Source organism: Lepisosteus platostomus, chromosome 15, assembly GCF_059453375.1.
Source record: "Lepisosteus platostomus isolate fLepPlt1 chromosome 15, fLepPlt1.hap1, whole genome shotgun sequence".
Taxonomy (NCBI): Eukaryota; Metazoa; Chordata; class Actinopteri; order Semionotiformes; family Lepisosteidae; genus Lepisosteus; species Lepisosteus platostomus.
In genome coordinates, this window is record NC_142625.1 from 6,519,958 (window position 1) to 6,591,136 (window position 71,179).

The 71,179-nt window shown below is 51.3% G+C and overlaps 6 non-coding genes and 2 pseudogenes across 6 annotated transcripts; all 8 read right to left on the reverse strand.

The window, feature by feature from the left end:
* Window positions 1-12,128: 12,128 nt before the first annotated feature.
* On the reverse strand, window positions 12,129-12,308 carry LOC148647783 (U2 spliceosomal RNA; annotated as a pseudogene).
* A 10,571-nt stretch (window positions 12,309-22,879) lies between these two features.
* LOC148647784 (U2 spliceosomal RNA) lies at window positions 22,880-23,072 on the reverse strand. Its single transcript, XR_015926882.1, has one exon. It is a non-coding gene; the product is annotated as a U2 spliceosomal RNA (small nuclear RNA).
* Window positions 23,073-30,894: 7,822 nt separating this feature from the next.
* On the reverse strand, window positions 30,895-31,077 carry LOC148647785 (U2 spliceosomal RNA). Its single transcript, XR_015926872.1, has one exon. It is a non-coding gene; the product is annotated as a U2 spliceosomal RNA (small nuclear RNA).
* A 3,365-nt stretch (window positions 31,078-34,442) lies between these two features.
* On the reverse strand, window positions 34,443-34,625 carry LOC148647786 (U2 spliceosomal RNA). The gene has a single exon (XR_015927134.1). It is a non-coding gene; the product is annotated as a U2 spliceosomal RNA (small nuclear RNA).
* A 2,582-nt stretch (window positions 34,626-37,207) lies between these two features.
* LOC148647787 (U2 spliceosomal RNA) lies at window positions 37,208-37,386 on the reverse strand (annotated as a pseudogene).
* An 8,164-nt stretch (window positions 37,387-45,550) lies between these two features.
* Window positions 45,551-45,737, reverse strand: LOC148647788 (U2 spliceosomal RNA). Its single transcript, XR_015927170.1, has one exon. It is a non-coding gene; the product is annotated as a U2 spliceosomal RNA (small nuclear RNA).
* Window positions 45,738-58,104: 12,367 nt separating this feature from the next.
* On the reverse strand, window positions 58,105-58,295 carry LOC148647789 (U2 spliceosomal RNA). The gene has a single exon (XR_015927500.1). It is a non-coding gene; the product is annotated as a U2 spliceosomal RNA (small nuclear RNA).
* Window positions 58,296-61,690: 3,395 nt separating this feature from the next.
* On the reverse strand, window positions 61,691-61,885 carry LOC148647790 (U2 spliceosomal RNA). Its single transcript, XR_015927142.1, has one exon. It is a non-coding gene; the product is annotated as a U2 spliceosomal RNA (small nuclear RNA).
* Between the last annotated feature and the right edge of the window lie 9,294 nt (window positions 61,886-71,179).

The window sequence follows — 71,179 nt, forward strand, 5'->3', positions numbered from 1 at the left end:
CGCCCCAGCTCGCGTAGTCTTTCCGGAACAGTGCCCTGAAGTCGTCTTCCTCCAGTATCTCCCGGTTCAGCTTCCAGTACCCACGACCGAATGCCGGCAGGCTGGTGTTAGCCACCACCGTCAAGCGCTCGTGGTCGGAATACCACGCCGGGGACACCGTCGCCGACTCCAGGGAGCAGGTCGTGTGCAGGAAGATGTAGTCCAGGCGGCTGCACACTCCCCGGGAGTTTTTCCAGGTCGTTCCGGCATCGTTAGGGCGGCACCGTCTGAAGCCGTCTACTAGGGAGAACTGCTTGAGTAGCGACTCCAGCTCTGCCGAGCTAGCGTCGCTCCCCTTCTCCCGGTCGACGTTGAAGTCCCCGCCGAGCACCATCTGTCTGTTGGTGGTGCAGCAGCTGGCCAGGTCAGCAAACACTTCCTTCCGGATAGAGGGTTCCGTCGGAGCATAGACGTTAATCGCTCTCAACTTCTGCCCCCTCCAGTCGATGTCTGCGACCAGGATCCGGCCCTGCACCACCGAGAAGGAGGAAACCAGCGTCATCTCTGTGTTTCCGAGGAGGATTCCCACTCCGGAAGAGTGGACCCCTCCTACGCTCCAGCATGATTCTCCCTTCGTCCATTCCCTGGTGAATGTCAGCTTGTCGCTTTCATCCTTCAGGTGGACCTCCTGTAAGAAACAAACTGAGAAAGACTTTGAGGCCAGATCATGAAAGACTCCCCGTCTTTTCACCGGGTCTCTCAGCCCTCTCACGTTGGTTGTTAGGAAGGTTAGTTTCACAGTCAAGATTAAACTAGTGAAAGTTAATCCTCCTCTCTGTACTTACAGTAGAAAATTGGGAGTCTACATCTGGGCACTGTTTAGCCCAGATGTAACTCCTCTCGTTCGGGTCCTGGGGGGAATATGCTGGGCTCCCTCCAGGTTTCGCTGGGGACTGAAAAGTAAACATGCTGGACAGGTCCAGCCCTACCATCAGTCCGGGCTCCAGGGCGGCTTCGAAATAATCCTCGTCGTCCTCGAGGATACTCTCCGCCACTGCTTCGGGGAGGCTCCTTTCTTACCTCTCTCGGGGAGTTTCGGGGGCCTCCAGTTTCTCCTGGGCCTCGGGGGAAGGGGGCTCCAATTCCTGGGCTGCCTCTTCCTGTTGTTCCTGGGCCTAGGGGGAGAGGGTTCCGACTTCCTGTGATGCCTCTTCCTGTTGTCCCTGGGCCTCGGGGGAGGGGGTTACCTCTTCCTGGGCTTCCTCCTCCTTTTGTCCGTGGGACTCCGTTTCCTGGGCCTCGGGGGGGAGGGTTTCCATTTCCTGAAGCACCTCCTCCGGTTGTTCCTGGGCCTGTAGGGAAGAAAGTTCCGTTTCCTCTAGGACGAGGAAACGGTTTTCCCTTACCACTCTCTTTTTTTGTCCTTCCGAAGGTGGGTCCGCTCTGGGTCTCTTCTCCCGCTTGCGCTTTTCCTTTTTGCTGGGAGTTATCCAGGGCCCTTCCTCCGGTCGCCCATCTTGTCCCTCTTCCTGGCGGCCAACTTGTGGCACCAATGCGGCTGGGGGTGTGGCCTCGGCAGTTTCGGGTCTCAGCGGGGGAGGTGCGGGTTCTTTGTTCTCAGCCCTCTCCCTTTGTCTGGAGACCGGTTTCTGCCTGCCGGCTTCCACCACCTGCGCAAACGAAGGTTTGCTTACCTTGCATTGGCGAAGGAGGTGTCCCTCGGCGCCGCATCCGTCACACTTTTTGGCTGCCCGGCCGGTTTTTGCCAGGTGCCTGTCCTCATTGCAGTTGTGACATCTGACGATGTCACATGTGTTTGTCTTGTGGCCGGACCGTCTGCACTTGCTGCAGAAATCCGGCATCCTGGGGTAGTAGAGGTAGAGGAAACTGATAAGAACAGATTTTTTTTTATTACAAAATGACAAAAAAAAACATCCTACTTACAGAAGAAAAACATATCTAATATCAAGGAAAACAACACAATCCAAAATAAGCAAAAAACCGAAACCAACAGCAAACCCCAAACTAAGACATACTATATGGCAATAACCCCTTCCACCTTTCTTTGGCAGCGTGGTATCCTCTTTTCCTTATATCTATGACAATTTCACACTTAATTCTGTACTCCAATCTGCGAAACACACCCACCACGCTTACCTGGACCCCGTTTTTTGCCACACCGTTCCGCGCCCTCCATAGCTCGGATTTTGCATAACTTATTATTAACCAAAGAACCCACGCTGTCTCTTTAGAGTACAAACCTTTTTTCAAGCCATACATAACTATATTTACAGTGATGACAAAGTTCAACACAAACATGTCAAAAAGTACATTACACTTTTTCCACAAACATTTGGCAAAATCACAATCCCAAAAAACATGACGTATCGATTCTTGCTCCTTGCATTGAATCCTCGGGCAAAATTTTTGTCGAGATAGTTTGTGTCTATACAAAATCTCCCTCACTGGGAGCCTTTGCCAGGCGATTAACCATTTGAGGTCCATCAGGTCATGCTGCAATCCTTTTGGTTGAATCCGGCTCCAGATGTCTTTGGGTAGTCCACCCACCAGGCTTGCTTCATCCTTACCCATTACTTCCACAAACAGCGTCCTGTGATTGGAAAGCACCTCACCCTCCAGTCCCTGTGCATTTTTGCTAATCCACCGGCTGGCGTGCCTATAATGCCAGGGCATGTCGGCACCATGAGGAACTGAATTGTCCCAACAAAACAGTCCTTTTAACGATCTTGCAAACCACAACCAAACAAAATAATGAGTCAGATGTCCAAAGAGCCTTTTTGAAGCCTCAATTTACTGGGTAAAGACGGGACCCCTCTTCCCCCCTCCTCAACAGGTCTGTACATATCTGCCCGTCTAACGTATTCATACTTTTTACCCCAAATAAAACCAAAAACCTCTTTAGTCAGGTACCTGTTTAAACTCAAAGGCATGGGATACACTGAAGCCAAATATCCCAACAAAGACAATATCTCTATCTTTATTATAAGGACTTTACCTATATGTGTCAGCCCCTTACTTTTCCACAAACCCAAACGTAATCTGGCTTTTTCTAACTTTTCAAGCCAATTATACTTAGCTGCTTCTTCTTCCTGGAAATAAACGCCGAGAATCTTCAGAGGGTCTTTACACACCTGCAAGCCACACACACAGTCCTCCCGATCCCTCCACCTCCCAAAAAATTTAATTTTACTTTTCCCCATGTTGAGTTTAGCCCCAGATGCCCTGGTAAAGGTTGCGAAATGATCCAGCGCCCCCTGCAGGTCCACGTCAGAATTCATGAACAAAGAAATATCGTCTGCATATAAAGCAATCTTGGCTCTCTGCCCTCCACTACCAGGCACCAAAACACCTTCCACCTTAGGGTCGGCACAAACAAGACGAGCATATGCTTCAATATACAACACAAAGAGTAATGGAGAAAGTGGACATCCCTGTCTCACCCCTGAATCCTGCCATACCATTCGCCCTACATGTCCATTTATTAAAACTTTGCTCCCCACTTCTCTATAGAGGGTCTGAATCCAACCTATAAAAAGAGAGCCAAAGCCCATACGCTCCATAACCTTCCATAGGAAGTCATGAGACACTCGGTCGAAGGCTTTTTCCAGATCTAAATTAGCCAGCAAGAAGGGCACATCTCTTTGTCTTGACCAAGCAACTAAGTCCCTTATTAACTGCAGAGTCCAACAAATCTTTCTCCACGTTTGAACTTGAACTCCACGTTTGCTCTTTACCCACAACTTTAGGAAGCACTCGTTTTAGCCTATTCGTAAGAACTTTTGCCAAAATCTTGTAATCGGTGCCCAATAACGTCAAAGGCCTCCAATTACTCAAATCTGTAGGTCTTCCCTTCTTATACAACAAAATCAAAATCCCTGTACTCATAGATGTACTCAAGCGCCCTTTCACAAATACCTCCTTCACCACAGATAACAATATATCTTTCAATATGTCCCAAAAGGTGTAATAGAATTCTACAGGGAGGCCATCTGCGCCCGGCACTCTACCTTTTTTCAACTCTCTCATGGCGGTAGTTAACTCTTCCACCGTAAAAGGACCTTCCATACTCGATTGTTCCTCCTCTGTGATTAATGTTGCCACTGGCTTTAAAAGACATCTAACAGCTGCTTCTTCTATCTCTCGCTTCGCAAAAAGCTCCTGATAAAAATCCGTTGCAACCGATAACAACCCTTCCCTATCTGATACCAATTTACCTGCACTATCAAACAGGCCTTCCACTACTCTCCTGCGTAACCTGTCCCTCATGCCACGGAACTGGAAAGTAGAGCAGGACTCTGAGAACTGTAGTTTATCAATGTGTGTCTTAAAGAGGTACCTACGAGCCTTCTTCTCATAGAAACTTTTCAACTTCTCCTTCTGTTTACAAATCTCCTCTAAATCCAGTGATAACCTTCTGTTACTGTCCTCATATAAAAGAGTTAGATGCTCCTGCAATCTACCCTCTCTCTTTTCCTGCACTTGCTTTTCCCTACAGTAACTTCTCGTTATTTGTTGGATCCTTTTCTTAACTACGTCCCACCACTTTAGGGCGGAGGACCATTTAGTTCTTTCATCTACCCACTCTATCAGTTTACTCCTTATCAATTTTCTGTAAACTGCATCTTCTAAAACACTTCAAGCTTGTTGTCTTCAATCTCCAGGTCCCCTTACCAAAGTTAACACCTGCCCCAGCAATTTCAATCAACACCAGATCATGATCTGAGTGCCAAAAGGGCTGCACAGATGCACTTACTACCATAAGGTCCCTGGAGGAAAGGATGTAATCCAGCCTTTTGGACACTCCTTGCGGGTTTCTCCACGTAGGCTTGACCTTCCCTTTTGCAAACCTGGCAACACAATCAAACAAACCGTATTGCACTAGCATTCTACTCACGAACTTTACGTCGGGGTTATCTTTATCATTGAAGTCAAGATTGAAATCTCCCCCTAAGACAATCTTTCTATTGGTTAAACAAAAAGGAGCTAAGTTTGCATAAAAGGTAAGTCTCTGAGAAACTACAGCTGGAGCGTACACTCCTATAAACCTAAAATTAAAACCACCCACAACCACATCCACACTCATTAGCCTACCAGCCACGCCCACCTCACATCCTTCCACCACTAAATCGTAGGTCCCAAATAAAACTCCAATGCCTGAAGAATGAACCCCGCCCACACTCCATCTGGAAGGGCCTCTATCCCATTCATTAGTAAAGGCAGCCGCATCCCTTCGATCTCTGAGATGCACTTCCTGTAAAAAACACACAGTAAAATCCAAAGTCCTCAAATAACTAAACACTGCCGTTCTTTTAGTTTTATCTCTCAATCCTCTGACATTGATTGTTAAAACTTTCAACATAGTAAATTAAAAGGATTTAACAAAAGCCCTTCTGAGTCCATTCCCTCATTAAACAAGAAAAACATACATAGACTTCTTTAACTTCTTTCTCAAATGTACCACACACTAATAAACCACCCACTTTCTCCCTAGATTTTTCTACCTCTACTCTCACTCTCTTAAAACCTTTCAACATATTACAAATACCCTCCGTACCAGGAGGATAAACAACATTTCCCTCCATTAATTTGCATGCTTGCAAAAATTCCCTAGGAGCCGCTAGTTTTGCTCTTAGCATTTCCTTTTTCTTAACCTTCTTCTGCTCAAAATTGACCTCGTCTTTTTCTACACCTTCTACCCACTTTCTTACTAGGTCTGTAATTCGATATCTCTGCTGTGCAACATCCCTAATGTCCTCCGTGTACAAATGGAAAGTGGATACTTCCCCGTCGGTAACCACTGGCCTCAATCTGATCCCTCTTTTCTCAAAAATGGATCCTTCAAAGGATTCAGGCCACTTAACTGAAGTCGTCTTCTCGTCCCATCTGCACAGTCTCAAAAATTTGCTGGGCAGTCCTGCATCAAACCATACCTCTGTTCTTTCTTCAGGCATTCCACCGGGCAAACTGCTCCCTTCTTCTAGAGGCGTTTCCTCGACGGTCAGATTTGGTCCTGGAGAACAAGAAGACTCCAACAACACATCCTAAAAATTAGGCATGGAAATTGAAAAGCTCCTTTGTGTTTCCATCCCAGCAAGCGCCAGGTAATCCTTTGCGGCTTCTATCTCCATGTTATCTGCGCTTCTACCCGCCTTTCTAATTGGGTCATCACCAGTCTCTATGTTCTTCCTCTTGCTTTGATGTTTAGTTGGGACCTGTTCCGACTCCGTCTCCTCCGCCATGTCTCCCCAACTTATTTTCCCAACAACCTCTTTCATTACTTCCAGTCCCGATGAAACTTCTTTTGACTCACCTCCGGTAAGTTCACACCCCCGTGCTGCTTCTCCAGTATCAGCCATTGAGGCTTCTCCTGTTTCCTCCATGTCCACACTGCCCGTCTCCTCCTCACCTCCGCGCTCTTCTGTACTGGTGCCTGGGGCTGGTCTCGAACCCTGCACAATCTCAGCAAAGCTCTTTTTCCGTTGTTCACAATCCTTAAATATGTGCCCCTCACCCCCACACAGATTGCATCTAGTTTCTTCAGTGCAGTTAGCGGTGGAATGCCCCACACCTTCACATTTCCGGCAGATCACCTCACGACAATCAGCAGCGTTGTGCTCCGGCTTCCCACATCTCCTACAAACTGCGGGCTGCCCATAATAATAACAATAACCGTTATTTGCGCCAATGAAGAAAGATGCTGGGGGATGCAAAAGGCCGTCAGGCGCTTGTGCGTTAGGCGGAAGACGCACCCTATAGCGCCTCTTCCCTGTCCAATACCCCTTCCTGTCCATAAGTTTTTCACCCACTCCTTGTATGTCCACAAAACGCTTTAAAAAGCAGACAATATCTCCTTCTGGTACATATGGATTGAACATCACCACAGTTAATGTTCTCAATTCACGGGCAAACAAAGGTTCCATGATATAGTCCGAGAAAGGTTTATCAGCCTTTTTCTCATTAGCAGTAGACCAGACTCTTCTGACTAGAGCCTCCGAAATAAGCGATAAATCAAAAATCTTCTTACCCGGAAAATCTTGGAGACAAAAGACGTCTTCTGGTCTTAACTGCAAGGCTGTCTGCATCACTTCGTCCTCAAAAGTGTCCCGAGAATCCAACTCCGTCTTCGATCCTCCCATCCGTAGCACAAACCGCACTGCATTCCGCACTCGTCCCTCACGGGTCCTTGAAGCTCCATCCATCTCGAAGAAAAATTTTTGGCCGGAAAGCTCCGCCACAAAAAAACCCAGAAAAAAACTCCTGGCGTCGATCCCTCCTCTCTTTCTCTTGACTAAGAAGCAAGCTGCGGTCAGGCCACACACTTGATCTTAGCCAAAAGGCAGAGAAGCGATGCCCACAAAGGCGCGGACCGACGTGCGGGCGTTCCGCTGGCGCACAGTGGCGCAGGCCGACTCCTCTGGAGCCCGGGACCCGCGCAGCTGCCGGCCTCCCTGCAGCCAAAGGCCTGCCGCCGGACTCCGCTCCCCCTCTCTCTTGCCTGCCTGCCTGCCTGCCTGCCTGCCTGCCTGCCTGCCTTCCTGCCAGTCCCGGGCGGGGGCCCTACTCTTTGATCTTCCGTCAACGGCCCGACAACGACCGCAGCCGCAGGGGGCGCCAGCCGCCCGGCCTCCTTAGCTTAGGCCCCTCCCACCGTTTTTTTGTACTATAAAATAGTACAAAAAACAGTCAAAAAATACTACCCGCCAATGTCCTCACACCCATGTGATCAAACCCTTCCACCTTTCCTTCGAGGCTGCGAACCCCCATCTGATGATGTCCCATCTGATCCGACGAATTATATCCGTCTTCACCCTTCTGTGGATGCCGGCGACCGACACCTCCACCCCGTGCCTGATCAGTTCGGTTCGGGCATCCCACACAAAGATCTTGGTGATACTGATCAGGAGCCACAGGAGGAAGCTCGTATTCCAGTTGCGGGAACTGGGTACACCCTTCATCACTGTGCGCAGTGACAGTGGACCATCCAGACCAACCTGTGCAAAAAGTCGTTTGCTGGAGCTCCAGACTCTCTGCGCAAACCCGCACTCCCGTAAGACGTGATTCACAGTCTCTTCACCTGTGCAGCCATGTCTTGGGCACTGACTCTGTTTCGCCAGGCCATGAGCATGCATCACTGCCCTCACCGCCATACGACCCCACACTCCAAGCCAGTTCAGATCCTTCAGCTTGTTGTCCAGGCCCTTAGGTTGGGCCTGCTGCCAGATCTCTCTTGACACATCCGGAATCACTGGCCACTCTGACGTCATGATGACTTTGTACATCAGTCGATGATTCAGCGTCGTCATACCTTCTTTGACCTCCGGGTGCGCCCGCAGCCACCGCACTGCATGACGGTGGGAGTCGCTCTGCCTTTGGGGTCATGTTGTTCCAGACGGTCAAGTGACGCATGCTCGCCGTGAGCCAAAGGCTCACAAATCGGCTACACAGGAGAGGCGGGCTCTCGTGCAGGATCACACACAGGCTGGCCGTGAAAGCACAGTCCAGTTTCACTGGGAAATCCAAGATCCCCCTGCCACCGTCTTCTATGGGCCTGCACATATCCGATCTTTTGATACGCTCGTATGATTGACCCCACATGCACAGGAGTTGGATAGGCTGCCAATTACCCAGGTCCGCCCTGTCTCCTCCTTTGTAGAGCAAGGAGACGATGCCAGTCTGCATGCTAAACCCCAATCCGCCCTTGTCCAGGGCCTCGTTGAAAACCTGCACCAGGAAAGGCTCCAGCTGTTCCCAAAAGGTGTGGTAAAAGTCGGTTGGCAGGCCATCAGCGCCAGGGACAGTGCCCTTCTTCAGGCCGAGCATTGCGGTCTTAATTTCTGCCCCTGACACCGACCCAACCAGTGTAGAGGGGTCCTCTACCACCTTCTCCACACCTTCCAGAAGCCTATCCCTGATGCTGGGGTCTGTCTCCTTCTCCGCGAACAGGGCTGTGTAGAATCTTGTGGCACACTCCAGCATCCCGGGTATGTCTGTGGTTACAGTCCCGTCTTCCCTCCGGCTGGCTTCAAAGAGCTTCCGCTCTTGTTTCTGCCGCACCGCCCCAAAGAATTGGGGCAAGCAGCGTTAGTCTCCTTTCCGCCAGACTCCCTGTAGCCTAAAAAGGAAGTCTCTGGCTCTCTGTAACCACTTGTCTCTAAGCAGGCCTCTGACTTGTGCGATTCTCTCGCCGTTGAAGGTGCCCCCCTGGTTCAGGTGCTCGTACAGTGCCTCCAGCTCTTCTTGCAGTCTGGTACACTGGCGGTCCTCCAGGCTCCGCCAGATACAACAGTACCTTCTGGTGACCGAAGCGATGGTGTTTTTGCAGGCTTCCCACCAGTGTACCGCTGAGCTAAAGAGTTCCCTCCTCTTCTCAAAATCCTTCAGCACTGTCACAATCTTCTCTCGGTATCTCGCCTCTTGTAGAACTTGTTGGTTCAATTTCCAGTAGCCAGCCCGGAAACCGGGGTCCTCAATACCGAAAGAGACTGAGAGCAACTGGTGGTCCGAGAACCAGGTGGGGATCACCTGCCTGCTTAGGATTCTCCACTTCGCAGTAGAAAGGACATAATCCAGGCGTCTGAAAATCCCCCTTCCGTCATCCCAGGTGTGGTGTGCAGTGTTGGCAAAAGTCCCGCAGGCTAAAGTCCGCAATTAAGGACCTCAACAAGTGAACTCCCTCGCTGTGCGAATCCCCCAGGTCGATGTTGAAATCGCCGCCCACGATCAGCTCTCTGTTGGTATATCTCTCAAGAAGGAGCCCTGCTGACGTGTCTGCTGGGACATACACACTGATAAGTCTGATCTTACTGTTTTTCCAGTTCCCGTCCACTACCAGCAGATGTCCTGGGATCACTGAGCTGACCGTTTGTGCGGTGAACCCTGGCGAACCACACAGGATGCCGACGCCAGAGGAGTTCACCCCTCCGACGCTCCACCAAGAAGGACCCTTCCTCCACTCCTTCGAAAAGGTCCTGACGTCGTCGAGGCCCTTTAGGTGGACTTCCTGGACAAAACACAAATCCAAATTCCTGCGGGACAGGTACTGAAAGACTTTCGCTCGTTTCTCCCGTGCCCTCAAACCCCTCACATTAGCAGTTGCTACCGTGAAGGTCATAGTGGTTCTGGGGGGCCGTCATTCTCCATTCCCATTTCGGGGCCGGGCTCGGATGAGCTCTCCGCCCCGATGTACTTCCTGGGCTACCGCTGTCAGATGTCTCCATATACTGTTGGGGAGTCCAAGGGCTCACGTCCGACTCCTGCACGGGAGTGGGCGTGTCGGGCGCACCGCCAGTGTACGGGCTGTCACCTGCCAGTGCAGCCAACGGCACTGAGAAGGCAGCCCGGCCAGGTCCACCCCCTTGTCCTGGGGGAAGAGATTCCACGACGCTCTCAGGCTGCGAGTCACTTGTATCCGACTGGAGCTCCTCCGCTTCCATCCTCTCATGTTCTGGTGTCTCTTCCTTATGATCTCCCAGCTCTTCTCCTTCAGCCGTCTTTTACTTCTTCTCCTGTGTTGCCTTCTTCGCCTTCCCATCCCGCTGCCGCTTTTGTTTCTTCATCCCCGAGGGCGCGAGGACCGTCATCCTCTCCTCCTCTATTGGCGCCATCACCACCGATGTTTCAACCGCCCTCGGGGCCTTCACCACGTCCGCTCAACTTGGGCCGGCACCTCCTGCCTCCCTTGATGTTCCCGGCTGCACGTCTGTCTCCTCCGGTCCTCCTGTCTTTCCCTGTCCGGCCTCCAGCTGTTGCCTTCCTCCTTTCCTTGCTTTCCTCCCAGAAAGCTCTCCCTCTTCCCTTGGGTCATCCTCCACCTGTTCTTCTCCTGCCAGAGCTGCCCCCTCATACATGGCTCTGTTGTAGTCGGCATCTCTGCGGTTGCACTGGCAGTACAAATGCCCCGTAGCACCACAAAGCGAGCACTCCTTCGTCGGGCACCTCTGTGTTGTGTGGTCCCGGCTGTAACACTTCTTGCACTCCGTCGTCGTACATGCCCCTTCACGGTGCCCGTACTCCCGAAATCTGCGGCAAAATTCTGGCTGGTTCCAGTAAAAAAGGTACCCCCTACCTGAACCGATTGCGAAGGTGGCCAGTGGGTGGGCGAAGCCATCCTTGGACCTGGGCTCCTTTCGCAGCTCGACTTCGTATCTTCGCCTTCCCCGTCCATATGGTCTTCCGGTCCCGAAGCGTCGAAGGCCCACTCACCACGTCCACATACCGCCGCAAAAAGGTGGTGATGTTGGCATCGGGGATGAACGGGTCAAACATATGGACTATCACCCACCGCTTGTTGTTGCCTTGCAGCCCTGTACATACATACTCACGCAGTTTCCCCTCTCGTTGGGCGTGCAGGACCTTTCTCACTGTGCTCTGGTAAATCCTGGCGTCCGTAAAGGTGGTGTCCATGTACCGCTGTACCCGGTTCCCCTGCAGACATTTGATCTCCTCCACTGCCACTCCCAGATCCCCGAAAAGTACATCCACTTCAAAAGCCTCTCTCCCGGGCATCTCCCTCTCCGCTCTCCAGTAGAAGCGGATGGTCCACTTCAGGTTGGGATCCCCTCCAGCCCTCCTCGCCATCCCGGGGTCCGCAGCCATCGTGAAAGCAGCCTTTCGGCTGCCAAAGCAGCCTACTCACCCCAAGTGAAAACAAAACAAACGAAAAGCGCAGTCCAGAATCCAAAAGGCAGTCCAAATCCGGTCCGTGGTCCAAAATCCAAGAAATCCTTCCGCACTCCAAATAGGTGGTGTTCCTTGTCCCTCCTCTTTCCTTGACCTTAGGCAAAAGGCCGAGAAGCGATGCCCCCCAAAGGCGCACACCGACGCGCGGGCGTTCCGCTGGCGCACAGTGGCCCAGGCCGACTCCTCTGGAGCCCGGGACCCGCGCAGCTGCCGGCCTCCCTGCAGCCAAAGGCCTTCCGCCGGACTCTGCTCCCCCTCTCTCTTGCCGCGTCAAGATGCGGGAAAGTGCACAGAGGGAGTATGGGAACAGAGACGGAGACAGGGAGGGGGAGAGAGAGACAGGCACAGAGACACACAGATGGACGAGAGACGAGACCCGAGAAGAAGGAGCTCCAGTCCACCTCGCTTGCTTGCTCGCTAGCTACGTCTGTCTTTTCACCGCTGAGAGAAGGTGGTGCACCGCTCCCGGAGGCGCTGCAATACCGGGCCGATGCGTGGAGAGGATGGAGCAAGCCCCTGATCCAGCTCCCTGTTCCAAAAATCCGTTTAATATGTGGTCCCCTGATGGGGGACGCATCAGATATTAAACTGATAAGAACAGATTTTTTTTATTACAAAAATGACAAAATCACAAACTATTTACAGAAAAAAAGAACTAATGACAATGCAACTCAAGTCAGAAACAACACTACAAAAGAAACAAAACAAAGAACACTGTCAACCAAAATAAGACTTGCAATGTACCATCAATCCCTTCCACCTTTCTTTTGCGGCGTGATATCCTCATTTACGAATGTCTAGGATTATCTCACATTTAATCCGGTACAACAGTCTGTTATACAAACCCGTCACACCGAGTTGAACTTTTAACTAGACCAATCCGCGCCTTCCACAGCTCCAACTTTACATAACTCATGAGTACCCACAATACCCAAGTTGTTTCCGGTGAATACGCTTTTTTCTTCAAACCATATAAAACCATGTTTAAAGTAATTACAAAATTCAAAGTAATCATCTCAAACAGCAGGCTACACTTTGCCCACATTCTCCCCGCATAATCACAGTCCCAGAATACATGGCGAATGGACTCCAGTTTATTACATTTCGCCCTCGGGCAAAGCGGCTGCAAAGTCAGTTTATGTCGATGCAATATCTCTCTCACAGGGAGTCTCTGCCATGCGATAAACCAATTTAGGTCCATCAAGTCGTGTTGCAGTCCTTTGGGCTGGATCCGACTCCACACTTCTTTAGGCAGCCCACCGACCAGGTCCGCTTTGCCTTCAGCCATCACCGTCTCATACAGAGATCTGTGGTTGGACAACATTTTGCCCTCCAGCCCCTGCGTGTGCTTGCTGATCCACTGTTAGGCTTGACGGTAGTGCCAGGGCATGTCTTCGCCATGGGGCGCCTTATTGTCCAAACCAAATACCCCTCTCAGCCTGTTCTACAGGCATCTTCGAGGCCACACACAAAGAAGATACAAAAAGACAAGACAACTTGATAGGTAAAGACGGAACCCCCCCTCTTCCCTCCTCAATAGGTCTATACATATCCACCCGCCCGATATATTCAAATAAACCAAAAAACCTCCCTTGTTAAATATCTATTTAGCCTCAAAGGCATGGGGTATACTGAGGCCAGATACCCTAACAACGCCAAAACCTCAATCTTAATTATAAGGGCTTTCCCCACATGAGTCAGACCCCTGTGTTTCCACCGCCCCAGGCGCATCCTTGCCTTTTCCAGTTTCTCGAGCCAGTTGTAGTTGGCCGCGTCCTCCTCTTTGAAATGGATACCCAGTATTTTCAAGCGGTCCCTACAAACTTGTAGTCCCCCCACACCGTCCTGTCTCTCCACCTGCCAAAAAATTTAATTTGACTTTTCCCTCTATTCAGTTTGGCCCCGGACGCCTTGGCAAAAACTGCCAGGTAGTTCAGCGCCCCCTGCAGGTCCACATCAGAAGCCATGAACAGAGTAATATCATCTGCGTATAGGGCAATTTTGGCCCTCTCCCCACCGCTCCCAGGCAGCATGATGCCCTCTATTTTCGGGTCTGCACATACTAACCGGGCATAAGCCTCAATATACAGTACAAATAACAGTGGAGAGAGAGGGCATCCATGCCACACTCCCGCGTCCTGCCACACCATACCTCCGACGTGGCCGTTTATTAGGATTTTGCTCCCCACCTCCCTATACAAGGTCTGGACCCAACCAATTAACCGAGAACCAAACCCCATACGTTCCATTACCCGCCATAAGAAGTCGTGAGACACCCTGTCAAAGGCTTTTTCCAAGTCGAGACTCACCAACATAAAGGGAACATCTCTCTGCCGCGACCAGGCAATCACGTCCCTTACCAGTTGCAGTGACCAGCAGATCTTCCGTCTTTGAACCCCGCATGTCTGCTCTTTTCCAATAACTGTTGGGAGCACTCTTTTCAACCTGTTCACCAGAGCTTTCGCTAAAATCTTAGTCGGTGCACAATAATGTCAGGGGTCTCCAATTTTTCAGGTCTATAGACTTTCCCTTTTTATACAGTAGTATCCACAGTCCTGTTCTCATAGAGGTTCCCAGGCGACCTTTTTCAAGGGCCTCGTTCAGTACGAAAAGCAATATGTCCTTTAGTTCCTCCCAAAAAACAGAATAAAACTCCACAGGTAGGCCACCCATGCCAGGCACTTTACCCCTCTTCAGTTCACTCATGGCCACTGCCAGTTCTTTTACAGTAAAGGGGCCTTCCATGCCGGCCCGTTCCTCATCCGTGAGTACTGAGACCACAGACCCCAAAACATGCTCGGCAGCTACTTCTTCTGTCTCACGCTTCGTAAAAAGCTCCTGATAGAAATCAGTTGCAACCCTTAGCATTCCGTCCCTATCAGTCAGTATTACCCAAGCTATCCTGCAACCCTTCCACCACTCACTTACATTGCCTTTCCTTCATGCTGCGGAACTGAAAGGAAGAACAGGTTTCTTTAAACTGTAAGTTCTCTATGTGGGTTTTAAAAAGGTATCTACGAGCCCTGTTCTCGTAAAAGTTTCTCAATTTCTCTTTTTGCTTGTTAATTTCCTCCAAATCCACAGCCATACCGTCTTCTAAGATCTCAGTGTTTAGCTTCCAACACCCCTTACCAAAATTGGAGCCTAAACCAGTTATTTCAACCCTCACCAGGTCATGATCAGAATGCCAAAAGGGTACCACAGACGCACTCTCTACTACAAGCCCTCTGGATGAAAGGACATAATCCAATCTCCTGGACTGCCCTATTGAATTCCTCCGGGGGACGTATCGGATATTAAACTGATAAGAACAGATTTTTTTTTATTAGAAAAATACAAAATTACAGACAGACAAAACCCCTAGAACTCAAACTGTACCCTAGAAATCACCCCAAAAAAAACAACCCCTTCCACCGTTCTTTCGCCGCTGCGAAGCCCCATCTTTGAACGTCCCATTGGGTGCGTCTTGCGATGTCATGCCGCACCTTCCAGGCGATGCTGTCTGCTGAATCTCCCCTTCCGTGATCGACCAGGTCCTTCAGGGAAGCCCAAAGATAAAACTTGACGAGACTGATTACCAGCCACACTAGGAACCCACAGTTCCACTTTCGGAGTCCCGGGACTCCTTTGAGGACTGTGTGGCTGGACAACACCAAATCACCCATCAGCCGAGTGCACAGATCCCCACACAGACCCCACACCCTTTGTGCAAACATACATCCCCAGAACACATGCAAGACTGTTTCAGGTTCTGAGCAATCCGGGCGGGGACACCTGTTGTGTCTAGAGAGACCATGGTTGTGGAGGGTCTCTCTAACAGGCAGGCGGTTCCAGACGGTGAGCCAGTTCAGGTCTCTGAGTCAGTTATCCAGGCCCGCGGGTTGGATTTGCCGCCAAGCCCCTTCTGAGACCCCAACCACCGGTGGGCTGTCCTTGCCACCGCTGCCCTGTACAAGGCCCTGTGGTCTACTAGGGCCTGCCCTTCTCTGGCTTCGGGGTGCTTTCTCAGCCACTTCCTAGCATGCCCATAGTGCGGGGGCAGTCGCTCCGCGCTAGGTGTCCTGTTTGACCAGACCACGAGGTGCCTTACAGTTGCAGCCAGCAACAGCCTTATGAAATAAACACACAGGTGGTCGGGGTCTTCGTGGAGGGTCTTACACAGACCCGCCACGAACAAGGTGTCTAGCTAAGCTGGCAAATCTGGGACAGCTCTCCCCCCTTCCTCAATCAGTCTGCACATATCCACCCGGGCGATGTACTCGTAACCTCCGCCCCAAATGAAGCGGAAGACGGCTCTCACCAGGTCTCTTCTTAGGCCGACAGGCAGTGGAAACACCTTGGCCAAATACAGTAAAGTTGGCAGGACATCCACTTTTAAAACCAGCACCTTACCAGAGTGGGACAGTGACCTGTCCTGCCACATGCCAAGTTTTTGGTTCACTTTCCGCAGCCTGTCCTCCCAATTCAACCTGGCGGAATCTCCCGAGTGGAAACGGATGCCCAGGATCTTTATTGGGCCCGACTCCAGGGGAAGGCCTCCCACGTCTTCTCTCCTGTCCCTCCATTTGCCGAAGTACTTGACTGCGCACTTGTCCCTATTTAAACGGGACCCAGTACTGGCTGAGTGTTCTTCCATCAGTTCAAGTACCCAGCAAATGCTCCTGTCAGACGTCAGGAACAGGAAGATGTCATCGGCATACGCCGCGACCTTCACCTGTTCACCCCCGCTGCCTGGGACTACCACACCCTCAATCAGAGGATCCTTACGTATCACGTGGAGGAGGGGCTCAGAGTAAAGGACGTAGAGTAGGGGAGAGAGGGGACACCCCTGCCTCACCCCGCACCCAACCGGCACTCCGGCCCCCAGTCTCCCGTTGATACTCACCCGAGACACCACTCCATTATACAGGGTCTGGATCCATCTGACGAAGGCGTGGCCCACGCCCAGCCGTGTCAGCACCTCCCAGAGGAAGGCATGGTGGACCCTATCAAAGGCCTTACTCTGGTCGAGGCTGACCAGCATGAGCGCCAGTCCGCGGTCTTCTACCCATGCCACTGTGTCCCTGATGAGGTGGAGGTTCCAGATGATATCCTCTGGCCTTTGACACTGCAGGTCTGGTCTTTGCAGACCAGATCTGGCATAACCTTCCTCAGTCGATTACCTAGCACCTTCGCAAGGATCTTATAGTCAGTGCAAAGTAACTGAATCGGCCTCCAGTTCTCCAGATCGGTCTTCTCACCTTTCTTAAAGATGAGGGACAACACCCCAACCTTCATAGATAGATAGATACTTTATTGATCCCGTGAGGGAAATTGCAGTGCAACAGCAGCTTAACACACACAACACAGCCACAGTGTAACGAATTATATACTAATAGTACAATACATACAATACAATACAAGAGTTACTCACAGTCCGGACACACAAGAGGAAACTAGAACAGAACAGTACACAGAAAATCGTATCACACGTATGAATATAAATATAGATGTAACCATAGATATAAATATAAATGTATTGCACAGGTCCCTGGCATATATTGCACAAAAGTGGTTGTAAACGGGAAAAAGAAAAAGAAAGAGAACAGATGTAGCAGTATATGTGTATATGCGTTTAGTCCAGAAACAGGTCACTGTCGCTGTTGCCTCTGCCAAGACGCAAGGTGGATGCGTTGTACAGTCTTATGGCAGACGGCAAGAATGACCTCCTGTAGCGCTCCCTGTCGCACCGTGGGTGAATCAGTCTATTGCTGAACGTGCTCTTCATTCCTGCAAGCCTGTCATAGAGGGGATGGGAGAAGTTGTCCATGATGGCCTCCAGTTTGGACATCATTCTCCTCTCAGCCACTACCTCCAAGGGGTCCAGGTCAGACCCAATGACAGAGCTCGCTCTCCTGATGAGCTTGTTCAGCCTTTTGGAATCTACTGCTCTAATCCCAGAGCCCCAGCACACCACTGCGTAGAAAATGGCACTCGCTACCACCGACTGATAAAACATGTGTAGCATCTTACTACACACATTGAAGGACCTGAGCCTCCTCAAGAAGTAAAGTCGGCTCTGTCCGTTCTTATAGATGGCCTCGATGTTCTTAGACCATTCCAGTCTATCGTCGATGTGCACTCCCAGGTACTTGTACGAGTCCACCATCTCCACGCCACTCCCATGGATGTAGACAGGAGTAGGTTTGACCTTTTTCCTCCTGAAATCTACCACCAGTTCCTTTGTCTTTGTAACATTCAGTTCCAAGTGGTTCACCCCACACCACTCCACAAAGCTGCTGACCAGTCCTCTGTACTCCTCCTCCTGCTCACCCTTGATACATCCCACAATTGCAGAGTCATCTGAGAACTTTTGCAGGTGGCATGACTTTGAGTTGTACTTAAAGTCCGAAGTATAGAGGGTGAAGAGGAATGGAGAAAGAACTGTCCCTTGAGGTGCCCCTGTGTTACTCACTACCAGTTCAGACACGCAGTTCTGAAGTCTCACAGACTGTGGTCTGCCCGTCAGGTAGTCAGTGATCCACGAGGTCATGGAGGCATTGACTTGCATCTCCTCCAGCTTCCTCCTTAGAAGTAAGGGCTGGATGGTATTGAAGGCACTGGAGAAGTCGAAAAACATGATCCTTACAATGTTGCCAGCCCTGTCCAGGTGTGAGTAGGCCCTTTGCAGCATGTAGATGATCGCATCCTCCACACCAACACTGGGCTGGTAGGCAAACTGTAGGGTGTCCAGTGATGAGCTGACCATGGGTCTCAGGTGGGATAAGACCAGTCTCTCCAGTGTCTTCATGATGTGAGAAGTCAGTGCAACTGGTCTGTAGTCGTTGAGGACAGAGGGGCGCCCTTTCTTTGGTACCGGGACCAGGCATGATGTCTTCCAGAGCACCGGGACTCTCTCCAAGCGCAGGCTCAGGTTGAACAGTCGCTGGAGCACTCCGCTCAGCTGATCAGCACAGGCCCTCAGAACTCTGGGACAGATGTTATCTGGTCCTGTGGCCTTACCCATAGTCATAGTTGTCCCCATCTCCCCTACCTGCAGTATCTCGCCAAAGACCTCCATAAGCATTGGCTGTAGCAGATCCCAAAATGCAATGTAGAAGTCCGTGGGCAGGCCGTCGACCCCTGGGGCAGTTCCCCTGTGCAGGCCGGGTGCTGCCGCTTTTAGCTCGGTGACAGTCAGACTCCCCTCCAGGTCTGGGGCGACCTTAGTTCTCCCTCCAATGCCCGTCAACCAGTTCTCCCACCGGCTCGAGTCTACAGGTTTCTCTGCAAACAAAGACCTATAGAACTCTGAGGTGCACTCTACCATCTGTGGCCCCTCGCTCGTCATCGTGCCGTCTGCCTGGTGGAGGGCCTCGAAGCTGGTCTTTGCCTGCCTCGCCCAGACCGAGCCAAAGAAGCGGGACGAGCATTTTTCTTCATTCTCAATCAGGTCGCCCTTCAGCCTAAACAGGAAGTCTTTAGCCCGCGAAGACCAGATCTCTTTTAAACAAGTTCTGATCTCCGCGGCTTTGGCCGCATCAAAGGAACCACCGCCATTAAAGGCTGCGTACACCGCCTCTAGCTCCCGTTATAAACGGGCCAGAGTCTCCCTGCCCACAGACTGCCTGTGCCGGCTATAACTTATGGAGGCCTTGGCTATTGCCTTTTTGCAGGCTTCCCACCAAAGGACCACCGTTGGGAAAACTCCACCTCTTCCTCTGGAAGCTGCCCAGCAGGCTCCCTATCCGGGCTAGGTATTCTGCCTCGGACAGAACCTGCACGTTCAGCCTCCAGCACTGGGTTTTAAAAGTGGAAACCTCAGGGATCACGGTAGCGGACAGCAGGAGGTGATCAGAGAACCAAACCGGGACAACCCGCCTGGACTGAACTACCCCTTTTAAGGTGGTAGAAATGTAGTCCAGCCGCCTGAAACTGTCCTGCCTGTTACTCCAGGTATAAACCTTCGAGGCCGGGCCAATTCCCTCGAAACAGTCCTGCAAATTGAACTGGTGTATTTACTCACGCAACACATTCACACCCGAGCCACGCACATCACTCATATCAATGTTAAAATCGCCCCCCACTAGAATAGAGCGGTTGGTAAAAAGAAGAGGCTCCAATTCTTTTAAAAAGGACGCCTGAAGGCGCCTTTCTGCCGGCCCATATACCGCAATTAGCCAGACCCGCTTTGTATCCCATACCCCATCTACCACTAAGAGGCGCCCGGGAACGACCGACGTGGCCTCACTGGCCACAAAGTTCGGTGTTCCACTAAGAATCCCCACACCCGAAGAGTGCACCCCCCCAACACTCCACCACGAGTCCCCTCTGTGCCAATCCTTCTTAAACTCAAGAACATCCCTCCTCGACCCCAAGTGCGCTTCTTGAATAAAGCAGAAGCTAAAATGTCTCTCAGCCAAGTCATTAAAGACCGTGGTGCGCTTAATCTTGTTTTTCAGGCCTCTGACATTGGCTGAGCCGATGGTGCAGTTCATGAGGAAGAGGGGGGAGACCTGCAATCAAAAAACGCCTTCAATTGAAACGATTCAGAAGGTCCTCAGGGCCATAGTCAACTGGACTCGGGAGACCCTCTACCGATGGAGAGGCCGGATCGAAGAGGGAATCTCCGTCTGGGCCTAACACACCACTGTATGGTAGGGAGCTGCTCTCTTCCGAATCGTCTGAAACCTCAGGCTGGGGGCATTGCTCTGTTCCCATCGCCCCTTCCCCGGCCCGCTCGGGCCAGGAGAAGTGCCACAAATTTGGGGGGGATCCCCCCTCCTTCTTCCTCTTCTTGTTGAGGGCTAGGTCTCTCTATGGCAACATCCATCCTCTCCATCCCCTGTTCTATACTGGTGTCGGGTACGTCTTCTACCAGTTCCTGTTCTACCTTCTCTTCTTCTCCCGGGTCCACCTCTTTCTCTGTTTCCTTGTCTACCCTGGTCTCACTTCCCTCCTCCGACGATCCCTCAGGAGCCACGGATTCACTATCAGATGCCATGGAGTCCTCGTCTGGGGAAAACGGTGCTTCCTTGGATCTTTTATCTTCAACCCATTTGTTCTCTTCTTCCGATGATTCCCTTGGTCGTTTCTCCTTTTTCTCCTTCTTCATCTTCTTTTTGCTCACAATGGTCGCCCAATCATCATCTGAGGATACCTCATCTCTGGCTCCCTCGTCTGGTGCCACAGTTGTTGGGGTTTTGATATTCCACTCTCTCTTTCTCTACAGCCACCTGGGAAGTTGGAACCGGAAACTGAGACGACGTGCCCTCACCTGCCTCCTGTTCCGCTGGGCCAGCACCTTGGTGAGTATGGTCTTCACCTTGCCTCCCCTGCTCTCCTGATGTTCATGCTTGCGCTTCCGCCGCACCCGAGACGACTGAGGCAAAGCTGCGGGCTTTCTTTGGGCAGTTCCTGTACTGGTGGCCTTCCTCGCCGCACAGGTTGCACACCAAGGCGTGGCGACACATCATTGCCACGTGCCCGATTCGGCCGCACCACCTGCAAATTTCAGTCTTGCAGTCTACCCCTAGGTGACCTTCTTGTCCGCATCTTGTCCAGGGTATACCAGGAAACCTCTGTTGGGGCCAATGTTAAAGGTAGATGGGGGATGCAGCACGCCTCCGGGTGTCATCAGGCTGGTCCGGAACCTGGCCATATACCGCCATTTTGCTGTCCAGACGTTCTCTTCATCGATGACCTTTTTCCCCTCACCCTGGATGTCCACAAATCTCCTAAAAAAAAATGTCAACATCAGATTCCGGCACGTGGCCGTTAAGTATATGAACAGTAATTGGCCGAAGTTCACGAGCAAACAAGGGTTCGATCACAGATTTTGCTAAGGGATCTGTATCCCTCAATAATTCTACCTTGTTCCAAACTCGGATGACTTCTGGTTCTGAGGTTACTGTTAAATCGTAAAGATTCCTGTTCTGGAAGTCCTGAATGCATAAAATATCTTCCTTCCTGACTCCTAGCAAGCTGAACACAATTCTTCTCTCAAAGGTTCGCCTGACCATCCACTCCGCTGAGTCCTCTTGATGCTTAAGAACAAAGCGCACCGTATCGCCGCATCTGCCCCTCAAGGGACAGAGGGCGCCCGGCCGCCGAAGGGAAAGGCAACTCACCCAGTGCCGTCATCTGGGAGCCCCACCTTCACCCCCTGGGCTCAACCCAGAGCGATTCCAGTGGTGGCTCGAGGTCTTCCGGACTTCTGCAGTCTTCACTGGGTGTCTTCTGCCTGGATTCGATCCTGTTGCCTTCCCTGTAGTGATGTCCCCTCAGGTAGGGTCTGCCGCTCTCTCTGTCCTTCGCCCTTCTTGTCCTTTGACAAGTCCTCCAGCCGCGGTCAGGCCACGCGCTTTTGGATCTTGGCCAAAAGGCCGAGAAGCGATGCCCCCAAAGGCACGGACCGACGCGCGTTCCGCTGGCGCACAGTGGCGCAGGCCGACTCCTCTGGAGCCCGGGACCCGCGCAGCTGCCAGCCTCCCTGCAGCCAGAGGCCTGCCGCCGGACTCTGCTCCCCCTCTCTCTTGCCTGCCTTCCTGCCAGTCCCGGGCGGGGGCCCTGCTCTTTGATCTTCTGTCAACGGCCCGACAACGACCGCAGCTGCAGGGGGCGCCAGCCGCCCGGCCTCCTTAGCTTAGGCCCCTCCCACCAGCAGCAGCTGTGCCCAACCAGCTGCAAGCGAAAGCCGAGCGCCAGCACCTGCGGGCAGAGGCAAGGGGCAGCTCTCTCTCTCGGGAGGGAGGGACGGGGACACGTGCGCGTACACACGACTGCCTGCCTGCCGAAAAAAAAGAAAGAAAGGTGGATATACTAAGGTTTTTGGAGGGAAAACGCCCAGCTGTCGAAAAGGGCCCGCCTGCAGGGACACACACACACACACACACACACACACACACACACACACACACACACACACACACACACACACACACACACACACACACAAGCCACGCCTGCCTCCCTGGGAAAAGGCTGAAAAGTTTTTTGGAGGGAAAACGCACGGGAGCCGAAAAGGGGGCCGGCCTGCTTGCCGAGAGAGTCGAGACGTGGGAAAGTGCACAGAGGGAGCACGGGAATGGAGACGGGGAGGGGGAGAGAGAGACAGACAGAGACACACAGATGAACGAGATTCGAGACCCGAGAAGAAGGAGCTCCAGTCCACCTCCCATGCTTGCTTGCTAGCTACGGCTGTCTTTTCACCGCTGAGAGAAGGTGGTGCACCGCTCCCGGAGGCGCTGCAATACCGGGCCGATGCGTGGAGAGGACGGAGCAAGCTCCTGATCCAGCTCCCTGTTCCAAAAATCCGTTTAATATGTGGTCCCCTGATGGGGGACGTATCAGATATTAAACTGATAAGAACAGATTTTTTTTTGTTGTTTTTAATGCAAAAATAGAAAAACAGGGTACAAATTAATCATAACGGAAAAGACAAAAAAACAAAACCGTCCATATACATTATTCACAAAATCAAAAACAACACAACATACCCATGAAAAACGTTAAAGCAAAACCAAACCCTTCCACCTTTCCCGTGCTGCATGGTATCCCCATCTTTGCATGTCCCTCTGTATGCGCCCTTTAATGTCATACAGCACCTTCTGATAAACACCTTGTGCTGACCTTTCTTTCCCCTTTTTTATTAAAATATCCCGTGCCTCCCACACTTCTGATTTAACTAAGCTTATTAACAGCCATAACAGAAACTGAAGACTGCCCTCTTGCCCCCCCCTTAATCCCATACAAAACAACTGATGTCGTGACTCTAAAAGATAAAAAAATCGCTGACATTTCATCCAAACCTTTTGTACAAAGACACAATCCATAAACATGTCTTATTGACTCCGTGGCCTTACACCCTTCTCGTGGACATGTGTAGGTCTTTGTCAATTTATGCTTGTAAAGCACCTCTCTCACAGGCAGTCTACCCCATACCACCTTCCAGTTGAGGTTAATAAGTCTGTGATCCAGGCCCCGTGGCTGGATCCTGGTCCACACGTCTGCTTTCTTTTTCTGCTCAGGAGGGGGTTTAGATGTCTCTATTAGTCGTTGGTATAACCTTTTGTGACTCAAAAATATTGTTGCGTCCTGCCTGTCCCAGTACTTTGCCACCCAAACTTTAGCGCGTCTAATACCAGGGCAAATCACTTCCATGTGGCACTGAGTTGGACCATGTTGTCAAAAATGTCATATACTGTGCAAACCAAAAGCGTACGAAGTACTGGTATGCATGTTCTGTAGGGGAAACCAATGCTAGACACAAGTTGGAAACATAAATACAATCTAGCTTCATTGGAAAGTCTGGAACTTCCCTGCCCCCCTGCTCCAGCCTCCGGACCATATCTACACGTTTGACATACTCATACCTGCCACCCCATACAAAACGGAAGACTTCGCCGACCAGGAGCCGTCTATATCTTGGCGGCAAGGGATACACGTACACCAAGTAGACAAAAAGAGGCAGTATGTCCACTTTTAATACTAAGATTTTGCCCACCAAGGTCAATTTTAACTTGGTCCACAACCCCATTTTCCTCCTCGCTTTCTCTATCCTGGAGTTCCAGTTGTGGCCTCCTGAACCTCTCCGCAAAAAATCCACTCCCAGGACATTAAAGGGTCCTGTGCACAGTTTAAAATCACCAAACCATTGTTGTGACACGTCCCAGGGGTTGAAAGTTTTGACTGTGCTTTTTCCTGCATTAAGGACTGCCCCAGACGCCCTCGCAAAAGTTTTAAAAACTTCCAAGGCGGCTTTTAGACCGAATGTTAAATCTACTACGAGGGTCACGTCGTCTGCATACATTGTCAGCTTAACCCTCTCTCCCCCACTGCCTGGCAGCATCAAACCATTTATTCTTATTTCAGCTCGAATGGCTGATGCAAAAGGTTCCATATAGATTGCAAACAAAGGGGAGAGAGGGCAGCCCTGTCTCACCCCCGCCTTCTGACTCACTAGGTTGCCCAGCCAACCATTAATGACAGCTCTACTGCCTACCTCGCTGTATAAGGTCAGTCAATCATGATTAGCCCAAACCCCATCTTCTCCAAAACCCGTCACAGAAAATCATGGGACACCCTATCAAATGCTTTTTCGAAGTCTAAATTGACAAGCATTAAAGGTACCTTCCTCTGTTCTGACCATGCGATGACATCCCTCAATAATTGCAGCGTCCACCTCCCTGATCTTCCCTTGACTCCGCATGTCTGGTCCCTGCCGATTACATTAGTCATCACACGCGAGAGTCTGTGGTGTAGTGGTGAGGCTTATTAATAAGGCAGAATTAAGTGTTTCTGAGCTTTCCCAAATTAGGCCTCATTTCTCTGTTCATCTCTGTGGTGCAGCCACGGAGAAACTATTCATGCAGGCTGATTTAAGGTTCCTTTGATAAGGACAGCTCCCAAAGGGGGATGCACTTAGCTAAGCCTGGCTATCATGATCAATGGTTATCCATTGGCGCCTATCTGTCTAGGGAGTGCCAGATGGACATCTGGACTGCATTCCTAAGTGTCAGGAGTAAGTGACTCATATCTCACCTTGATCAACCAATCAGGGACTGGTAGGGCCGAGTAACCCACGTGGGACTCTGATGCCCATGGAACTTTCAGCCAATCAACGAGCTGAAGTTCCTCCAGGTAAAAACAGGCAACACAGAGAGCCTGTAAGATTCAGTGTGAGATTCAGAAGGGATTCAGGAGAATTCTGTGGACTTTTCTAAAGGGAATTCAAAGGAGAATTCCAGGGCAGGACGGCCCAGGAGCAGAAGGCTCCCAAGGGCAGGACATTCTTGCAGCGTGCCTCCTGACCATCCTGAGACTCAGCCCGGACAACCATGGAACGGCCAGTGTGTCCGAGTGCCAGAACTTTCCTTTGTTCTAAGAGTCTAGAGCGGAGGTTGCCAGAGAGTAACCAGAGGATGCACCCGAGGCTAGCAACAGCAGCAGGCCTTGTGAACAGGTCGGAACTGTGGACAGCTGAATCACTATTCAGAACTAGCTCTTCATCAGGAACGAACTGGTCCTCTTCCTGACTTGCTGGGACCCCCATAGTCATCTTTTCTCCTGTGCACCAACTTTGCTAGTTAAAGCCAACACTAACTAGCCGGTCAGTGAACATCAGCAGCGCACTATCGCAAGCCGCACAGCACAGCCTGGCACCAAGCCAGAGAGCGCGGATTGGACAGCAACAAGCCTGCAACTGTTTCTTTGTGCCCGCAGGAGATCTGAATCCCCAGAGATTGGATGAGTATTCAACTTCACTGCATTACTGCTCGAGAATTCAATTATCCCAACCAGTTGATATCAATTTAATTCCTAAGATTTATGTACTTGTTTTGAGTATCTAATGTAGAAGTTATAACCAAGTTCATTTATGAAACGGTCTAAATGAATGATATACTGAACGTATGTCCTCTTGATATGTGTAACACTTTGTAACTGACTGAATATATATCTTTTGTATTCTGATAACCCTCTCGATAAGATCTGTTAGGTTTATATGCATATTCTATGTATTAATAAATGTATCCTCGTGTATTAGTACCTGTGTGTGTGCGTTGTTTGAGTTATGTCGCATGGTTGGATTCTAAAGCCATCAAAAGAATCAACTTTGTGATTTACTGCTACAATTAATAATTCTCAGTAAATGCCCAAACCCTACAGAACTGGTGCCTTCAGAGAGCCACTACATTTACATTTTGGCTATGGCAACATTACAGTGGACAAGCAATTTAGCTATGATTTTATAGTCCACACACAACAAAGTTAGGGGTCTCCAATTTTTTAGCTCGGTGCGGTCTCCTTTTTTAAAAACCAGAGTTAAAATACCCTCCCTCATTGATTTTCCCATGCTCTTTTTACTGAAAATCTCCCCCATCACCTCCAAGAGGAAGGGTCCTAAAATCGGCCAGAAGGTCCTATAAAATTCTACAGGGATCCCATCCACCCCCGGTACTTTCCCTTTTTTCAATGATTTCATTGCTGCTTCTAGCTCTGATAGCTCAAAGGGTTTTCCCAAGTTGTCCCTTTCTTCCTCCGTCAGGGTTGCCTGCAGGGTCTGAAGGGCCTCTTCTGTAGCTTTCCTCTCACATACCTTCTCAGCGAAAAGTTCTTCGTAAAACCTAGCTGCTTCTCTGAGCATCCCATCCTGGTCCGTAACCTGCTTCCCACTGGTAGCTAGGATGGAATGAAAAACCTTTTTCTCTTGCCTCTTTCTGATCCTGTTAAAAAAAAATATTTAGAGCACGTCTCATAATGATCTAAAAACTCCACACCCGCCCGAAACAGGAATTCTCTCGCCCTTCGCTCATGGTGCTTCCTAATCTGTTTCAGTAAAGCAGCTATCTGGTTTTCACTTGAAGGAGTCCCATCCTCTCCACCCCTAGAAGCCACTTCCAACTCCTTTAGGCTTTCAAGGTCTTTCCTTTCCCTCCTTCTCCTTTCCCTACAGTACTTTCTAGAAACCTTCCCTATTATTTCTTTAGTTTCCTCCCAAATTTCCAGCCCGGGCCTATCTCCCACTCCTTTATTCAAGCACCGCACTAAAAGTCCCTCCATCATCTTTAAATATGCTGTCTCCTCTAGGACGGCGCAGTTCAACCTCCAAACTCCCCTGCCAAATTCAGGCCCAGATCTTGCTACTCGAACATCTACCGTGCAGTGGTCAGAAAACCACACTGGAGTGACCTTTACCGTCTCCACTGCCACTGAACTAGAGGCAAAGATATAATCAAGCCTTTTAATTAGACCTCTGGTGTTGCTCCAGGTGTATCCCCCTCGCTGCGGATTAGCCTCTTTGTAGCAGTCTATTAAGTTGTAAATTCTTAATGTGTCTCTGACCACTCTGGTATCCCCATCCTTCTCCTTATCAATATCTATATTAAAATCACCTCCAATCACTACAACTCTATTTGTGACACACAATGTGCCCAAATGAGTTAAAAAATCTCTCCTCTCCCTCATCGCTGCTGGCGCATACACACACAAATCTAAAATCGACCCCATTCATTCTTGCGTCGACACTCAACAGTCTTCCCGGCACACTCACTCTCACCTCCCCACACTCTGTTTGAGGGTCCCCGAAAAGGATCCCTACTCCAGAGGAGTGCACACTTCCAGTACTCCACCTTGAGGGACCACGGTCCCACAAGGCAGTCAGTTCCTCCACGTCCTTTTCATCTTTAAGGTGTACCTCTTGCAAAAAACTTGGCCTTAGGTCTTTTAAAGCCTCAAAAACAGCAGCCCGCTTAGACTTATCTCGCAGCCCTCGCACATTCAAAGTCGAGTAGCTGCTAATCATTTTGGCTATTTAGGTCCAGGATTTCTGGACCTTTCCTTCTCCCTCTTTGATGTAGGCCTGGAGTTCATATGCACACCTTACCACGTCCTCCTTTTTCTTTCCCTTGAGACCCATTCCCAGCACTTCCCTTCCGCTGTGATCAAAACTAGGTTTGACACTACCAAATTGTCTCAGGAATTCTTTGATTTTTTTCAAAACCCTTGGGGGTATCTCACTCCTTCTCGATACCAGGTGGAATGCTTCAGGAAAGCACTGGAGGTCTCGAGGTCAAGTCTGTAGAGGCTCCCCGACTGTCGTACTCTACGGCATAAGTCATCATACCGTCTTTGGCGGTCTCTTTTGGCCATTTCCCCTGCCTTTTGATTTTCCCTGTCCTTAAGTATGTCTAGCAGAGCTCGTTGTGCATCCGTAGCTGTGTTAAGGTCCCTACTCGTGATCTTAATGAGATTTCTACCCTCCAACTCAAAAATAACCCCCTCCTGTACTAATGCAGACAAAGTGGGGCAAGAGGACAGATCAATCTGCCCCTCTTCATCTATCTTTTGTTCCGCTAAAAAGTCTTCTGTCACCGCGGCCATTACCACTACAGCCCCACAGGGCCGCTTGCTATGCCCCATGTCTCCCTCCGCCTGCTTATCAGGCTCAGGGCTAGTCTGAGGGGCTGTCTCTGCTACTACCTCAAGGGGTAGAGTCCTCCTCGCTGCTCTCCCCCCCTTCCAATTTCCTCTTTGCAGTCCCACCCGACCATTCCATTCCCCCCTCCTTTTCCCCCATAGTCTGTTGGAGAGTATTCATAATGTCTTGCATGGTCTCCAAATTTCTGGCAGTCCGAGCCGCTATGTCCTCCACCACTGCAGAACCCTCCTCCAGGTTTACCTCTGAGCTTAAAGCGGGTTCTCTGTCCTCAGCTTCTCGGTCTGCCGCCGGTTTCTGCCCATCGTCATCTGTCGGTCCCCCAGGCGTTTCTTCTTCCATTTCCCCCATCTCCCCGGTCTCCTCCTCCCTGTCCTCTGCACCTGAAACAGAAATGGTCGAGGAAGGCCCAGCAGCCTCAGGCACGCCCCCTGCCGCTCCCCTGCTTACCGGATCATGGCTCAAGGGGCAGTCCTTATACAAATGATCTTCCTCCCCGCACAGGTTGCAGGTCCTTGCCGCCTTGCACTCAGCACCTTGGTGTCCCGCCCTGCCACATCGCTTGCAGACTGTCTCCCTCCAGTTGGCTGCAAAATGACCTTCTCCTCCGCATCTCCTGCAGGTTAGCGGCTGTCCCAGGTAGTTGACTTAACCCCGGTTCACCCCAATAAAAAACATTGCAGGAGGATGCAGGTAACCATCCTCCTGGGCACTGAGGGTCCTTAAACGTACAAAATACCGGAACTTCCCCGACCAATAGCCGTTCCTGTCATTTATTCTTACGCCTTTTGCTGTTACATCCACAAACCGTTTCAAGAACACCTCTATGTCCTCTTCCGGCACGTAAGGATTGAACATCTGAACTACTAAGGGCCTGTTTTCTCTTACAAACAAAGGCTCAATGATGTAATCGCTCAGGGGCTTCTCATTTCTCTTAGCCTTCACCATCTCCCACATTCTGTGGCAGACCACTCTATTCACAAGAAACAAGTCATACGTTTTCCCAGAAAGTCTTGTAAACAATAAACATCAGTGGGGCTTAGACCGAAAACTCCACGAACTGTCGTCACCGAAGATTCCCCTGTCTCTCAAGGCCCGTTCCCCTAATTCTGCTTTCTGCACAAACCGAATTGTGTGCTGGAACTGACCTTCCCTGCTGCCAGCGCCCTCTGATGGTCTTCCTGCTGAACTTCTCGCTGAACCAGCAGCAGCCGCATAGCTTCTCCCACCTTCCTTCTCCGGTCCTTTTTCAGGTCTTCCTTCTCTGCCACCAGTGCCCTCTAATGGTCTTCCCGCCACACTGCTCACCGAAGCTGCAGCTGCCACATAAACTCTCCCTCCTTCCTTCTCAGGTCCTCTTCCAGGTCTTCTACCCTCTTCTCCGGCCAGGGTCCTCCCTGCCGTAACGAATGCACCGTCAGGAGCCGGCTCCATCCCTCTTTCCTCTCTGCTCCGCCGCTCCCTCTGGTAAGTCGCAGGGAAAAAAAAAGGCTGCCACCGCCGCCGCTCTCCTCTCTCTCCTCTCCGCCGCTGCTATCTCGTCCCCCAGCCTAGTCGTCAAGTCGCGGTCAAGCCACGTACTTCTCGGAACTGAGCTAAAAGGCCGAGAAGCGATGCCCCCAAAGGCGTGGCCCGACGCGCGGGCGTTCCGCTGGCGCACAGTGGCGCAGGCCGACTCCTCTGGAGCCCGGGACCCGCGCAGCTGCTGGCCTCCCTGCAGCCAGAGGCCTGCCGCCGGACTCTGCTCCCCCTCTCTCTTGCCTGCCTGCCTGCCTTCCTGCCAGTCCCGGGTGGGGGCCCTGCTCTTTGATCTTCTGGCAACGGCCCGACAACGACCGCAGCCGCAGGGGGCGCCAGCCGCCCGGCCTCCTTAGTTTAGGCCCCTCCCACCGGCAGCAGCTGTGCCCAACCAGCTGCAAGTGAAAGCCGAGCGCCAGCACCTGCGGGCAGAGGCAAGGGGCAGCTCTCTCTCTCGGGAGGGACGGGGACACGCACGCGCGCGCGCACACGCCTGCCTGCCTGCCGAAAAAAAAAGAAAGGTTGATATACTAAGTTTTTTGGAGGGAAAACGCCCGGGAGCCAAAAAGGGGGCCGGCCTGCTTCCCGAGAGAGTCGAGACGCGGGAAAGTGCACAGAGGGAGCACGGGAACGGAGACGGGGAGGGGGGGAGAGAGAGACAGACACAGAGACACACAGATGGACGAGAGACGAGACCGGAGAAGGAGCTTCAGTCCACCTCGCTTGCTTGCTTGCTTGCTTGCTTGCTTGCTAGCTATGTCTGTCTTTTCACTGCTGAGAGAAGGTGGTGCACCGCTCCCGGAGGCGCTGCAATACCGGGCCGATGCGTGGAGAGGACGGAGCAAGCTCCTGATCCAGCTCCCTGTTCCAAAAATCCGTTTAATATCTGGTCCCCCGATTGGGGACATATCAGATATTAAACTGATAAGAACAGATTTTTTTATTACAAAAGTACAAAAATCAACAGAACAACGTACAGTACAAAATCAGGACCCCAACTGAAATAAACCCTTCCACCTCTCCTTGGCTGCAGCAAAACCCCACCTTGTGATGTCCCATTTCACCCGTCTTGTAATATCAAACACAACTTTCAAATAATAGAATCTGCTGCGACCTCCCTCCCGTGCTCAATAAGTTCTTTGCGGGATGCCCAAATTTGAAACTTAACCAAACTAATCAATAACAAAAATAAAAAATTACGGTTCCATTTTCTTGGCTTCGGCACCCCCTTCATGACCATCTTACTTGTTAATTTGAAGGTGTCTAAAACCCGGGCCCCCAACCATTCACACTGTCCCCACACCTCTTGTGCAAACCAGCACCCCCAAAAGACATGCAGGACTGTTTCAATTTCTGTACAGCTGGAGCGGGGACACTTGTTTTGTCTGGTCAAGCCGTGGCTGTACAGGATCTCCCTCACTGGCAGGCGATTCCAGACGACCATCCAGTTAAGATCTTTGAGTCTATTGTCGAGGCCTGCAGGCTGGATTTGTCTCCATGCTTCCTCGGTAACCCCGACCACAGCAGAGTTCCCTTTCTCTGTCGCCGACCTATGTAGGGCCCTGTGATCAAGAAACATTTGCTTTCTGACCTCTGGGTGTTTCCTAATCCATTTGACTGCATGCGCATAGTGTGCAGGCAGCCTCTCGGCTTTCGGCGCTGTATTAGACCATGGAACCAAGTGTCTAACTGACACCGCGAGCCAGAGCCTCATGAAATACACACAGGGGTGGTCTGGGTCACTGCAAAGTGTTCTGCACAGCCCTGCTACAAAAATGGCATCCAGCTTAGCTGGCAGGTTAGGAACTGCCCTTCCACCTTCTGCTATAGGTCTGTACATATCCACACGGGCGACATTCGTATCTCCCGCCCTAGATGAAGCGGAAGACGGCCCGCACCAAGTCCTGCCGAAGGCAAACTGGTAGTGGGAAGACCCCTGCCAGATGGAGTAACAGGGGTAACACGTCCACCTTAATGACCAGGACCTTTCCCGTGTAGGAAAGGGACCTGGCCTGCCACAGTCCTAGTTTCTGCTTCACCTTCGACAGCTTGTTTTCCCAATTAGCAGTAGCCGAGTCGCCCGTGTGGAAATGAACCCCCAAGATCTTCAAGGGACCAGTTTCTAAAGGGAGGTCACCGACTACATCTCTCCTGTCCTTCCAGTTCCCGAAGTATTTCACTGTGCACTTGGTCCTATTTAGATAGGACCCCGTGCCGGTGGCCAGATCTTCCAGTATCTGTAATACTCTATGTAAACTTCTGTCCGTGGTCAAGAACAGGGAGATGTCGTCAGCATAGGCTGCGACCTTCACCTGTTCGCCCTTGCTGCCTGGGACTGTCACTCCCTCAATGAGGGGGTCTGTGCGAATGGCGTGTAAGAGGGGCTCGGTGTACAGGACATACAGCAGGGGGAGACAGGGGACACCCCTGCCTCACTCCGCGGCCGACCGGTACCCCGGGGCCCAGATTCCCATTCACGCGCACCCTCGTTACAACGCCATTATATAAGATTCTAATCCACCTCACAAACCCCTCACTCACTCCCAGGCTCCTCAGCACTTTGGGTGCACTCTAGGCTGCGTGGGTTTCCCGGACACCACTGATGCAAAACTACGGGTTTTGTTGGGGCATACCCTATACAAATGTCCCGGCTCCCCGCACAAGTTACACAGCTACTGGTAAGTACAAGCTATAGCCACATGTCCCGTGCGACCACACCGTCTACAGACCTCGGTGCTGCATTCCGCTGCCAGATGACCCTCCTGTCCACACCTCCGACACGTCTGTGGCTGTCCGGAGTATATGAGGTAACCCCTATTAGGTCCGATGGTGAAGTTGGCTGGGGGGTGTAGCACACCTCCAGGTGTCGTTGGGCTTTGCCGTAACCTCACCAGGTACCTTCTCTTGAAGGTCCAGATCCTTTCTTCGTCCACCACCTTCTGGCCGCCTCCCTGAACATCAACAAATCTACGGAGAAAGGTGACAATATCATCCGGCACGTGGGGGTTATACATGTGGATGATCAAGGAACGTAATTCCCGTGCGAATAAAGGTTCGATATAGAATTTTGCCAATGGTTCTTCATCCTTTTTCTTTTCAGCTTCATACCACATCCTGGAACATTCTTCGTCAGAGGCGAGTGTCACATCAAAAGTATACTTGGACTGGAAATCTTGGACTCCTAGAATATTTTTCCACTCAACTTTAAGTGCCTGGAACAAGATCTTCCTTTCAAAGTGCCCTCTGTTCATCCACTCGATATGATCCTCAGCATTCTTCAAGACAAAGTGCACCGTGCGGCTCATCTGCCCCTCACAGGACAGAGGTCGCACGGCCACCAAATAAGAAGGCAACTCACCCGGAGTCACCGTTGTCGCCATCCGGGAGTCCCACCTTCACCCCCTGAGCTCAACTCCTTCGTCTGGGAGAGTTGGTCCTTCCGGTTGGGTTTTCCGCCCTCCTCTTCCTCTGCCTTTCTCGTCCTCTGGAAAGTCTCCTGACCGCGGTCAAGCCACGTATCAGGTGATCTTGGCCAAAAGGCTGAGAAGCGATGCCCCCAAAGGCGCGGACCGACGCGGGGGCATTCCGCTGGCGCACAGTGGCGCAGGCCGACTCCTCTGGAGCCCGGGACCCGCGCAGCTGCCGGCCTCCCTGCAGCCAGAGGCCTGCCGCCGGACTCTGCTCCCCCTCTCTCTTGCCTGCCTGCCTGCCTGCCTGCCTTCCTGCCAGTCCCGGGCGGGGGCCCTGCTCTTTGATCTTCTGGCAACGGCCCAACAACGACCGCAGCCGCAGGGGGCGCCAGCCGCCCAGCCTCCTTAGCTTAGTCCCCTCCCACCGGCAGCAGCTGTGCCCAACCAGCTGCAAGCGAAAGCCGAGCGCCAGCACCTCCGGGCAGAGGCAAGGGGCAGCTCTCTCTCGGGAGGGAGGGACGGGGACGCGCGCGCACGCACACACGCCTGCCTGCCTGCCAAAAAAAAGAAAGAAGGTGGATATACTAAGTTTTTTGGAGGGAAAAAGCCCAGCTGTCAAAAGGGGACGGACGCGGACACACGCAAGCCACGCCTGCCTCCCTGGGAAAAGGCTGAAAAAAGTTTTTTGGAGGGAAAACGCACGGGAGCCGAAAAGGGGGCCGGCCTGCTTGCCCAGTGAGTCAAGGTGCGGGAAAGTGCACAGAGGGAGCAAGGGAACGGAGACAGAGACGGGGAGGGGGAGAGCGAGACAGAGACACACAGATGGACGAGAGATGAGAGACGAGACCCGAGAAGAAGGAGCTCCAGTGCACCTCGCTTGCTTGCTAGCTAGCTACGTCTGTCTTTTCACCGCTGAGAGATGATGGTGCACCGCTCCCAGAGGCGCTGCAATATCGGGCCGATGCGTGGAGAGGACGGAGCAAGCTCCTGATCCAGCTCCCTGTTCCAAAAATCCGTTTAATATGTGGTCCCCCGATGGGGGACGTATCAGATATTAAACTGATAAGAACAGATTTTTTTTTATTATAAAACTTACAAAACATCCATAACAAACAACAACAAAAGCACAATTACACATTCGAAAATAACCTCAAAACAAAACAAGACACTAAAGCTCGTAACCCAAAGACCATCAGACATAAACTTTGCATAAACCCGCCCCGAATGTAAATCAAGTACCCGCCCCACAACCAACAAAACACAGCACACTTTACTTTGACTCTTTATCATATCTCACAATGATATCCCAAACTTTCAAACACAGTTCATCGATTATTTTCCTGTTCCGACCAGAATAAGTCCAGTAGATGTATCCGCTTGGATGCTTTACCGTATCCACGGCCACCGTGTTGTACCTCCTGGAACCAAACAATTCTTCCACTTCTCTCGGGAAAATTGTAACAGTCAAACAATCCGGGTCTTTGAGTAATCAAAGGCACAAAGGACTTTTCAGGGTATATCGTGTGTGAATACAAACCGTGTGCAAACTGCCCTTTTGCAATTCCCGGACCAAACCGGGTCGGCTCCCAAAAACTCTCCACGGGAGTTGGCCCCACAACTGACACACTAGTTCTCTGAGTCTCCTTACTTTGTACACTAACACCGAGTTCCTTCTCCCTATCTTCCTGCTGTCTCTCAGTAGAGCTCTCGCTTTCATCTGCACTGGATCCACCACCCACCAGCTGTGCTATGTCCTTTCTTCCCTTTTCCTCCTCTTCCTGCCCTTTTTGCTCTCCTGACCCGTCCCCCGTTTCATCTTTATCCTCTCCTGTCTCTACTTCTTCACCCGTCTGCGTGCTCCTTACCCCCTCTTCATCTGTACACTTTTCGTCTTTCTCATTCCTACCTGCTGTTACTTCCGCTGTCACCTCCTCACATAATCTCTTCTTCTCTTGCACCGCTCCAGGATCGTCGTCCTCTGAGGTGCTAGTCAACATGGACGCAAACAATCCTCTAAAACCCCCCTGCGACTGCTTGCACGACTTTCCTAGCAAAACGCTTTGTTGCTACCACCTTCCGTCTTCGAGGCTGGTCTCTAGAAGAGGACCAGGAAAACTTACTCGATTCCCCTATGTCCATGGGGCTATCCCCCAAGGACGCCCCCTGCTGCCCTGTCAGCTTCTCTACAGAAGCCTTCGTCTTGACACCACTAACACCAGCCTGAGGCTCAGAACCCTGATCAACAATTTTCTCACCCCCATCCTTCCCAGTAGAAGTCCCTGCACCTTCTGTAGCGTCCTGACCAGAAAACCAGTGAACCTGCGAAATTTCGTCGGCCTCTTTTGAGGACCGACTACCATCAGCAGAGATTGAGCCGCCCCTGTATAACTCCTTGGTCTCTGTGGGCAGGTCCTGTACAAATGGCCCGCCTCCCCACACAAATTACAAGTTAAAGGCTTGCTGCACTGCCCTGCCTTGTGTCCCAAACCGCCACATCTTCTACAGCAAATGACCGTGCATTCCGGTCATTTAAAATTCTTAAAAGGCAAAGAGTCCTTCCGGGCCTGTATAAAGTCCCACTTCTCCATGCATATCTTCTCCGAAACGAAAGTCAGATCAAAGATACCTTTCCCTGGGAAATCCTGGTAACAAAAAACATCCAGGTAGTTCAGATGCAAGGCTCTGTCCATCACTTCATCCGCAAATCCTTCTCTTCCCGGTCTCTCCTGGTCCGGATTCTCCCTCCACATAAAGCGCACAGAGTTTCGCAGCTGTCCTTCCCTGGACAGCCGCTCTCCAGCCGCCGCAAACGCCGAAGCACCACCGGTCACCGCCATCGCAGGAACCTTCTCCCTCCGGCCAACTTCGACTCCGTCTCCGTCTCCAACTCCGCTATCCGCTATCCACTCTACGCCTCCATCTCTGCCGTTGTCTCCTCCGCCGCCTTCCCGACCCCCTGACTAAGAACTTAGAACTGTGGTCATGCTGCTTGAACTTCGATCTTAGCCAAAAGGCCGAGGAGCGATGCCCCCAAAGGCACGGACCGACGCGCAGGCGTTCCGCTGGCGCACAGTGGCGCAGGCTGACTCCTCTAGAGCCCGGGACCCGCGCAGCTGCCGGCCTCCCTGCAGCCAGAGGCCTGCCACTGGACTCTGCTCCCCCTCTCTCTTGCCTGCCTGCCTGCCTTCCTGCCAGTCCCGGGCGGGGGCCCTGCTCTTTGGTCTTCTGGCCATGGCCCAACAACGATTGCAGCACCTGCAGGCAGAGGCAAGGGGCAGCTCTCTCTCTCGGGAGGGACGGGGACACACGTGTGCACGCACACACGCCTGCCTGCCGAAGAAAAAGAAAGAAAAGCTGGATATATTAAGTTTTTTGGAGGGAAAACGCCCAGCTGTCAAAAGGGGCCGCCTGCAAGGACGGACACACACACACACACGCCACGCCACGCCACGCCACGCCACGCCACGCCACGCCACGCCACGCCACGCCACGCCAGACCCCAGGTTGCCGAGAGAATCGAGAAGCGGGAAAGTGCACAGAGGGAGCACGGGAACGGAGACGGGGAGGGGGAGAGAGAGAGAGACGCAGAGACGCACAGATGGACGAAAGACGAGACTGGAGAAGAAGGAGCACCAGTCCACCTTGCTTGCTTGCTAGCTACGTCTGTCTTTTCACCGCTGAGAGAAGGTGGTGCACCGCTCCCGGAGGCGCTGCAATACCGGGCCGATGCGTGGAGAGGACGGAGCAAGCTCCTGATCCAGCTCCCTGTTCCAAAAATCTGTTTAATATGTGGTCCCCCGATGGGGTATGTATCAGATATTAAACTGATAAGAACAGATTTTTAGAAAAAAGTTCATAACATATCATAAAAAAACAGTCCTACACCAACACCCCCCTAATGTCCCGTGCACAAGTCCTTCCACCGCTCTCTTGCGGCATCAAAACCCCACTTTTGGATGTCCCATTGGACCCTCCTGGCCACCTCCTCCTTCACCCTCTTCAGGATCCCCGACGCTGGCTTCTCCTTGCTGCTTCATGAGATCCGTCCAGGTATCCCACAAGAAAGCCTTGACCAGGCTAATCAGCAGCCACAAGAGGAACCTCCGGTTCCAGGCCCGGATGCCGGATATCCCTTTCAGGACGACCACTTGCGAAATAGGGGAATCAGGGCTTACCTGCGCAAAAAGAGTCCCGCACGATCTCCACACCCTCTGGGCGAAGGCACACTCCCAGAAAACGTGGCTCACCGTCTCTTCACCTGCACAGCCGTGTCGTGGGCACAAGCTCTGTTTGGAGAGCCCGTGCGCATGCATAACGGCCCTGACTGTCATACGACCCCACACGCAGAGCCAGTTCAGGTCTTTGAGCTTATTATCAAGCCCCTTCGGCTGGACCCGCTGCCAGATATTCCTGGACACACCCGGGATTGCCGGCTTTTCCTCTGTCTTCAACATCTTATACATTGTCCGGTGATTCAAGGATCTTGTTCCCTCTCTTACCTCTGGGTGTGCCCGCAGCCACCGCACTGCGTGGCGGTAGTGCAGAGGGAGCCGCTCTGCTTTGGGGGTCGTGTTGGTCCATACCGTCAGGTGCCGCATGCCACTAGCCAGAGACTCACAAACAGGCTGCACAGGTGGGCCGGGTTGTCATGCAGGACCGTGCACAGGGGTCTGTACATATCACACCTCTTGACCCGCTCGTAAGTGTGACCCCAGACGAAGTTGAAGATGCACCTTACTAGATCTCTCCTCTTCCGGACCGGTAGGGGGTACACTACCGCCAGGTGGAGAAGCAGAGGCAGGATTTCTGTCTTCAGGACCAGCGCCTTCCCAATCCAGGTCAGCGATCTTTGCTGCCAAAGTCCCAGCTTCCGGTTGACTTTCCGGAACCTGGCCTCCCAGTTGAGACTTCCGGGATCTGTGGAGTGAAAGCTCATGCCTAAGATCTTCAGCGGCCCAGTCGTCTGTGACAGACCGCCGAAGTCCCTCGGCTCGCTCGGCCAGGTCCCGAATACCTTCACCAGGCTCTTGGCCCTGTTCAGTCGGGCGCCAGTACCTTTCGAGAAATCCTCGACGATGCTGAGCGCCCTTCCCAGGCCGCCTTCAGAGCCCAGGAAGAGCGTGACGTCATCTGTGTATGCCGCAATCTTCGCCATCTGCCCTCCTCCACCTGGCACCGGGATCCCATCCACCTCCGGGTCCCTCCTGAGCTGGTCCAGGAGGATCTCGATGAAGATCACGTACAGCAGGGGCGAGAGAGGACAGCCCTGTCGCACACCACACCGCACTGGAATACGCTCACCTAACGCTCCGTTGACGCATACCCGGGATGTCACCCCATTGTACAAGGTCTGGATCCAGCCGACAAACCTGTCCAGCAGACCCTTCCTCTTCAGGAGTGCCCACAGAATCTCATGATGAACTCGGTTGAAGGCCTTGGTCTGATCCAGGCTCACCAGCATGAGCAGCAGACCTCTGTCTTTTACCCACGCGATGACATCGCGGATCAGCTGCAGGGTCCTGCTGATCTTGCGGCCTGCCACGCCACACGTCTGGTCAGCCTTCACCAAGGCCGGTATCACTGTTCTCTGGCGGCCGCCCAGCACCCTGGCCAAGATCTTTTTTTTTTCTTATAAAATATACTTTATTCCGAAAAAATACATCTCAAAAGGAAACATCTCACACATTAACACTCCACATAATTAAAACAACGGCGGAACGGCGGTGATTGTCCGTTATCAATCCTTGCAAGTGTGGGCGGATTTGTGCTATTATGAGAGTCCCTCCAAACCCTATCACTTGCTGTTAACCATTAATCCCTGTACAGGGTCCATAGTCCTTTCCAGCGCTCCTTTGCTGTTGGGAAACCCCATTTGGCAACGTCGCGCTTCATCCTCCTCCTGAGGTCCGCCAGGATCCTCTCCTCCAGCTCTCTCGCTCCCCACTCGATGTTGTGCCGGATGAGATTGTTCCTCGCGTCCCACAGGCCTTTTTTAGTGAGGGACAGCAGCAGCCACATCAGGAACTCCTGGGGAATGAAATCCCCCAGGTTTCTGTTCACATTCACTCTGCTGCCCACGTCAGAGTACAGAATCTGAATCCAGCGGCTGAAACTCTCTCCGAAACCGAAGCGTTCCAGCACCCTGAACAGATAGCTGTGGTTCACTCTGTCAAAGGCTTTCTCCTGGTCCAGGCTGACCACCATCATGGGCACGTTCTGGTCCTCTGCCCAGGCGATGGCGTCTCTGGTCAGCTGGAGGTTCCAACTGGTCAGCCCTTTCACCCCACACGTCTGGTCGCTGTGGATGATGTGGGGGAGGGCGGTTCTCAGTCTGCCGGTCAGGAGCTTGGACAGGATCTTTACGTCCACGCAGAGCATCGTGATCGGCCTCCAGTTTTTGAGGTCGGCAGCGTCTCCTCCCTCATGGTGTCTCCGAGTTTCCCCCGGCGGAAGATCTCCTGCGCCACTTCCACCAGATCTGCCGCCAGGGTGTCCCAGAAGCAGGTGTAGAATTCCTTGGGGAGTCCGTACGGCCCTGGCACCTTGCCATTCTCCATGGACAAGAGCGCCGCCTTCAGCTCCTCGGCCGTGATCGGACCCTCCAAGTCCTCCCTCACCTCCTCCGGTACTCGTGCCTTACCACTCTTTTTTTCTGTCCTTCCGAAGGTGGATCCGCCCTGGGTCTCTTCTCCCGCTTTCGCTTTCCCTTCTTGCTGGGAGTTATCCAGGGCCCTTCCTCTGGTCGGCCATTTTGTCCATCTTCCTGGCGGCCATCTTGTGGCATCTTGTGCGGCTGGGGGTGTGGCCTCAGCAGTTTCGGTTCTCTGCGGGGGAGGTGCGGGTTCTTTGTTCTCACCTCTCTCCCTTTGTCTTGAGACCGGTTTCTGCCGGCCGGCTTCCACCACCTGCACAAACGAAGGTTTTCTTACCTTGCATTGGCGAAGGAGGTGTACCTTGGCGCCGCATCCGTCGCACTTTTTGGCTGCCTGGCAGGTTTTTGCCAGGTGCCCCTCTTTGTTGCAGTTGTGACATCTGATGATGTCACATGTGTTTGCCTTGTTGCCGGATTGTCTGCACTTCTTGCAGAAATCCGGCATCCTGGGGTAGTAAAGGTACCCCCTGTCGGCTCCGATGTTGAAGCGGGCCGGGGGGTGCTGGAAGCCGTCGACGCCCTCTGGGTCCTCTTTCAGGAGGACTCGGTACTGGCGTTTGCCGTACCAGACGCCGCTATTGTCCTTGATCTCTGTCGGTTTGCCCACCACAGTTACATACCTCCCTAGGTACGCTGTTAACAGTTCCGTTGGTACGTAGGGGTTGTATGTGAGGAAATCAGAGAATCCGGGGTGCTTACCTTTTTCTCTGATCAGTCTCGTTGCCTTTTCATACGAGGCGTCCGTGGCCATGTAGGCCTCCATGTATCTCTCTGCCTTGTTGTCTTGGAGGCAGTAGAGATCTCCAGCCACCAACTGCAAGATCCCTCGCAGGAAGGTCATAAAGAAGGACTTCGCAGTCGGCATCGGCTCCGTCTTCTTGGTCCAGTGGAACCGGATCAGTGTCCTCTTGTCTGCCATCTGGAAAGGAGAAAAAAAGGGAAAAAAGGAGAGAAAGAGAGAGAGCAAAAGGAGCTAAAGGAGCAGCGAGGGAGCCCTGGCCTTTATCCTTGTGGGCAAAGCCCAGCTAGGTGCAGGCGCAAGAGGAGAGAGAGAGAGGAGAGCGGAAAGTGCTTCCGGGTCTTGAGGAAGAAAGCAAGCACGGCAGGCAGGCCACGAGTACCTGCTCCTAGCCAAGAGGCCGAGGAGGCAGAGAGAGGGAGGGAGAGAGAGAGCGAGAGAGAGAGGGAGCGGATAGTGCTTCCGAGTCTCGAGGAAGAAAGCAAGCACCTCGGGCAGGCCACGTGTACCTACTCCCAGCCCAGAGGCCAAGGAGGCGGAGCAAGAGAAAGGGGGAGGGGAGAGGAGAGAGCAGAGAGAGAACGTTGCTGCCGGATCCCACCCAGCTCAGCTGCTGCTTGGCCTTAACCCCCTAGGCTCAACCTAGAGCGAAACCAGCTCAAGCACTCTTCAGGATCTTCGATCGCCTTCTAGACCTTTGGAAAGACAAGAACTGCGGGCATGCCACTTGAACTTGATCTTAGCCAAAAGGCCGAGAAGCGATGCCGGACGCCGGCCTTGGGTCTTATAATCAGTGCACAGGAGCTGAATTGGTCGCCAGTTACCCAGGTCTGCCTTGTCACCTCCCTTATGGATGAGGGAGATGACACCGATCTTCATGGTGGAACCGAGCCCATCACGATCCAGCACCTCGTTGAACACCTGCACCAGAAGCGGCTCCAGCTGGTCAAGAAAAGTGAGGTAGAACTCAGTCGGTAGACCATCTATGCCAGGGACAGTGCCCTTCTTCATACCCAACAGGGCAGATCTGATTTCTGCCTCTGACACTGCCCTGCCCAGAGCAGCGGGGTCGTCTACCGTCGTCTCCACTCCGTCCAGGAGCCTGCTCCTGATGCCGGCGTCGGTCTCCTTTTCCTCAAACAGGGTGCTGTAGTATTCTGTGGCACACTCCAACATCACAGGTATGGAAGTGGCTACAGACCTGTCCGCCCTCCAAACGCCTTCAAAGAAACCTCGTTCTTGTTGTCTCCTCACGGCGCCGAAGAATTGGGACAAGCAGCTTTCATCATTCTCCCTCCAGACTCCCCGTAGCCTGAAAAGAAAATCCTTAGCCCACTGCAGCCACTTAGCCCTAAGCAGGCTCTTGATTTGGGCGATCTTCTCACCATCGTAAGCGCCCCCTCGGTTCAGCTGAGCATACAGTGCCTCGAGCTCCTCCTGGAGCTTGGTGCACTGGCGTTCCTCCAAGCTTCGGCGGATCCTGCAGTACTTCTTTGTCACCACCAAGATGGTGCGCTTGCAGGACTCCCACCAGTGCGCTGCCGAACTGAAGGCTTCCCTCCTCTCCGCACAGTCTCTCAGCACTGTAGCAATCTTCCTTCGGTATCTTGCGTCCTGCAGGACTTGCCTGTTCAGTTTCCAGTAACCGGTCTGGAAATTAGACCGTCAGCATGTGATGGTCTGATAACCAAATAGGGGTCGCTTGCCTGCTTAGGGACGTCCAGCTCGCCGTAGTGAGAACGTAATCCAGTCTCCTGAAGGTTCCCCTTCCATTGTCCCAGGTGTGGTGTGCGACATTCTGGAATCCGTCCTGCAGGCCGAAATCTGCAATCATAGACCGCAACATGTGGGCACCCTCACCTTGTGAGTCCCCCAGGTCGATGATAAAATCCCCACCGATGATCAGCTCCCTGTTCGTGTACAGCAGGGGCTCCAGATCTTTCAGGAAGGAGCCCTGCTACCGCCTGTCTGCCGGAACGTACACACCAATCAGCCTGGTCCGCACCCCGTGCCGGGTCCTGTCGACCACCAGCAGGCGCCCGGGGACCACAGAGCTGACCACCTGTGCCGCAAACCCTGGGGAACCACACAGGATGCCCATGCTAGAGGAGTACGCTCCACCACGAGGGCCTCTTTGTCCACTCCTTCTGGTAAGCAATCACATCGTCATGGTCCTTCAGATGGGTCTCCTGCAAAAAGCAAATATCCAAATACCTTTGGGACAAGTATCGGAAAACTCCAGTTCGATTTTCCCGGTTTCGCAGACCCCTCACATTAGCCGTAGCCACTGTGAAGGTCATAGCTGCTCCGGGGGACTGTCACTCTCCATACCCCTGCTGGAGCTAGAGCTGGATGGATGCTCTGCCCCTGCTGAACTGACCGAACTGTTGGTGTCTGTCTCTTCAATGAAGGCGACCGAAGAGATTGGACTCAAGGCGACCTCCATGTCGGAGACGAGATCGGGAACAAATCCGGGGCCGTGACCGGGACCGGGGCCGCGGTCAGGGTCGGGGTCGGGGTCGGGGGGAGGGGGATCGGGATAAGGGTTGGGGCTGGAGCCCGGGTCAGGGTCGTGCCGGAGTGAATAATCGCGGTCCAGGGTGGCGACCTGGCACGTTACCACGGGGCTCCCATCACCTGAAAGGCACTGCACAACGGAGAAGGGGCCCCATGCCACAACTCTGTCTCCCTGCCTAGGGGGGAGGGAGTCTGCGGTGTCTCCCAGTTTCTGGTCGTCCTGTGTCGACTCTGGTACTGCTCCCTCCTCCATCTCTTCCTGGTCTGCCGTCACCTCCTGCTCTGGCGCCGTCACCTGAGCTGCTACCATCTCCGGGACCAGCTCTACCTCCTCGTAGTACTCCCTAGACCTCTTCTTCTTGTCGCCCGTCTCCGTCTGTCCCTTGCCCGCCTGCGACCTCTTCCTGGGTTTCTTCTTCAGCACGGGCATGTGGTGTGTCACCCCCTCCTCCTCACTTGGCCCTGGTGCTGCGGGTGGTCCTGCGTCCGCTGGGGCAGGTGTAGCTTTCACAACATCCGCCCAGCTCCCTACAACCTCATCTTCTACCCGTGATGGTCCCTCCTGTGGGTCGTCTTCGCCCTCCTCTTGTTGTCTCCCCTTTCCCTTCTCCTTCCCTTTCCGTCTTGGCCTTACTACTACCGTCCATTCGGTGTCCTTCCCGGCTTCTCCAGGGACTCCTCCACCACCATCCTGACGTTCATCCTCGCTGTCCCCCGCCTCACTGCCTTCTGACTCCGTCTCTCCCACTGCCAGGCCTGTTCCGTCATGGATGGCTCTGGCCAACTCGGCGTTCCTGAGAAGGCAGTTGCGGTACAAATGGCCAGAATTGCCACACAAGGAACACTTTTTAACAGGGCAGTTACGTGCCTGATGGCCCCGCTGATGGCACTTCCTGCATTCCGTCGCGTTGCACTCGGCCTCCCGATGCCCGGACTCCCGACACTTACGACAGAACGGCGGCTGATTCCCATAGAAAAGGTACCCCCTACCTGGACTGATCGCGAAAGTGGCAGGCGGGTGGGCAAACCCATCCCTGCTTCTGTTGTCTGGCCACAACTCAATGTGGTACTGCCTCTTCCCCGTCCAAACCTTGTACAAGTCCATGATAATCCTTGGTGGCGCCAACACGTCGACGTAACAGCGGAGAAAGGTCGTGACGTCACTATCAGGGACGAAAGGGTCAAACATATGTAGAATTACTGACCTTTCATTGTTGTTCTGTAACCCCACACACTTATTATTTGCCAGCCTGCCACTTTCCATAGCCTTCGCGATCTTCTCCGAAGCGCTGCGATGTCCTTTTTCCTCCACGAAAGAGAGATCCATGTAGCGCTGCACCTGATTCCCCTGCAAGCACTTGATCTCCGTCACATCCAGGTTCAAATACGTCCCTCCCCGGCATCTCTCCATCTGCCTTCCAAATGAAGCGTCCTCGCTGCCCCGGGGTCCGCAGCCATCATTGCACAGCTTTTTCGGCTGCCGAAGCAGCCTACTCACCAAACCCGGGGTCTGTAAGCTTCCAAACGTCCAATCCAAAGAAATGAGATCCAAAACCGTCGTCCAGGCACAATCCAAGGTCCAAAACCGACAAATCCAGCAACGTAGTCTCCTCCAGGCGGTGTCCTCTCCGGTCTTCTCTTCAAGGTCTTTTGATGTTCCCTCAGCTGCGGTCAAGCCACATACTAAGGATCGCAGCCAAAAGGCTGAGAAACGATGCCCGACGCCGGCCTTGGGCGGGCACGCGGCTGGCGTGCAGTGGCGCAGGCCGACGCCTCATGAGCCCGGTCCGCACGCGGCTGCCGGCCACCCGGACTCCGCTCTCCCCCTCTTTTGCCTGCCTGCTTGCTCGCCTGCCTGCCTCCCTGGAAAAAGGATGAAAAAACGAAGTTTTTTGGAGGGAAAATGCACGGGAGCCGAAAAGGGGGCCGGCCTGCTTGCCGAGAGAGTCGAGACGCGGGAAAGTGCACAGAGGGAGCATGGGAACGGAGACAGGAGACAGGAGACAGGAGACAGGAGACAGGAGACAGGAGACAGGAGACAGGAGACAGGAGACAGGAGACAGGAGACAGGAGACAGGAGACAGGAGACAGGAGACGTCTGTCTTTTCACCGCTGAGAGAAGGTAGTGCACCGCTCCCGGAGGCGCTGCAATACCGGGCCGATGCGTGGAGAGGACGGAGCAAGCTCCTGATCCAGCTCCCTGTTCCAAAAATCAGTTTAATATGTGGTCCCCGGATGGGGGACGTATCAGATATTAAACAATAAGAACAGATTTTTTTTATAAGTAAAACAGGACAGAAAATTAAAAATCACCCCACCCATTTACAGTCCAACAAACAGATCCCCCCAAAAATCCTCAACACCATGTGATCAAGTTCTTCCAACGTTCTTTCGCCGCAGAAAAACCCCAACGATAAATGTCCCACCGGATTCTCCTTCCGATGTCCGCTCTAACCTTCTGGAGCGGCCTGATGGCCGGTGCTTCCACTCCATGTTTCACCAGGTCATCTCTGGCCTCCCACATGTAGAGCTTGACCAAACTGATCAGCGATAAGATCAGAAACTCCCTGTTCCATGCAGGGGCTCTGTCTATGCCCTTCATGATGGTATCCCAGATCGGGGTGGTGTCCAGGCCGGCTTGCGATAAAACCTTCCTGCTTGCCCCAAACTCTCTACGCGAAACAGCATTCCCAAAAGACATGCCGGACTGTCTCCTCACCTGTACAGCCTCGTCGTGGGTGTTGGCTCTTCTTGGACAAGCCGTGAGCGTACATGACGGCCCTGACCGATAACCGACCCCATACGCCGAGCTAATTCAGATCCTTTAGCCTGTTGTCCAAATCCCTGGGCTGGATCTGCTGCCAGATTGTAGTAGATACACCAAGAATTGCTGGCCTGTCCACCGTTTTCACCAGCTTATACAGTAGCCGATGGTCCAAAGGTACCGTTCCCTGCTGTGCTTCTTGGTGCATCCTCAGCCACTGCACTGCATGACGATAATACAGCGGAAGACGCTCGGCTTTCGGGGTTGTGTGTGTCCATTCCTTCAGGAGCCGCATAATTGCTGCAAACCACAAACCTACAAAACGACTGCACAGGTGCAGTGGATTGGTGTTCAAAATCGGGCAGAGAGACGAGACAAAGACACAGTCCAGCTTTACCGGGAGGTCAGGGATTCCTCTTCCTCCATCGCTGATCGGCTTGTACATTTCCGTCCTCTTCAGGCGCTCATAGGTGTTCCCCCACACAAAGGCAAAAATCATCCGGACCAGCTCCTTCCGACTCCGGACAGGCAGGGGGTAAATCCTGCCAGGTGGAGTAACAGAGGCAGAATCTCAATTTTCAGCACCAGCGCTTTACCCACCCAAGTGAGGGACCTCTTCTGCCAGAGGCCCAGCTTCTGATTAACTTCCCGAAACCTGGCTCCCCAGTTCAGCCCTGAGGGGTCTTCTGTGTGAAACAGAACCCCCAAGACCTTTACTGGGTCCGATGTCTGCGTCAGCCCGTATGTTGTTCTCACACCGCATGGCCAAGTCCTGAAAAGCTTCACAATGCTCTTGGTTCTATTCAAGAGAGCGCAGGTGCCGCTAGAAAATTCCTCCACAATACTTAGCACTCTTCCCAGGCTCCGCTCCATTCCCAGGAAGAGTGTGATGTCGTCTGCATATGCAGCAATCTTCGCCTCCTGTCCTCCTCCACCTGGCACCTTGATCCAGACCACCTCTGGATCCCTTCGCAGCTGGTCCAGCAGGAGCTCTATATAAATTACATATAGGAGCGGGGAAAGAGGGCAGCCCTGTCGCACACCACACTTAACTGGGACGCCTTCACCTACCATGCCATTAAGACACACCCAGGATTCCACGTTCTTGTACAGCATCCTGACCCAGGTCACGAACGTGTCAGGCAAACCTTCTCCAATTACTCAAGTCTGTCTTGTCCCCCTTCTTGAAGATGAGCATCACCACACCAATCTTCATGGTATATCCCAATTCACCATGATCCAGGACCTCATTGAGGACTTGCTCGAGGATGGATTCCAGCTGCCCCCAAAAGGTCCTGTAAAATTCTGTCGGTAGGCCGTCAATCCCGGGAACAGTGCCCTTCTTCAGTCTGAATACTGCTGCCCTAAGCTCTGCTCCGGACACTGCCCCCTCCAGGGCAGCGGTGTTACCTACCACCTTCTCCACACCAGACAAAAGCCTGTTCTTCTCCGGCTTCTCCGAGAACAATGATGCGTAGAATCCTGTGGCACGCTCCAGCATCCCGGCTGTGTCTGTGACTACAGTGCCATCCTCCCTCCTAATTCTGACAAAAAGGTTCTTCTCCTGTTGGCACTTAACGGAGCTGAAAAACTGAGGTGAGCAGCGCTCCGCCCCCTCCCTCCAGATACCCCTCAGTCGAAAAAGGAAGCCTTTGGCCCACTGTAGCCACTTGTCTCTGAACAGGTCCCGAATCTGATGCGCTCTTACCTCGTCAAAGGTACCCCCCCGGTTAAACCTTGTGTGCAGCGTTTCCAGCTCCCTCTGGAGCCTTGCACACTGGTGCTCCTCCAAGCTGCGCCGGATCTTACAGTATTTCTTCGATGTCACGACAAACGCACGCTTGTAGGATTCCCACCAGTGCACGGCCGACCTGAAAAATTTCCTTCTCCTTCCATAATCTTCAAGCACTGCTTTAATCTGCCTCTGGTATTTCGCCTCCTGAAGGACTTGCCGATTCAGTTTCCAATAACTGGCACGATGCCGAGGTTCATCAACACCAAAGGCAGCCACTAACACAAGGTGATCTGTAAACCAGGTGGGGATCACCTGCCTGCTCAGAGTTGTCCCTTTTGTGGTGGTAAAGATGTAGTCCAAGCGCCGCAGAAGGCCTCTCCCGTTACTCCAGGTGTGGTGTGCGACTCCATGAAAACCATCCGTCAGTTTAAAATCGGCAATCAGGGTCGGGAGCAGGTGCACCCCTTCACCCTGTGTGTCCCCCAAATCGATATTAAAGTTGCCTCCGATGATCAGCTCCCTGTTGGTGCACATCAAGGGCTCCAAATCCCGTAGGAAGGAGCCCTGCAGACGCCTGTCTGCTGGTGCGTAGACGCCAATAAATCTCAGTTTAATCCCTCTACATACTCCATCCACCACCAGCAGGCGCCCTGGAATCACAGGGCTGACCACCTGGGTGACAAAATCTGGGTTACCACACAGAATACCGACACCAGAGGAGTTTATCCCCCACACACACCACCACGATTGTCCCCTGGACCATGCTTTTTTAAAATCGACGACATCTTCTGCATCCTTCAGATGAACCTCTTGCAGGAAGCAGATGTGGAACTGCCTCTGACTCAGGTCTCGGAAAACCGCCAACCTCTTCTCCAAGTTCCGCAGACCTCTCACATTGGCGGTTACCATTGTGATGTTCATGGCGGCTCTAGAGGGTTTCCTTCCGTACCCTCTCCGCTACTGAGCTCCGAAGAGCTCATGATCGCCACCTGGCCTGGAGTACTTCCATCCCCAGGGGATTTGAAGGATTCGTAGGCCTCCATCATACTCATCGGACTCAACTCCATAGCCACCTGGACTGATGTTCCCGGTTGATAAAATGTCATAGGGCTGCCCTCCACTGACTGGTCTTGAAGCACAGACAAAGGTGGTCTGTCCCCCTGTCCAGGGGGCAGAGATGTTCCGGATCCCTCCACCTCCAGTTCGTCATCGCCTTTACCCAGTCCCGTATGTTCAGTAACCTCTGTAGCCTCCACCATCTCCTCGTCTGGCTCTTTATCCGGCTCTCTGTCCGACTCCTCGTTGAACAACTCCATAGACTCCTTACCCGGCTCCTTGTCCAGCTCCTTACTCGACTCTTCGCCGAACTCCGCGCCAGACTCCACGCCGGACCCCTTCACTTCCGGTATTTTCTTCCTCCGATGTTTCCCCGCCTTCGGCTTCTTCTTCCCCACCGTTGAACCCTGTTCTCCTTTTCCTACCCTCTGCCGTTTCTGGAGCACCTTTCGTGGAAGAGGCGTCATGCTTCCCTCCTCTGCTCCGTCCTTCCGTGCCAAAACCAGTGGCAGTCCTTTCCCTGCACCCAGCAGCCCTGGCTGCCCATCTCTCACGACACTAGCGTAACTCTGTGTTTGACCGTCCCCCGCTCCTACTGCCCTTCCTGTAGAGTCAAGCTCCTGACCAGCCTCCCTGACCTGCGCCAAGACCTTCTGATACCTTTTCCCACGGGTGGCTCCCTCTCCAGACCGTGCGTGGCGTTGCTGCCCCTCCTCTTCTCCACTGTCTTCTCCACTGTCTTCACCTGCTAATTTCTCACAACCATAAAAAGCCTTGTAAAACTCTGGTTTCCTGTGGACACAGGCCCGATATAGATGGTCTACCATCCCACACAGAGAGCACTCCTTTACGGGGCACTGCCGGGTGGGGTGATCCCGAGACCGACATCTTGTGCACTCTTGAGTTTTACATTCATGTGCTTCATGCCCATTCTGACGACACTTGCGACAAAAAGCCGGTATAATACAGATACCCCCTACCTGTACCAATTGAAAAGGTCCCCAGAGGATTTGCAAATCCATCTTCAGACCGTGGTGACTCTAAGAGAAGGACCTGATATCGGTGCTTCCCACCCCAAACATTCTTGGTGTCCCTGATCTTCACGGGCTCTCCTATCACCGTGACATATCGTGCCAAAAAGGTGCTTACATCCCTGTCCGGGACGAAGGGATCAAACATATGCACAACAGTCACCCGACGATTTTCCTTCTCCAATCCGGTACATTCATAAATCGCCAATTTTTCCTTATTTGAAGGTACAACACATTCCTCAGTCGCTCTTCTGTGTGAAATCCACAGCCATACCCTTGTTGCAGTTCTCATATAACAGATTCAAACGCTCCTGCAGTAATCTTCCTTCCTGTTTTTCCTGCACCTGCCTCTCCATACAATATTCCCTTGTGACTCTCTGGATCTGTCGTTTAACCAAATCCCACCACCTTAAAGAGGAAGACTGCTCACCTCTTTCTGCCCACAACCTCTCCAGTTTCCCTTTTATTAAATTCCTGTAAGCCGCATCTTCTAATATCTCAATGTTTAGCTTCCAACACCCCTTACCAAAATTGGAGCCTAAACCAGTTATTTCAACCCTTACGAGGTCATGGTCAGAATGCCAAAAGGGTAATACAGACACACTCGATTTTTAAGAACTTTATTTTCTTTTCACAAGAAAATACAGGACATCACAAATCAGAAAGCTTTACATTAATATACATACTTAAAACAGTATATATGATCACATCTCATTACATTTTAACACGGTAACAGTTACATAGCAACAATTTTCTTTTTTTCTGGTGCAAATCACATTCTTTACTTAAACATGATAATGTTTTTCACAGTTTCTTGAGATATTGACCTATGCTCTCTATTTCCCACAGATTTTCTGCTTCCTCCCTCCCTTCTCTCCACAGATCTCTGAGGTAATAGTTCTCTCGGGTGATGAACAGGGCCAGGCTACCTGCTGCCTTGACTGGGATCTCGATGCCTTTGAACAGCCCCGTGTTCCTCACTCTCCACAGGGCGTCTTTCCCACTGTTCACCACGGCCCAGATCCTGTCAAACACGTCAGGAGGAAGTTTGACAGGAGAGATGCCGTATATGACGAAAGCAGCGGTCAGGGTAAATTGGGGCGAGAGAGCCTGCAACCAATCTTCAAACTGTGCCCAGAAGGCCTTAGCAAAAAAGCAGGACCACAGGAGATGGGTCACAGTCTCCTCCTCGCCACAGCCCACCCTAACGCAGCAAGGGCTGGGGGTGAGGCCCCTATGGTACAAGAAAGTTCGTACCGGTAAGCACTGGTGGACGACACTGCAGGCTAAATCTCTGTGAATGCTGCACAGAAATTTAGAGGATGTGTGTTTCCACACCTTCCTTGTTTGGGCTGATGTTAAAATGCCCACAGGGGTCTGCCTATTGTTCTGGGGTGCAACGAAATCTTCCAGTTTTTGGACGCTGACATCTCGGAGGGGAATATGGCCAATTGGGTGAGATCTTAGAAAACTTTTAACTGTCCCATAAATTGCAGGGCATGTGTCAGAGAGTGGGACGTCCAGCTTGGGTCTGACACCCCACACTCTGAACACCTCCCTACCTACCCAGAGCCTGGAAAAATAAGTCCAGGTACGCGCTGCAGGTGCTGTTGCAAAGCCTCTCAGCACAGAGGCCAGGAAAATGCACAGCAGCTTCGTAGCAATATCTGGGACAGACTTCCCCCCTGAGGGTAGCGGCCTGTACATTATTTCCCTTCTGAGTCTTTCCTGCTTCCCACCCCATAGAAATTGAAACATCAATCTCCTCGGCACCGCCGCAACACGGTGTGGGATTGGGAAGGTAGAAGCCAGAAAATTCAAGACAGGCAAGAGCTCGGCTTTGATGACCAGCACCTTCCCTGTCATGGTGAGGTCTCGGTCCTTCCATTGCATCAGTTTTTTGTTTAAGATTGGCAATTTGTTCTGCCAATTCACTGTTCCCATCTCTTCTCCAAAATACACCCCCAGGACCTTAATTCTCTTCTCTTGCAGCCTGAGATCATGTCCTTCTTTTGGCTCCCTCCAGTTCTGATAAAAAATCTCACTCTTAGATTTGTTAATTTTTGCAGAGGAAGCCAAAGAGAACCGATCACAGCACTGCAGAGCTCTGCTAATTGAGGCATTGTCAGAGAGGAGCAGGGTGACGTCATCCATGTATAGAGATGTCTTTACCTCTCCTCCCCCACTTCCAGGCACTGGTATCTTATTAATGGCCTGATCCTGGCGCAAGGCACAGGCTAAGGGCTCCATAGCAAAAACGAATAACAAGGGGGATAATGGGCAGCCCTGCCTCATCCCTGAACAGACTTCAAAGGGGCGTGATCTATTGCCATTAACCATTACTCTGCTGTTGCTACCTGTGTACAGCAGGTTAATCCACTTTCTCATGATGGGGCCAAACTTCATGTGCTCAAGTACCGATGTTAAGTACTGCCGGTTTAGGCGGTCAAAGGCCTTTTCTAGGTCTACACCTAAAATGCACAGAGGGAGGGAGCGATCCTCTGAGTACAGACAGACATCCCTCAACAAGGCCAGGTTGTCGCTCATCAGGCGTCCTGCTATCCCACAAGTCTGTTCTTTCCCTACCAGTGAGGCCACTACATTTTGTAGGCGCAGGAAAAGGGCTTTGGACAGGATCTTAGTGTCCACGCCTAACAGGCTGAGGGGTCTCCAGTTCTTTATGTCATTCTTTGCTCCTTTCTTTAACAAGAGAGAGATAGTGCCTTCTCTTAAGGAGTCAGGCAGCAATTCTGTCTTATAGCTTTCCTCGAATAGGAGCAGTAGCGGATCCTGAAGCAGATCCCAAAAGGTGCAATAAAATTCTTTAGGGAGCCCGTCAGCACCCGGAGTTTTCTCTTTCTGTAAGATCTCCATAGCCTGTCTCAGCTCTTCTACTGTCAAATCCCTCTCAAGTACTTCCCTATCTTCTTCACTCAAACTGTTTTCTAGCTTTGAGGTAAAAAAATGAATTTCTTCATCCTTTACCTCTGTAGAGCTGTACAGTCTTGAGTAGAAGGCCTCGGTGCAGGAGAGAATAGCACTCGGCTCTGTTCTCTCTCGTCCCTCCTCATCAACTACACTTACCATGACAGACTTGGCGCCTACCACTTTCCTGAAAAAGAAGCGAGTACACTTCTCATTTTCTTCCAAGAACTGCACTCTGCTTCTTAAAAGCACTCCTCGACTACTTTCTTCGGCTATGCTCCGGATGTCCTTTTTTAAAAGGGTGATATCCTCGAGCGCATCGAAGCCACTGTGCAGCATCGTGTAGAGACGCTGCAGCTGCCTCTGTTTCCTGGCTAGCACTCCTCTCCGTCTGGCAGCAGCCTTCCTTCCCTCAGCCATGAAAAAGGCCTTTGTCCTCACCTTCACCTCCTCCCACCACTCTCCTACTGACCCGTACAGACACTGCAAGGACAGCCACTGTGATAGTTTCTCCTTGTAGCGGGATACTACCCCCTCGTTAGCTTTGTGTTGAGTCTAGCAGCTTTGTGTTGAGTTTCCAGAGGCCTGGGCCAAAGACAGTCCCGCCCTGGAGTTCCACTCTACACCCTAAAGCCTGATGATCTGAGAAGAAGACAGGCTGAAGAGTGACCCCAACAACTTTCACTCTCTCTGAGACAAAGCAATAGTCAATTCTGGAGCTGCTATTCCTCCCTGACTATGTATATCCTGCTGTTGTGGGATATATACATCTATATGTGTCTGAGAGTTTAAAGTCTTGAACTAAGTTTTATAGGGCCAGTGAGCTGGAATCCAATTTTATCAGAGAGCTAGACTGCCTGTCTGTGTGCTCTAAGATACAATTAAAATCCCCTCCCACTATCACGTCTGTGCTACATAAAAATAGGGGAAAGAGTGCCTTGAGTAGCTCCACCCTTCCTCCCACGTCAGTAGGACAATACACATTGATTAGCCGCAGGTTAACGGTCCCCCATTCCACATCCACACACAGCAACCTGCCATCTATGACCCTCTGAATACATTTCAATTTGAATGCCCATCCTTTGAAAAGAATGGCCACGCCAGAGGCTCTGTTGTTATTGTCCCCTGACCAAACAGAAGGCCCTTTATCCCACCTATCTTCAAAGCTTTTATACCTCTCTTGATAGGCTAAAGCACACTCCTGCAACATCAACACATCTCCCTCTCTCTGCTGGAGGTAATCAAAGACAGACTGGCATTTAACTCTGTCATTGATACCTCTGGTGTTAAGAGAAATTATGTTTAGAGCCATATTACATAAGAAAGTGGAACCAGTCTTTACAAAACACATTTCTCTTCTGTCTCACCTGTTACCTTCTTCTTTATCTTTTTCTTCTTACCAATTTCCTGCCAGCCATCCTCTGAATGAGCCTTCATCAGGGTGGCAGCAGTAAAAGCATTCACGGAGTCCATTTCAAGGAAGGGGGTAGAGGGAGGGGTGGAGGGGTTCCAGCTGTCCCCATCGCCATGCTCTCCTTCCTCCTCGCTCGGGGAGAAAACAGAGTCATTTTTCCTTTTCCTCAAGTCCAGCTCCTGGGAGCACTGAGGGGAAAGGGGTGCAGCCGATGCACCAGTCTCCTCTTCCCCCTCACCCACCAGCTGCTGCAGATCCTCCGTGATGGACTGGATGGAGGAGAGGAGGGCATCTGTAGCACTTGCAGAGTCTGAGAAAAGCAGCTCCGCTGAATCCTGGGTATCCTCGCTGGACCCGCTCCACCGGGGGGCCCCACACTGGCCCTCGTTCTGAGGAGCAGGAGTCGGGGAGGGGTCCTCGCTGTTCTCGGGGGTTTTCAAACCCTCGTGCTTGTCTGGTGCAGTCTGTGGTTGTGGGGGCGTAGTGGATTTCTCTTCCACCGGCCCCGGAGCCACAGCAGGACTGATCCTGGCTGGAGGCTGAGACTCTTTGTCCAACAAGGGTTCTTTGTTTGACTTGTTGTTTGCTTTGGCTTTTCGGGCCAGTTTGGCTGAAACAAGCACTGCCTCATCCTTTCTCATTTTGAGTTTATTGGCGTAGGCGTGAGGGCAGTTCTTAAAAACGTGTCCTTCCGAGCCACATAAATTGCACTTTGGCAGCATTGAACAGTCAGAGGCTAAATGTCCCTGTTTGCCACAGGTCTTGCAGCATTTCACAGTGCAGGACGATGCCAGGTGTCCCACAGCACCACAGCGCCGACACACCTTTGGTTGTCCCACATAAAAAACATAGCCATTGCAGGCGCCCAGCCGGATTGTAGAGGGCAGGTGCCTTAAGCCTCCATTTACATTGTCCGGTAGCAAGCGAACCTCGAATTTCCTTGCTCCTGTTTTTATACCGTCAACATCTCTAACCTCAGTTCCATGGTGGACGGTGCAGTACTGGTTAAGCCAGGTGTGAATGTCCTCCGTCTTTGCCAGTTCCGAGAACATAACAACATGCACCGTTTTCCTCTCTCTCTGTGTCAGAGGCTGCAAGTTGATCTTCTCTAGGGCAGGAACTTTCCCTCTTTTTGCCTCAAACACATCCACACATTGTTCAAACAGAGAATAGGTAGCAAAAACAACCTCAAATGCTTTCTGACCTGGGAGAGCGAAGATGAAATCCAAGTGCCGAGGTTCAAAGCCAAGTTCCTTCTGCAACACTTTTCTGCTGAACTGCATACGATCCATGAAGAGGTCATCCAAAAGCTCAAAACGCACAGCATTCTTGCGGGATCCAAATGTTGCCATTTCGTGAACTTTAAAACAAACACTGCTTCCACAAAACAAGAAAACAATACAACAACTCCACCAAAGACAGACCCGTCAAAAAATTCGGGCCATGTCACAGAGTCTGTTTCCATGTCCCATCTGCATAGCCTAACAAACTTGGAAGGTATTCCCGCTTCAAACCAGACTTCCACAGGCGTTCTACCTAACAAACTTCCTCTCGCAAAGGCGCTTCATCTACAGTTACGTTTGGCCCTGGAGAGCAGGAGGACGCCGCCAGCACATCTTGGAAATTAGGTATGGAGATTGTAATCTCTTTGTGTATATCTGTTCCGATGGGTACTGAGCTGTCTGTTTCTGGTTCCATCTCCATCTCCTCTGTACTCCGTCCTGCCTTCCTACTAGAGACTTCTTCCGGCTCCAAATTCTTCCTTTTACCTTTGTGTTTTGTCATAAGCTGTTCTGACTCTGTTTCTTCCACCTTATCAGCCCAGCTTATTCCTCCAACCGCCGCCTTCATCACCTCCAAGCCAGATGGGCCCCCTGTTCCTACGTCTTTCACTCCACTTACAGTGAGTTCAGACTCACTGTTTCAGCAATGACGTCTTTCTGAGCCTCTCCCCTTCCAGCCTCTGTACTAGCCTCCGTATCCATGCTACCCTCCTCCTTCAATCCACCTTGATAACCGTCTTCAGGAGCACGTGAAACTGATCCTGCATCCTGTAAGACCGCCGCAAAACTCTTCTTCCTCTGGGAGCAATCCCTGAACATATGCCCCACACCTCCACACAAATTACATTTAACATCTTCAGTACAGTGCGCAGCCGAGTGCCCCACACCCTCACATTTCCAACACACCACATCATGGCAATTGACCACGTTATGGCCTGGCTTTCCACAACGCGGACACACGGCGGGCTGTCCATAATAATAGCAATAACCCCTGTTAGAACCTATCAGAAGGGACACTGGGGGGTGCAGAAGACCATTGGGAGCTTTCACGTCTGCCCGAAATTGCACCCTGTAGCGCCTTTGCCCTGTCCAATACCTCTTCTTATCCATTATCTTCTCTCCCACACCTTGTATATCCACAAAGTGCTTTAAATAACAAACGATATCCTCCTCCGGCACGTACAGGTTGAACATGGCTACGGTTAATGTCAAACAAGGGCTCAATAATATAGTCCGAAAAAGGCTTCGCAGTCTGTTTCCCATTTGCAGTACTCCAAACCTTCTGAACTAAATCCTCCGAAATTAGTGACAAATCAAAGATCTTACCAGGGAAATCCTGTAAGCAGTAGACGTCCTCTGGTCGTAGCTGTAGGGCTGTCTGCACCACCTCCTCCTCGAAGACGTCCCTGGAATCCAAATCCTTCTTCGTTCCCTCGTTCCGCAGCACCAACCTCACAAAATGCCGGACTCTCCCCTCTCGAGATCTCGCAGCTCCATCCATAGTAGCAAAGGTCCTGGCCAGAAAGCTCCGCCAAATAAGAAAAAAAAACAGGAAAAAACTCCTGGGGACGATCCCTCCTCTCTCTTTCTTCTGACTAGAATCAAAGCTGCGGACAGGCCACACACTTGATCCTAGCCAAAAGGCCGAGAAGCGATGCCCCTAAAGGTGCGGACTGACACGCGGGCGTTCCGCGGGCGTACAGTGGCGCAGGCCGACTCCTCTGGAGCCCGGGACCTGCGCAGCTGCTGGCCTCCCTGCAGCCAGAGGCCTGCCGCCGGACTCTGCTCCCCCTCTCTCTTGCCTGCCTGCCTGCCTTCCTGCCAGTCCCGGGCGGGGGCCCTGCTCTTTGATCTTCTGTCAACGGCCCGACAACGACCGCAGCCGCAGGGGGCGCCAGCCGCCCAGCCTCCTTAGCTTAGGCCCCTCCCACTGGCAGCAGCTGTGCCCAGCCAGCTGCAAGCGAAAGCGGAGCGCCAGCACCTGCAGGCAGGAGCAAGGGGCAGCTCTCTCTCGGGAGGGAGGGACGGGGACGCGCGCACGCACACACGCCTGCCTGCCTGCCGAAAAAAAAGAAAGATAAGGTGGATATACTACGTTTTTTGGAGGGAAAATGCCCAGCTGTCGAAAGGGGCCCGTCTGCAGGGACGGGGACGAACACACGCACACGCACACGCAAGCAAGCCACGCCTGCCTCCCTGGGAAAAGGCTGAAAAACCTAAGTTTTTTGGAGAGAAAACGCACGGGAGCCGAAAAGGGGGCCGGCCTGCTTGCCCAGAGAGTCGAGACGCGGGAAAGCGCACAGAGGGAGCACGGGAACGGAGACGGAGATGGGGAGGGGGAGAGAGAGACAGACACAGAGACACACAGATGGACGAGAGACGAGACCGGAGAAGAAGAGCTCCAGTCCACCTCGCTTGCTTGCTCGCTCGCTAGCTAGCTACGTCTGTCTTTTCACCGCTGAGAGAAGGTGGTGCACCGCTCCCGGAGGCGCTGCAATACCGGGCCGATGCGTGGAGAGGACGGAGCAAGCTCCTGATCCAGCTCCCTGTTCCAAAAATCCGTTTAATATGTGGTCCCCCGATGGGGGACGTATCAGATATTAAACTGATAAGAACAGATACAACACTTGATCTTAGCCAAAAGGCCGAGAAGCGATGCCCCTAAAGGAGCGGACCAACGCGCGGGCGTTCCGCTGGCGCACAGTAGCGCAATTCTTTAGACAATCCATCAATCCCTGGCACTTTCCCACTTTTCATACCTTTAAGGGCTACCTCCATCTCTGATAAAGAGACTGGACCGGACAAGTCTCCAGCCTCTGGCACCTTGGTAAGACCACTACAGAAAGCTGAAGGTGCCGACCTCGTCACACGCTTCTGAAACAGCAGAGTATAAAAAGACTCAACCGTGTCAATTAAACCTTTGGGTGATCTCACCAGCTTTCCATCGGCCGCATATAACTCGGAGATTGCCCTCTATTTCTGCTGCTGCTTCACCTGGCTAAAGAAGTAAGCAGAACATGTCTCTGTCTCTTCTGTATACCTATCTTGGAGGCCGATCAGGTACTTCCTCGCTGCTTCAATGTAAAAATCTTTCAGCCTGGCTCTTGCCTGAGCCGCACCCGCTACACCAAATCCTTCCCTTTGTTAAACTGAACATAATACTCTTCTAAATTACGCTGCAGTCTGCGGTGCTCTCTCTTCCTCAGACTGCTTTTATGTTTACAATAAGCTATGGTGAAGGTCTTGATCTTTACCTTGAGGTAATCCCACCATGCTCTCAGACTCGGATAGAGTGGTTTCAGATCAAACCAACTTTGGATCAGGGCTCTTACTGCAGAGCAAAACTTAGCATCTCCCAGTATGGACACGTTTAGTTTCTAATACCCAGGCCCGAAGGAAGGGTTACCATCATTTACCTTTACCCAAAGCATGTCATGATCAGTAAGGAAAGAGGGGACAATACCTGCATCTACCACGGCTAGAGAGCTCTCCAAAAACACATAATCCAGCCATCTCACACACCCTCGGCTATTCCTCCATGTTGCCCCAGAAACCCTGGGAAAAAGGGATCTGAAGCCATCTGCCAAACAAAAGTGCTTCACCAAATCCCGCAAGGCGGTGGCACTGAAATCAGTGTCAGTGTCCAAGTCAACATTACAATCACCACAAAGAAAAACAAAACGGTTAGTAATACACAAAGGTTCGAGAGAGGCAAAGAAATCTTTCCTCTCTAATCTCTGCGAGGGAGCATAAATACATATGAACCTATATTTCTTGTCATACCTATCAGCATCTAGCACCAACACCCTCCCCGGTATCCCAACAAAACTATTCACCACACACAGGCTGTTGTCATTTAGTAAGATACCCACCCCTGCAGAATGCGCACTCCTAATTCCCTATACTGACTGACCACAATGCCAGTCAATGGAAAAATTTTTAGAGTCCACACTGTCTCACACATGAGCTTCCTGTAGGAAAAAAAACTGAACACCGAAGGCTGCGTAAAGATTGAAAGATTGCCAATCTCTTAAGGTGCTTTCTCAAGCCCCTGACATTCGCCGAGCAGACGGTGAGTCATGTGTACATGTTAGTGTTGTCAGCACCCGGGGATCCTGCAAAAGGCACCTCGTTCTGAAGTTTGTCCATTAAGAAGTCCAAGCCGTAATAGTCAGGACTTTGCAACGGTGAGAAGAGGGAGTCCGGCAGCAGTCCTGGAGACAGTACCTGGCCTCCACTGCACTCTGACCACTGGTAGCTGGTGCCAGGAGGAGTGTCAACATCAGACCCATCAGGCCCTCCCTGCTCAGTTTCCATCTCGAGAGCGGTGCCAGCTCTCTTAGATTCATCATCATCCACCGAAAGATTGTCTCCTGCTCCTGCCTCTTCTTGCTGCCCTCTTCCCTTTCTCCTCCTTCTTTCCTTCTCCATCTCCGTTTTCTTTCTCTTTCTAGACTCCAGCTGCTCTCCCCCGCTGCCCTCAGTGGGAGCCTGGTCTGCAGCGGGGTCTGTGGGAACCGGCCTCTTACCTTGCACTTGGCCCCGAGGTCCATCAGCCACAGGCCCGGAGGCAACCGGGAGATCCTCTCCCACGCCTCCAGATGGTGCCGGACTGACGTCCTCAGATCCTCCAGGCTCCTGCAGTGAAGTCCCTTCATCTGCCGTGCCGGTCGTCTCTTTGACAGCGTCCTCCACGGCCTCGGAAGTGTCTTCCACCTCCCCGTCGACGATTATGTTCGCATAGTTGGTCTTCATTGCCTGGACTCTGTCAAAGGTCCGGGTGTAACAGTTCTTCCACACATGGCCCTCTTCACCACAAAAAGTGCACATAGCCCCTTTTTTGCAGTCTTTCATTAGATGCCCAAGTTCATTGCAATTACGGCATCTTATCTGCGAACATGTGTCTGCTGTGTGGCTAGTCTCTAGACACCTTCTGCAGGTTTTGGGCTGGCCCGCGTAAAAGAGGTAGCCCCGATCAGACCCAAAGGCAAAAGATGCAGGAGGGTGCTTGAAGCCATCCAAGGAGGTGGGATCAGGCCGAAGAATCACGGCGAACTGCCTTCGACCTGTCCACGCTCCCAACCTGTCCAAAACCCTGGTGCAGTCAGAAACTGTCCACATAGCAGCTCAGAAACAAAAAAATATAATCATTCCTCACAAGGGGTTATAAACGTGCACCGTGATCACCCGACGTGCTTTAGCCCAGATACCTTCAATGTCATAATGTATGAGGGGAACAACTTTCTCCCTCTCTCTGCAACGCCGCAAAACTGAAAAATAAAAGGATTCCTCTGCAAAAGTAACTTCCACCGATTTAGAAGTGGTATATCCTTGAACACAAAGTAAGTCCTTAACTGAAAGATCAAGTCCCTTGCACAACACTGACTCTATGAAAGAAATCCTATCAGGAAACTCCAAATTCAAATCCTCCCTCAGCTTAAACCTAATCGTATTCGGCAGCCCAGTCAAATTGACCGGCTGACTAGACCTCCAAAAATAGTCCATCCTGACGCGGAAAAAAAATAAGGAAAACACTCCCGAAGGAGGCTCCTCACCGCCCGACGTCTGGTCTTCCTTCTCGGCAGCCCTGGCTTCACCCCCCAGGCTTCACCTGGAGCGATTCCACCAGTGGCTGTTTCTTTGTCTTCGGTTCTTCCTCCTTTTCTTGGTCGTCGTCTTCGTCACTAGCCCGACCCCTTGAACTAAGATCTCGGAGCTGCGGTCATGCCACTTGAACTTTGATCTTAGCCAAAAGGTCGAGAAGCAATGCCCCCTAAAGGCGCGGACTGACGCGTGGGCGTTCCGCTGGCGCACAGTTTTTTGGAGGGAAAACGCACGGGAGCCGAAAAGGGGGCCGGCCTGCTTGCCGAGAGAGTCGAGACGCGGGAAAGTGCACAGAGGGAGCACGGGAACGGAGACGGGGAGGGGGAGAGAGAGAGAGACACAGAGACACACAGATGGACGAGAGACGAGACCCAAGAAGAAGGAGCTCCAGTCCACCTCGCTTGCTTGCTTGCTCGCTAGCTACGTCTGTCTTTTCACCGCCGAGAGAAGGTGGTGCACCGCTCCCGGAGGCGCTGCAATACCGGGCCGATGCGTGGAGAGGACGGAGCAAGCTCCTGATCCAGCTCCCTGTTCCAAAAATCCGTTTAATATCCGTTTAATATGTGATCCCCCGATGGGGGACGTATCAGATATTAAACTGATAAGAACAGATTTTTTTTAATTACAAAAATGCAAAAATTCTCAAATTTAAAAACAGAAACAAAAAACAATCCCTTTCTTGGCTTAATCAACACTTTCTCCTCCCAGTGTCACCTTCTTAGCATAATCCCACCCCATATGCAAACATAACCCGCCCCCATCACAAGTTCACCCTTCTGCAAACAATTCGACATTGAAAATATAGATTGGATACGTATATAAACATATTGGATTCCTTTTTTAAACCAACCAATGCAAATCCCAAGGTCAATCCTTCAGCAATAGGCCCTTAATACACAGAAAACAACCCCTTCCATCGTTCTTTTGCTGCCGAAAAACCCCAGCGAACCACATCCATTTTAAGCCGCCTGCGTATATCCACTCTGATCCTCTCTACCACCACCCTACTTGTAACAAAAACGTTGTGCTTAGCTGCCTCTTCCCTGGATGACCAAATATGATACTTAATTAAACTAATCATAAACCAAAACAAGAAGTTAGCGCTCCACCTCTTAATTCGTGGCAGTCCCTTCATAATTAAACCAAAAGTAAGGACAAACTCCTGGCTGGTCAAAAAACACAAGGGGGCGCACTGACTCCACACCTCCGTCGCAAACCTGCACTCCCAAAAGGCATGCTTAATCGATTCAACCTCCTTACAGCCTTGTCTGGGGCACAAAGGCTGCTGCGACAGACCATGCTTGCACATAGTCTCTCTAACTATGGCGGAGGGTGGCTCTGTGGCTAAGGATCTGCGCCTGTGACCGGAAGGTTGCCAGTTCAAATCCCGCGGCCGGCAGAGGAATCCTACTCCGTTGGGCCCCTGAGCAAGGCCCTTAACCCCAACTGCTCCAGGGGCGCCGTACAATGGCAGACCCTGCGCTCTGACCCCAAGCTTCTCTCCCTGTCTCTGTGTCTGTGTCTGTGCAAAGCTGGGGTATGCGAAAAGATGCATTCCTAATGCAAGAAATTGTATAGGGCTAATAAAGAAACATTATTATATTATTATTATAACTGGCAGCCTGCTCCAAACTCCCAACCAATTTAAGTCCTTGTGTCGATTGTCTAATCCCTTGGGTTGAAATCGCATCCATATCTCAGTTGTTACACCCAGCACGGCATAACCCTCGTCTTTTCTAAATGTTCTATACATACACCTATGGTCCATAACCATTTTCCCAACTCTGGCCTCCGGATGCTTCTTAATCCAATCTAGAGCGTGCTTGTAATGCCAAGGCAGTTGTTCTGCCTTTGGGGTTGTATTGGACCAAGGCACTAAGTGCCTCATCGTCTGGGACAACCATAGCAATACAAAATACTGACAAGGGTGGGACACAGGGGTGTGCAATAAAATGCCCAATCGGGCAACAAAAAGGCAGTCTAGTTTCAGGGGGATATCCGAGACCCCCCTGCCCCCTTCTTCTACAGCCCTATACATATCTACTCTTCTGATGTATTCATATTTCCCATTCCAAATGAAATTAAAAACAGTTCTCACAACCTCTCTCCGGAAATGCACTGGCAGCAGGAAAACCTCTGCCAAGTACAACAACAGGGGCAGAATGTCGACTTTAATTATTAATACTTTACCCACAAAGGAGAGGGGTCTTTGTCTCCACAGGCCCAGCTTCTGATGCATCTTATGAAGGCAGATTTCCCAATTTATTGCTGCAGAATTTGTAAATTGGAAATGGATCCCCAGTACCTTAACAGGTCCTTCTACAACTAGTATCCCACCAAATCCGTCCTTCCGGCCCTTCCATACCCCAAAATATTTAATGGTGCATTTGTTGATGTTTAAAAAGCCACCTGTCCCCACCGTAAAATCATGGAAAATGGATAAGACTCTGTGTAGACTAAAATCCGAGCTTAAAAACAAAGATATGTCATCTGCATAAGCGGCGACTTTAACTACCAAACCATTACTTCCCGGCACTAGAACGCCCTCAATCAGTCTGTCATACCGTATTTTCCTTAGAAGTGGCTCAATGTATAAGACATATAGCAGAGGAGAAAGGGGACAACCCTGCCTCACTCTGCGCTGGACCCACGTGTTTGGTCCACACCCACCATTGCCCCCATCACCTTCTTCAACAGGCACCCTAGTACTCTAGCTAAGATCTTATAATCACAGCAGAGCAATTGGATGGGCCTCCAATTGTCTAGGTCCCTTCTATCCCCTTTTTTGCAAATCAAAGTGATGATGCCTCTCTTCATAGTGCTACCCAACCCGTTTCCAGCAAGAATTTCACGGAAAACTTCCAGTAACAGGGGTTCCAACTGCTCCCAAAAGGTAAAGTAAAACTCAATAGGCAAGCCATCAACCCCAGGGGCACTACCCCTTTTTAAGCCCTGCATTGCTTCTTTCAATTCAACAATCGTAAGACTCTCCTCCAGCTTGGATACCTCCGACAGACACTCAACACCATCCAACAGATCGTCCCACCCCTCTCGACTTACTGTTTCCTCCCCAAATAACTTCTTATAATAATTGGTGACAGAAACCTCTATCTCCTTTATATCATCTGTGAGGCACCTTTCCTCAGTCCTGATCTCACTAAAGAGGCCTCTAATCCAAGCCTCTCTTAGCCTTGTTTTTAAACTGGCGGCCTTATCCGCCTGAAAGGTGCCTCCGGAGTTGTATTCAATATACACGGCCTCTAGTTCTTTTTGCAATGTGACAAGCACCTTGCGTTCCTCGTATCTCTTTCTCCTACAGAAGTCAATCGTGAGTTGGGCCACGATGCACTTACACGCTTTCCACCAAACGGTTTTAGATGTATAATCTAAAACCTTGTTCTTAAAACTGTCAATAAAATCTGAAATTAAAATGCGATAAGCAGCATCGTCTAAGACAGACACATTCAATTTCCAGTAACTGGCCCTGCAATTAAAACCCACTGGTTCAAAAGACACAGTTAAAACCAAATGGTCTAAAAACCATACTGGTGTGGTTTGCAGGTCCTGAATTTTAAAGTCCAGAGAGGTAAAAATGTAGTCTAAACGACGTCTGTGGCCCCTGCTGTTTTCCCATGTAAAATTACTAGGACCCTGTTTGAAATCAGTAAAACAATCCTTTAATTTAAACTGCCGTATACACTCCCTCAAGCGACATGCACCCCCCCCTTGTAGGTCAGAAATGTCTATATTAAAATCCCCTCCCAATAAAATCCTCCTGTTAGTATACAACCATGGCTCAAGTTCTTTCAAAAAGACGGACTGTAAAGCCCTCTCGGCCGGCGCGTAAATCCCGGCAACCCTCATCCTGGCTTTCCCCCAGCACCCATCAACCACTAAAAGGCGACCGGGCACGACGGAAGCTACCTCAGTGGCTTGAAAACTAGGGTCCCCGCATAAAATACCTAACCCTGATGAGTGTACTCCACCCACACTCCACCAGGACGGACCTTTCTTCCACTCCTGGTAAAATTTATGAACATCAGCGGGACCCCCCAAGTGTGCTTCCTGTACAAAGCAAAGGCTAGGGTTAAGATCTGATAAATACGTAAACACAGCCAGCCTTTTTACATCATTTCTCAGTTCCTGTGTATTACTGGAGACAATCTTACAAGTGTTCAGAACTGTAAGAATCAGAAATCAAGTCAAGCATCTAGGAACTCCCGAAAGGCTGGACTCTCCACCCCACTCCCTTCGGCAGATGAAAAATACCCTCCAGGGGTCAAGGGTAAGTCCAGGCCGAGAGGGGAGGCCTCACTCTCCCCAGGAACACCACTAAGCGGTAGAGTCCCACTCTCGTCCGAATCACTGGGTCCTTCAGGGTCTCCCTGACTTTCTTCCTGGGGTGGTACTCCTTCATGATCCTCTAAAGATGGATCCGGCGGTTTCCCTTCTGCCTCTTGTGGAGGATCGGGTTCTGCTGCTTCATCCCTCTCTAAAACTTCTTCCTGAATCCCAGCCACCCCTGCGTGCAAGTCTTCCATCTCTTGACTGAACTCAGTTCCCACAATCCCCTCAGACTCTTCCCCTTTCCTCCTCAGGCCCTTCTCTCCATCTGGCGCCTCTTCTGAGCCGGACTCCACCTCCTCTACATTCAATATTTTAGGATCTTCATACTCCATATCTGACGATAACGGCCCTTCCTCCCCTGATGTTGAGAAGGTTTCCTTAGACCTCATCTCCTCATTCCTGGGACTGTCCTCTCCTGGTGCATGCCTCCCCTTTCTTTTACGTTTCCTCTTTTTTTCCACGATCGTCCATCCGGATGTCGAAAGTCCCTCCTCTTCCAAATCCGCAACAGCTGAAACAGGAGGCAAAAGAGCCGTAAAAAGTTCTTGATGTTCGTGGCTCAATCTTCCGTCCGGGGCCTGCTGTTCTCACGCTTCCCTCCGTGTAGATGGGCCCTCCCCAGGATCTTGGTCTGTCGCCTTCCGAGGATCCTCCCGGTGAGTATCGTCTCCTATTCCTGTCTCGCCTCCCTTGACTACTGATGTCGCGGAAACTGCACTCGTAAATTCCTTTTCAGAAACAACAGAAGCAAAACTCCAAGCCTTCTTAGGACACATTCTGTAGGTGTGGCCTTGTTCTCCACACAGATTACAGACTAAAGGATTCTTGCAACCTGCTGCCACATGCCCTGCTCTCCCACATCCTCTGCACATCTCAGTAGTGCAGTCTACTGAGATATGCCCTAGTTGTCCACACCTGCGGCAAGTTCTCGGCTGCCCGGGGTAAAGCACGTAGCCTCTATTTGGCCCAATGTTAAAATTAGCCGGGGGGCTCATAACGCCGCCCACCTCCACATCGCTTGCACGGAAATGCACCATATACCAACGCTTGCAAGTCCAATAACCTTCTTCATCTTTAATCTTCTGTCCCTCCCCATGAATATCCATGTCACCTTTATAAAAAGGTGACAATGTCCGCTTCCGGCACATGAGGGTTGAACATGTGGACTACCAAAGGTCGTAATTCTCGTGCAAACAAGGGTTCCACGTAGAAATGGCACAATGGCTCCCGCTCCTTCAATAGTTGCGCCTTGCACCAGACTCTAGTACATTCTTCCCCTGATGTAACTGTCAGATCAAAAATACACTTCCCCGGGAAATCCTGAATAGCCATAAACATCAATCTTCTTAACTTCCAAAACCTTGTCCACAATTTCCTTCTCAAACCTTCCTCGAATCATCCACTCCCCTCTCTCGTCTCGATTTTTAAGAACGAAGCGCACCGTGTCCCTCATTTGCCCCTCACGGGACATCGGGCGCACGGCCGCCGCAATAGAAGGCATCTCACCCCTCGTCATCGTTATCGGGGAGCCCCACCTTCACCCCCTGGGCTCAACCCAGGGAGATTCCAGTGGCTCTGGTCTTCTTCCTGCCGCTGCTCCCTCCGATGTCCAGAAATCCGACTCCTCGGTAGTGCCTTCTTCGATGTTGCAAACGTCTTCTCCCGTAGTCTTCCACCGACTCTCCCTCCACGCCTTTCACGACCCCAGGCAAGCCGTCGAGCCGCGGTCAAGCCACGTACTCTCAGGATCTTGGCCAAAAGGCCGAGAAGAAATACTGTGAACAGATTAAAAAAAACGTTTATTCCAAACAATCAATTAACAGAACAAAAATAAAACCATCCAACCACAAAGAAACCCTACAACCTAATGTACATCCTGTTACACCCTACACTGCACCTCCCCCTACACCCAACCCACTGCTTCACCAAGTCATCCTAGCTTCCCACAAAGCTAAAACACCCCACCAAATCAATAGATAAATCCCTAAAAGCATGCCTCAACGTCTCCACAGGCTCCCAAGGTCGAGATAACTTATGCGTACATAAAACCTCCTCCACAGGTAACTTCTCATGAACCATCCACTGATTGAGATCATTCAAACTGTTATTAACACACCTATGGTGCATATAATCCCCACACTCTATAATCTATTTTCACAATCAAACCACCATGTTTTGCCAGGTGCAAGTCATGCTATGTCTTCGAGACTTAGGAAGTTGTAAGTATTGCATGCAAGAACACACACACACTTACCTCTAGGAAGGAAGAAATTGCTGGTTCCCACCCAGCTCAGCTGTTGCTGCTTGGTCTTAACCTGATGGGCTCAACCCAAATTGAGACCAGCTCAGGCACTCTCAGCTCAGGCACTCTTCAATCGCATTCCAGACCTCGGGAAAGAGAATTGTGTTCAAGCCACATTAATTTTATCTTGGCCAAACGGCCAAGAAGCCATATTGGGCCTAGCATCCCACAAAGCCTGCTTCAAGTAACATTGGCTGACATCCCACCTTCATCCTCACCAAAATCACATGACAAAACAATAGATGGACAAAAACACAATCCTAAAATGCATGCCTCAAAGTCTCCACAGCATAGTTCCTCTAACAAAAACTAAAAAATAACTTATGCCTATATAAAACCTCCAGCACAGGCTACCATCCACTTAATGAGATCCTTCAAACCGTTATCCAAAAACTAAATATGCACAATCCCGCATTATATTCCACCTTCACAATCAAGCCACCATGCTCTGCCAAGACATACAAGTCATACAATTCCCTGTGATCGCCACATACAGCCTTATTCGTACACATCGAACACTTCTTCCTCAAGTTCAAGCCCAAAATAATGCACCAGGGCTTTCTCAGCATGCAACATTAAATTGGACCACTCAGTCTCCCCTCATCTATGCCCTAAACTAAATGAGAAAATACAAACCTCACACAACAACTACTATCCAAAGTCCTACATAATACAGTAAAGAGCAGGCAATCCAGTTTCAGGGAATGTCAGGCACACCCCTACCCCCATCCCCAACAGCCTTATACATCACTTCCCTCCTCATGTACCCACAGTCCTCCACCCCCTCGTATAAAATCAAACGCCAAATGGGTCAATAGCCATTGAAATGAGAACGTGATAGCTTAAAACATTGGCAGCGCACCCAACTTCAAAACCTGCACCTTGCCAAGAAATACCAATAAAGAATAAACCAAAGATTCCACATATAATTCATACAATAATAGCAACAAAGGACACCAAGCATTCTCATGATTGCTCAACCCGTGTACAACAATTTCAACCACTTCTTTACAAAATCCACCAAAACCCATACAAGACAATACAAGCAGAAACTGATTCATATGATATATTAACCAATAAAAATGAAACCCCAGTCCTCCAACCATGATATTGGGTCTGTAAGTCATACTATTTGAAATTTCAGAGATAAGTCAAATTCCACAGGAATAAAGTTGGCTATTATAGTTTTGAGTTAAAAGCTTTTATGTTTCCTTGGTCGCTATTTGCAAACAACCGAAATTCCTGTTTTTTTGCGTTTCACAGTCTTCATAAACGTCTTAGATGTATGATTTTAGAAATCACTATTGCTTGTGTGTTTTCATATTTCTATGCATTTTTATGAGGTTTTTGGTCACCTGGCACTAAAGTGTGAATAAACAGACTCGTCTGCAATTACAGCCAGGCAAAGTTTGCTCATTCTCCAATGCCTTGGTCTGGAGCTCAATCATTACACATGTGGAGTGCGATCCTATTGCCCTAACTTTGTCACCTAGCAACAAAGGCTGTTGCCAGTAATAAAATAATGAAACTCATTCCTAGTTTCAATATTTGTTTCCATTTTCTTTCAGTGAGGACACTGAAGAACCACCCAACAGTGCAACAGGTGCTGAGGTTCCTCAGTCAAAGAGAGGGTGAAAGATTCCCACCCCTCCTTCCAGAAGCACCACACACCAGCCCACAAGACCTGTTCGGTTTAGAAAGAATAAAACACCCCCCAGTTGAAGAGACAGAGGACAGGTGGAAGACGGAAGCTGAACAGGATGTGATGAGACCTGAAAAGTTTCATTTCAGTCGAACACGGACACCAGGCGGTCAGCTGGCCACTTCCCAAAAATACAGCCCTCTAGATTTATTCCAGCTATTTTTCAGCATGACGGTTATACTCACACTCTGTAAAACACAAATAAAAATGCAATCAAAGAAAGGCCAGAAGACAATGGAGGAGAGTAACCAAAAACTCCTTAGTAAGGAGAAAAATAAACCTCTAGGAGTCCAAGGGCAACTGGCTGCCCAACCCCTCTGGGCATACTAACATTATACAAATCATTATACAAAGCTGAAATCAGTCCTGCCTAGCTACAACCAACACATTGACTGCCCCACCAGTGCAAACAACACACTTGACCTTGTTTATACTAATGTACACGGTGCTTACTAAGCAGTACTTCACCCCCCTCTTGGACAATCTGACCACATCTCCCTGTTCCTACTCCCAGCCTACAGCCTACTTCTCAAACGCACCAAGGCTCCAGTTATAACTGTAAAAACATGGACCAAAGAGGCAGAATCAATGCTTCAGGACTGTTTTGAGTGCACAGACTGGAGTGTGTTCAAAGATGCAGCCTCCCATGGATCCCACACCGATATTGACATGTATGCATCAGCAGTCACTAGCTACATCAGCAAATGTGCCAGTACTGAAAAAATCAGCCCCCAGATACCTGAACGACTACCGCCCTATTGCACTCACCCCCATTATAATGAAGTGCTTTGAAAAACTACTTATTCCACACATTAAAGCCAGCATTCCAAAAACACTGGATCCTCTCCAGTTTGCCTATCGCACAAACCGCTCCACAGAGGATGCAATCTCTATAGCTTTACACACCACACTAACCCACCTGGATAAAAGGAACACCTATACAAGAATGCTGTTCATTGACTTTAGCTCAGCATTTAACACCATCATACCCCTAAAACTTTTTACGAAACTCAGGGCTCTAGGTTTAGATACAACCCTCTGCAGCTGGATCCTAGACTTCCTCACCAGCAGACCCCAGACTGTCAGGATTGGCAACCTCACCTCCAACACACTCACCCTTAACACTGGTGCCCCTCAAGGCTGTGTGCTCAGCCCGCTGGTTTACTCCCTGTTCACCCACAACTGTACTGCCAAGTTCAGTACAAACACCATCATCAAGTATGCTGACGATACCACAGTCGTGGGCCTGATCACTGACAATGATGAGACTGCCTACAGGGAGGAGATAAAACAACTCGCAGACTGGTGCCGAACCAACAACCTATGTTTCAACATCAGCGAAACCAAAGAGCTGATTGTTGACTTCAGAAGACAAGGAAAAGTTCACTCCCCCATCTACGTAGAAGGGTCTGCGGTGGAGATGGTGAATAACTTCAAATTCCTAGGTGTTCACATCTCTAAGGACCTTACATGGACACTGAACACCTCCAGTCTCATCAAGAAGGCACAACAGTGGCTGTTCTTCCTGAGAAGGCTAAAGAAAATACACCTACATCCACAGATCCTCACCAACTTCTACATGTATA